Source organism: Rana temporaria, chromosome 1 (genome assembly GCF_905171775.1).
Source record: "Rana temporaria chromosome 1, aRanTem1.1, whole genome shotgun sequence".
NCBI lineage: Eukaryota > Metazoa > Chordata > Amphibia > Anura > Ranidae > Rana > Rana temporaria.
In genome coordinates, this window is record NC_053489.1 from 4,203,548 (window position 1) to 4,275,636 (window position 72,089).

The 72,089-nt window shown below is 44.2% G+C and overlaps 1 protein-coding gene across 1 annotated transcript; it reads right to left on the reverse strand.

Annotated features, from left to right (window-relative positions):
- Nucleotides 1-1,791: 1,791 nt before the first annotated feature.
- Nucleotides 1,792-50,294, reverse strand: LOC120925116 (vomeronasal type-2 receptor 26-like). Its single transcript, XM_040335990.1, has 4 exons — nucleotides 50,199-50,294; nucleotides 39,630-39,950; nucleotides 11,765-11,888; nucleotides 1,792-2,758 (listed from the first exon to the last, which is right to left on the reverse strand). Exons 1-4 carry the CDS (start codon nucleotides 50,292-50,294, stop codon nucleotides 1,845-1,847), a joined length of 1,455 nt encoding a protein of 484 aa, XP_040191924.1. The 3' UTR covers nucleotides 1,792-1,844.
- Between the last annotated feature and the right edge of the window lie 21,795 nt (nucleotides 50,295-72,089).

Genomic DNA, 72,089 nt, shown 5'->3' on the forward strand with positions numbered 1-72,089 from the left:
CCAGGGAACACATTTAACCCTTTGATCACCCCTGATGTTAACTCCTTTCCTGCCAGTGTCATTAGTACAGTGACAGTGCATGTATTGGTGTCACTGGTCCCCAAAAAGTGTCAATTAGTGTCAGGTTTTCCACCGCAATGTTGCAGTCCCACTAAAAATCACTGATCTCTGCCATTACTAGTGAAAATAAATAAATAAAAAATTGCATATATCTATCCCATAGTTTGTAACTTTTGCACAAACCAATCAATATGCGCTTATTGGGATTTTTACCAAAAATATGTAACAGAAAACATATTGGCCTAAATTGATGAAGTCATTTTTATTTATTTTTATTTTTATTGGATGTGTTTTAGAGCAGTATGCATTTTTTTCTAAATTGTCTTTTTTTTTTGTCTATAGCGCAAAATTAACAACCACAGAGATGATCAAATACCACCAAGAGAAATTTCTATTTGTGAAAAAAAAAGAAAACAATGGTATTTGGATACAGCATCGCACACCCGCGCAATTGTTAGTTAAAGCAACACAGTGCATTATCGCAAAAAATGGACTGGTCAGGAAGGGGGGGGGGGGGCTTCCAGAGCTGAAGTGGTTAATGGCCGAATATGTGTAGTCACCTGACCCTCACACCTATATGGGCTGATTGGGCATCCCATTTCAAAATTATGGTCATTAATATGGAGTGGCCCCCCCACCTCTGTGCCTATAACTGTCTCCACTTCTCTGGAAAGACTGTTCACAAGATTTTGGAATGCATCTGTGGGGATTTGTGCCAATTTAACCAAAAGAACCTCAGTGGGGTCAGGTACTGATGTTGGATGAGAAGACCTGACTCACAATCAAGCTGAGGTCAGGACTTTGTTCATGACATTTGAGTTCCTCCACACAAAACTTATCATTCCATGTCTTTATGGAGCTGGATTGATTGGTGTCCAGGGGGAAAGTCATGATGGAACAGAAACGGTGGAAAGAAAACAATCACCTACATATACTGTAGAGCAGGGATGTCAAACTCAAAATCATTGTGGGCCGCATCAGCAGTATGGTTGCCTTTAGAGGACCAGTTGTATCTGAGGTGTGCTATGTACAGAGTTCAGGGGTAAAGAGTGTGTTACATAGAGAATGCAGAGTTCAGGAGTGCACTATGTACAGAGTGTAGAGTTCAGGAGTGCACTATGTACAGAGCGCAGGGTTCAGGGGAACACTATGCACAGTCTGCAACCTCACCCCCTCTCCAAAGCTTCCTCACATCTCTCTCTCCTACCTGGCCTGACTCTAGTACCTCCCTGTGTAGGTGGCTCTGCCTCACCCTGCAGGGAGATCGTTTTCTCTCTCAGATTCTGGAGATCTGTCCCCGCTGGGCCCCACTGTGAGTGTGTACAGGGATCTGTTATTTCCAGGAACCACTGAGAGCAAAGATGTCTCTTGTAAACATAGAAGGCTTCTGTGTTTACAAGTGACAGTGAGGAGCGGAGGGTGAGAACTAGAATGGAGTTCCACATTCCTGGCTACAAAACTGGGTTGGAGGGTCACATGTCAGGGCCTGGCGAGCCGTATTCAGCCTGTGGGCCTTGTGTTTGATTTCTGTGCTGTAGAGGGATGAATGATAATAGAAGGAAGATTGAAGCTGTTTCTGGTACTGCTGGTACTGGATTGCACTTGTACTGGCTGGTGATCTGGAATCTTTCTTTTCTACCACTCTCCAATCAGTGTGTGAGGGCAAAGTGGGGGAAAGCTGCTATCTTCAGGTGATGATGATGTCATTCATAATGATGATGATGGAAACAATATGACTGAATTTGTTTAATCTGATCTACAGCATTATACATTGAATCAATGTGTTACATTTCCATCATTCTCTTCCCCAGCATTGTCCCTCTTGTGTTAAGTTCAGGTTTGAAAAGTAAAATGTAGAGTTTTGGAGAAAACATACACAATAATATTCCAGCACTGGAGGTCAGTATGGCGAATATCTCCACAGCCACCATGTATTTCCCTCTGGTGCTCAGATAGGCCGGGATCATGGCAATCCAGACACTGCAGAACACCAGCATGCTGAAGGTGATGTACTTGGCCTCATTAAAACTGTCCGGTAATGTCCTCACCATGAAAGCCAGAAGAAAACTCACAGCTGCCAGAAACCCCATATAACCCAACATAGAGTAGAAGCCGATAACTGACCCTTCATTACACTGAATGATGATCTTCCCAGGATAGGAGTCCATGTCATACTCCTGAAATGGTGGAGAGATGGACATCCAGAGAATGCAATTCATAACCTGAATGGATGAGCAGAATAACATGACTGTATTGGGAAGTTTGACTCCCACCCATTTTCTACAAGAGCTTCCAGGTCTGGTGGCTTTAAAAGCAATGAAGACCATGATGGTTTTGGCGAGGATAGAAGATGCTGAGATGGTGAAGGGAACTCCAAAAGTGACTTGTTGCAGCATACAGGTAATATCCACAGGACGGCCAAGGAACAGGAATACAGAAAGGAAGCTCAGTATGAGGGAGAGGAGCAGAATGAAGCTGAGGTTCCGGTTATTGGCTCTGACTATGGGAGTGCTCCGAAACCAAACAAATACTCCAAGTATAAGGAGAGATGTTGTAGCAAATATGACTGAAGTTATAGAAAAAAATAAAACTAGAATGTCCTCCTCGTATGATAAATACTCATTGACCTTGTCACTACAAATAGTTTTAGCTTCGTTAGGCCATTCATTTTCAGGACACTTCTTGCAGAGTTCACTGTCTGTAGAGTAAATAGAAGTGAAAATAACATTAGGCACGGTAGCCATTTCACAGTATTAACTATTTTTTCTGTATTTTTTCCTCAACCACTTGACCTCCAAAAGATTTACCCCCCTTCATGACCAGGCCATTTTTTGATTACCTCTGCGTTTTGTGTGCTATAAACAAGAAAAGACCAACAATCTTGAAAATATAAAATAATAATGAACTTTCTGCTATAAAACACATTCAATAAAAAAAAAAATGCATTCCTTCATAAATTGTATTCTGCTTCATATCTTTGGTAAAAAAATATATATATATATATCCCAATAAGAGTATATTGATTGGTTTATGTAAACTGTGGTATATATTTATGACATTGTTTTATACTAGTAATGGCGGGACTGTGATTGTGGTGGACAATCTCACACTATCTGACACGTTCGACACTTTGCGAGAACCAGTGACACTGTGGCCCCATACTCACGACCAAACATGTCTGCTGAAACTGGCCCGCGGACCAGTTTCAGCAGACATGTTTGGTCGTGTGTAGTTACGAGCGTACAGAATTTCACCGTACATTTGCCCGCCGGGCCGTTTTTCAGCAGACATTTATTTGCAAACTTGTTTTAAAACCGTCCGCTCAAATCCTGTCCGAACGGACATGTTTGGTGGTGAGTACACAAAACCAACGTACAAAAACCCCGCGCATGCTCAGACTAAATGAGGCCACGGGAGCGCTCGTTCAGGTAAAACTCACGTTTGTTTGGGATATGGCACATTCGTCAATAGAAAGATTAATTCTAGCAATAGAACACTGAAGCAAAACACACAATAACCAATGCTTGATGCCGTCGTTTTATTCATTCTTCTCTTGCTATAACTAATCAGTTATTTAGCTCATGTTATTTCAACTGAGTTGTTCCATACTGAAAAGTGACATTTGTTAGCTGTGATGTAGTAAGATTTTTGCAAACTTTTATTGGCCCGACGTATCATATTTTTAGTGGTCCTCCACATTTCAAATTTTTTGCTTTTAATGTTTAATGGTTATCTTTCCCACTTTCTTTAGGTGTTTATAGTTATGTCACCATTTAGAATATTTTAATAGGAAATAGTTTTGATTTAGCTTTTGTTTGTATATTTAACTGGATTATTTTGAAGGTTGTTTAAATTGTCTACCATGTTGGCACACCAAATGACCCCCCCCCCCACATGAGTTAGTGAATATTTTAGATTAAACATTTTATTTGTTTGTAATGTTTGATGCCTAAAATAATACCCACAGTATTACAAACAATAGGCACGTTTTTCAAATCAACAAAAAGGCTTTTATTTGAGCAAATTATAAAAAGGATCAAAAACAGAATGGCAGCACTTGAACAGCTAGCAACATACATGCAAACTTGCATTTGAAACATGGTGAAGGATAAACTAGCCAACCTCAGGAAGCACACAAAATAAAATCTGAAGCAGCAGCACATAACCAAAGGAACCCAAGCTGTGGTAGTCCAAACAAGATGCCATTTGTGGGGGATCAAATGGAAGGCAGGGCATCAACGTCTCCTCTTCCTTGCAACCTTCCTTCCAGGCTGCCTTCCAGCGGGTCTTCCCTGGGCCCTTGCAGGTGGGGATGATGTGGCAGCAGGAGTATGATGTTCAGCAAGCCGGGCCGGGTCACATAGCCCAGTGTCTGGGGTCAGCAGCTCCCTCTGCATCCACCAAAGGGCCTGGTTGATGATGCCCTTGGCCAATTGCCTCTGCTCCTCCGTGCCTTTATTGAGGTCATGTGCCACGGAGGCACTGTAGGCCTCAGTGGGGTTGAGGGGGGCCCTCATGATGGCACTCGCCTCCTGAATCATTTTCAGGCTGGCTTCCTCCACTGCCCCCAATTTCTTCTTACGGCCTGGTGGCCTAATATAAAGGGGAGGAGCCTGGCTGGTGGTGCTTGTCCTGGGGAGCTGCTGAACGCCACTGGGCCCGGCCTCCTCCTGGCTGCCACTGACCCCTTCGTCCTGGCTGACAGTGAGGAGAGGATCTGCCACCTCCTGGCTGGTCTCTTCTTCCTGTGTAAAAAAAAGGGACATGTTGTAATATATTTAGGAATATACTCACTCACATTTTCATGCTTGAATCTTATTTTTTTGCCTTGAATTTAAACTTGAAAACAGACTCACCCTCTGACCCCTGCAGTTGTCATCCCTGACACCTATTTGTTTGCCCACGATTTTATATTTTTACTTCCCAGCTTGTATTTTATTAACCAATATCAAGTCAAGAATCAAACAATAATTAAGATTATTACATAAATAGTTATGAAACTACTATACCTCATCATCGTAGAGGCGCAGATCTGCCTCTCTGTCAGCCAGGCCCTCTTCATCCGACTCTGCAGGGCTGTGGTGATCTGGGGAAGTCCCGCTGGGAGGTAGCGTGGAGGAAAGGTTGGGATTCAGACTTGACATTGATGCCCTGCCTTCCAGTTGATCCCGCAAAAATGACATCTGGTTGTAATACCACAGCTTGGGTTCCTTTGGTGGTCTTGCTGCTGCTCCAGATCTTAGCTGCTTTTGGTGAGCTTTGTACGCTCTCCTATATGTGCCCCTGAGGTTGGCAAGTTTATCCTTCACCATGTTGGCACTGCATTCTGGCACCCATGTCCTCATGTATGCTGCTAGCTGTTCAAGTGCTGCCGCTCGTACGTCCTTATTGTGGTAATGGTCCTGCTTTGAATCCCACAGGATGGGCATTTCCCTAAATTTATCCAGCAAGTGCTGGATAATCTCTTGGCTCTGCAGGAGATCCATTGGGAAATTAGGATTTACTCTTTTTTTTTCTAGATTGAAAAAATAAAAAGAAACCAAAAACACTATTAAAAAAAGCCTCAGCATTTACATTGATAGAATATGTTGTTTAAAAAGTAGTACCTATATAGAAATACAAACACAGTGTCTCTTGTTTAGAAAATGCTGGCCAGCTCTGCCCCATTGGTTGGTTTTAGCTAACATTTTTTTTATACATGCCGCCCCTTTGGTTACATTGCAGGAAATAATATAAATCTACAACCATACACAATTATTACAAATGACAGCATTCATCAAGCCACTATTGCATGTGTAGATATCCTGCCCCTCAGCATTGATTACATGAAAGAAACTTCCTAATGACCTCTGTCCAACCAACACAGAACAATACTTGGCCTGATCTGAATACACCCTACATAATTGATAATGAGTCACAGCATTTTTGATCTCTCTATTTTGTGATGTCTACAAAAGCATTTGGGTATGAAAATCACATTCTGGTATCCAAGAGACATAATAGCTTAATAAAACTGTGCAACCAACAGACCAAACCCCCATCCCATTGCTCTACATTTTAGAGCCCGCTGCTGATCCCATGTTTAAATTTCTTACCTGCCTCTCTCACAATCCTCGTTTCTTCCGCTCGCTGAATTAACACGTAACCTACGTAATCACGTCAAGCGCCTTTTATACACTCCGCGTATGTATGAAACGCCGCCCTCGTCACCTTTGCCATGCCCCTAATCAATTGAAAAAGTAAATATGGCGTTAACTGTGTAGGTTCTGGAATCGCGCGAATATTCTCCGCGTAACCTACGTCAATACGTTGTTGGCATTCGCGACACTCCGCATATGCAATAATCCCCGCCCTCATCTCCGCCCCTGACGGGACATTTCCTCGTTTCCACGCCCCTAATCTCTGTGGGAAGGAAAGATGGCGATGTCACACGAGCGGGCACGGAGCTCTCATGGCGCAAGTGAAGGGACAGAGGCTGGACCGTCCCGATCCAGGCCTAAAAGATATAAAGCCACTAATATGGCGTTCGAAGAAATGGTGGAGTTGGTTTACATCATGAGGAGGAAGGATTATGATGGTGAATGTGGGCCCTACAAAACACCGAACCGTAGGAAGTCACACATAATGGACAAGGTGGCAAGGAGAATGAGGAGAATGTTTGGTGTCACCAGGTCAAAGGAGCAACTACGGAAGCGTTGGTCCGATTTAAAATTGAGGGAGCCACATCACATGAAGAAGATACTCAAAATTCTGCGTAAAAGTAAGTCCATATTATTTAAGGGGGGGGGGAAATGTCTGCAATAATGTGTTGACATGTATTTTTTCACATCTGCCTCCTTGGCCTGCTTGTACTTTTGAACACGTGTAGATACTGTATTGTGTTTATGTCAAATAACAACCTTAAACAAATTTTGTGAAATAGTAAACACGCGTAATATGACATTGTTTAGCAAAAATGTGACGTTACTCCAGGAACAACACACCTGGACATGGCTGACTGGCCCCAAACTTGGTTTTCCAACATTGTTGAATAGCAAAATCACAGAAATTAAATTGAGTGAATGTGACAGGCAAACAAGATTCATTCTCCAAAATGCAAATAAAGCTGATGTTTTAACATCTTGAAATGCAAAGCACCTGTGTCTCAAAAATCTAAGTATATTTATTTGGAGGGTCGACGAGAATTAATGTTTTGGGGTGACATCCATTTGTGTCACTTCTTTGCAAAAAAGGGGCAGGATCAGAGCTTGGCCTAGAACTACGCCAAAAATGGAGGATTGCTGAAAGAATAAACAACCAAAAATCATCATAAATGTATCGTCTATGCAATGTGTGCGATTTATGATATCCAATATCTGTGTGCTGATGAGTATACCTTTTGTTTTTTATTATTTCTTATAGGGGAAAGAAGACGCCAGCAATTGGAGGAGGCAGAGAGGGCCAGACACCCGGAAAATCAAACACCTCCACATGTTGAGCAGGAGGAGGCTGGGGAAGGAAGAGAGGAGGATGTGGAAGGAGAAGAGGATGTGGAAGGAGAAGAGGATGTGGAAGGAGAAGAGGATGTGGAAGGAGAAGAGGATGTGGAAGGAGAAGAGGAAGGAAGAAAGGAGGAAGGAAGAGAGGAGGAAGAAGTTATTTTGGACTTAGAATTTATATCAGATGAAGGGCAAGTGGCGGAAGAACAATTTGGCGAATTGCAAGAAGGTGGATTGATGGATGAAGGAGGAGTCGAAGATGATGGGGAGGTGGTGGAAGAAGGAGGAGTGATAGAAGATGATGGGGAGGTGGTGGAAGAAGGAGGAGTGATAGAAGATGAAGAAATTGGGGATGTGGAAATTATCAGGCCATCAGGTCAGTGTCACCCCTATATTAATAGGGCCAAACATATGCAGATAGGCTGGAAATTATTTACATATTTTGAATGCCAATTTGTTTATTTTTAGGGGATGAAGATGGAGTAGCACATTTTTCACGTGCAAGTGCTTCTATCATTATACAGCAACTAATGGAGTGCAGCACGGAAATGGACATTATGCGGGAAAGGATGCTAGTCATGGAGCAGAATGTGCGAAATGTCATTTCAGAGTGTAGCACGGAAATGGAGAACATGCGACAAAGGATGCTAGTCATCGAACAAAATTACAAAAATATCATTGACATGATGGGCCGTGTCAAAGACTGAACCACAGAAGCCCATCCCCCGCCCATCCCCCGCCCACAAAACCCTTTTTAATTTTTGTACTTTATAATACGCCAACATTTCTAAATGCACACACAGTGTGCCAATATGTGCTATCTGCCATCACAGACTATCTATTGTCTGTGCTTTGTGGGTACAAACCCCTCCTCGATCCTCAAGTAGTTGAGAGGAAGGGTTTGCTCCCACAAAACACAGACATTGATCACCCATGATGTCAGATAGCACATGTGGCCATTTGTCTGTTTAACCAATGACATTTGGCGAGTTTGCACTGAATGTGTGCATTTAGAAATTTTGGCGTGTTCCAGTGTGAAAGCACACCATCCATATGACTGACTGCTGTTCTTTTTTTAAATTTTTGTTTGGTGTTGATCTTTTTTGGTTTGTAAATGTTTCCAGTTTCAGATCACAAAACGAACAATAAATCTCACCTAAAGAAAGAAGTTAACTAATTTTGGTAAAAAAATAAAAAAATTTTGTGTTGTGTTAAAATCTTGTTGAAAAAATTAGACACAAACAAATGACAAGCCCAAAAATTCTTGCGTATAGTTTCAGTGAAATTATTCTTACATTGTGTTTCGATCATTATTATTGATAATCACTGTCAATAAAGACAAAAAAATTTATAATTAAAAGCCAATATTTTGTCTCAAGAATTTGCAGGAAATGTTTTCTGCCTAAAAATACACATTTCTTGTTAAAAAATGAATAAAATAAACAAAAAAATATGAGACATCAAAAGCAGAAAAATGAGTGGCTTCTTATTTATAGACTGAATACCCAGTTAGTAGATGAGTGAATAATGTGCAAATGTGGTTAGTTAATACATCTGAGTAAGTAAATCTGGCACTAGAAGTGCACTATTTTTGGAGATAACCTGGAAGACAGAAAAATAGAGAAAAAGCAGTAATGACAAACAACTGTATAAAGTCCAATGGTCTAATTATTTATTAGTTGTGAGAATATTCCTTTCTTTGGGGGCCGAATTAGAAAGAAATATGATCTGGCATAGCAATGGCCCCCCGACCCATGAAGTACTCAACATATTTGTCGCGTACCTCACGAGCAGATTGGGGGGCCAAGCCAGCGCGACCAGTGTCCAGGCCAGGAATGTTCTCTGAGGGTAGTCCTGCCTCAGAGCCCATGGAGGCTAGGTACGTCTGGGAGTGCCTGCGTAGAAAATTGTGCAAAATGCAGCAGGCAAATATAATGGTGTTCAATTTATATTCCGCCAAATGTATCGATGTCAGGAACAGGCGGAACCGGTTGCTGAGGATCCCAAAGGCATTCTCGACTACCCTCCGAGCCCTGCACAACCGAAAATTGAACACACTCCTCTCTAAGGTGAGGGTCCTCTGGGGAAAAGGCCACATTAGGTGAGGTCCAAGGCCGAAAGCCTCGTCCGCTAGGAACACAAACGGAAGTCCTTCCACATTATCTTCATCTGGTGGCAATGCCAGACCACCAGTTTGGAGACGATCATAGAAATCAGTCCGTGCGAACACTCCCCCATCTGACATCCGGCCGTTCTTCCCCACGTCCACATATAGAAACTCATACTGTGCCGACACCACCGCCATCAACACGATACTATGATAACCCTTGTAATTATAATAGTAGGACCCCGAGTGGGGTGGGGGCACAATGCGGACGTGTTTCCCATCTATTGCTCCACCGCAGTTAGGAAAATCCCACCGCTCGGCAAATTGGGAAGCCACAGACTGCCATTCCTGTGGTGTGGAGGGTAGCTGTGGGGACAAACAAAAAAAGAGATTTAGTACTTTGGCACATAAACATTGCAAACATAATCATACAAGCATCCTTGTGCAACTTTACATTTTTAAAATAGCATTTGCAAATTATGAAGGGAGAATTTCGGGGCACAAATATATAGGCCCACTTAATTAATAAGAGACTCCACAGCCCTCTGATGGGGACAAAAACACTTTGAAGGGGGGGTGGGGGGTGTTAAAACTGTTTTTAGAAAAAATAAAAAAAAAGTGGCATGGTGGGGGTTGGCCCGAAGATAGCATGCTGGACAGGTTAATATTGGGTAAGATCAAAATATGCAGGTAGGCCAAAATAAAAAGAACATGTAAAAGCTGATATCAACATGCATAGTGAGAAAAGGGAACGTTAGTTAAACACACAGCATATCTGGGAAATAAAATAAAAAGTTAGTTTGCCACATTATTAAAGACACATTGTGAGGTTAAAATGAGGAAACTTACCTTCATATACTCCTCGTGCATAACTTTAATGATGGCAGCACACGTGTCCGGTATGATGACCCCAAGCGCCTGCGGAGAGATGCCTGTCGAGAACTTGAGGTCCTGCAGGCTCCTCCCAGTCGCCAGGTACCGCAACGTGGCAATAAGCCTCTGCTCGGCCGTGATGGCTTGGCGCATCACAGTGTCCTGCCTCGTGATATAGGGGGACAGAAGATCCAGCAGACTGTTGAATACGGGGTCCGTCATGCGGAGAAAATTCCTATAGTCATTAGGATTATTCTCCTGGAGTTCCCTAAGCAGAGGCATATGTGAGAACTGGTCACGCTGGCGCAACCAATTCTTGGTCCAGAAACGCCTCCGCCCCCTGTTTCTGGCCAAAGTACTGGAATAATGAACATATCCAGCAGCCATCCCATAAACAGCACCAACTCGCGAAAATTGACGCTGCTGCTCCATCATGGCTTCAAACCGGCCGGCTGGTCAGTCAAGAACACACTCCAACAGAAAGCACAATCAAATCCAGTGGTACCTGCAAAGAACGCACGACACACAGATACGAACGCACAGTACGAATCTGCTAAGCAGAACGAACTGCACGCCTGTACCCGAATGCCAACTACGTACCCACAAGCACACGCACTGAACGAGAAAATACTACCTGCTAAAGCCTGGAGACCGAGAAGCGCGAATCAGCTCTAACCAAACCTTCACTAACACGAGCAAAGCCGTAACTAGCAAAAGCGGAACAGAGGGCGTCGCCATTGACTTTGGCCTTTCCCTTTATAGTGACGTCAAACGTGGATTACGTGCACGCGTTCAGGTCCGCAGGGAAATATCGTCCGCTGGTGTGTACAAGCCAGCGGGCCAAATGAAAAAACAGCCTTGTACGCCGGAAACAACCCGTCGGACATTTCGAATGGACATGTTTGCTCGTGAGTACTCGGCCTAATACAGTAATCTGTACTAAAAATATGCACTGTCACTGTACTAATGACACTGGCTAGGAAGGGATTAAACATCAGGGGAGTTAAAAGCATTCTCTGTGTGCCTAGCCAGTGTTTTTGTGTACTGTGTGTGTTGTTTTTACTAAGGTCAGAGGTAGAAGAAAAGTGCAGAAAGGCCTCATCAGTAATCATTAATTTCATACAATTTAGGGAGATGTTCGGCCTGCAAAGTGTAAAGTGTGTACAGAATCACTTTAAAGGACTTTAAATGTTTTCATTTTCTAATTGAATATCAGAATTTATACTTATAGAAACATAAATCTTACCAGATTGGTTTGATATTTCTCCTTCTGAACACGGAGCACAATTATAACAACATGGGTGATATCCTTCTCTTACAGATTTTCTGAACCCCGGAAGACATTCCTCGGAGCATTGACCTCTTGGGACCTGAGATAATATAGAGCTATATGATCTATTCAAGAGTAAAAGTACAGATATAATAGTGTAGGGAAGCCGAGCTTCTGATGTTTACAATGATGCAGCATGTACAGTATACCTTGGTGGAAACACATGGACCATTCCAGAAGGTGGCCCTTCATTAGTCTGGATACCACAGAATATGTTCTGATCCAGAAGACAGAAATAGACATCTAGGAGTACTAGCAGAATCCTTTCATTAGAAAGGTTACAGCAACAAAACTATCAGTACAAACATAAACACTCAAAAATGTGTATATGTGCTAAACATATGGGGCCAGATCCACGTACATCGGCACATATATAGGCCGGCTTAGCGCATCTCATTTCCGCTACGCCGGCTAAACTCAGAGAGGCAAGTACCGTATCCTCAGAGCATTTCCGGCCAACTTTGCGCCGGCGCGACGTAAATTCATCGGCGTAAGCCGTCGTAATTCAAAGTAGGAAGGAAGTGGGCATGTTCCATTTAAATGAACCATGACCCCATGCAAATGAAGGGCCGAACGAACGGCGCATGCGCCATGACGCTGACTATGTCCCGCTCCTCTCTGCGCATACTCAGAACTTGGCCCGGCGTAATCCCTGAGATACGCCCAGGGCATAAATACGCCCAGACATGCGCCCATCGAGCACAAAAGTACATCCGCTTGTTTTCCTCCCTGAAGCAAGGTACTTTTTGCTGGTTGATTTGGTGCTGTTTTTTTTTCAGCCATGTCTGCTCCAGGTTCAGAGAAGAGGAGGAAGCTGAACTTTTCCCCACAGGAGAAGGAGGTGATCATCAGGGCCATGTCCCATGGTGCAGAGAGTGCCAACACCACAAAGGCCAGGAGGACGGAGATCCTGGCGCAGATTGCGGCTGATGTCAATGTGTTGGGATACGAGGTCAGGACCACCAATGACATTAACGAAAAATTAACGACCTGCGTCGCCTGGTCAAAGGTAAGATGGCGAAGATGATGGCTCATGCCAGGGGCACTGGAGGGGGACCAGCAACTACTTTGATGCTCACTCCTGAGGAACAGGTGATTGCCCAGTGTCTCCACAGGCATCAAGTGGAGGGAGTGGAGGGCTTTGACTCCATTGAGGATGCCTTGAGGACAGGTAAGTGTGTTTTATCTCCTATATGGTGTGTAGCAAGTGTGGGGGTGGAAGGGAACATGTGACAAGTGTGTGGGTCCTCCAACATGTGAATGTTTTGTGTCATCCACAGATGTGTAGGAGAGTGCTGGGCCATCTAATGCCAGTGGCCAGTTCACACCATCCCCCGGACATCAGTCAGAGTCTGACCCCCTGGCAAGCCATGACTCATCAGTGGAGGGGAGTGGCCACACCTCTCCTCAGGAGGTGGTTGAGGAGGAGGTGACCAGTGGCAACGAGGTCTGCCTCTATTTGGAGGAGTCTCCCCCTTTGGCTGGGACCAGTCAGCCCTCCATCAGGGGAAGCCCCTCAGGCTCCTCCCCCAACAGGGCTACCCCCTCAAGGGTCTCCCATTCTACATGGCCCCAAGCCTCTTCTGGCCACAGGAAGGCAATCAGGAAGACTAGGGGGTGTCTGATGCCGCTCCCAAGTCCTGCATGGTGGACTTGGGCTAATCCAATGTGATGAGGATGTGGTGTGTGTGAGCTAGGGACCACAGTGGTGTGCATGCGTGCATTCTCCTTGTGCCATGATGAATGTGTGTGTTTAACGTGCAAAGATGCCTACTGTGAGGCATCTCCTGACTGCTCTTCCCTCAGCAGACGGGGTAGCCTCGGTTAGGGGGGGAATGCCTGGTTCAGGGGTCAGATCATCACGTATGTCAGTCTCCAGGCCCTTTCTCACTGCGAAGTTGTGCAGCATGCAACATGCACCGATGATCTGGCACACAAAGTTTGGGGAATACAACAGGGTCCCCTCGGACTTATCCAGGCATCGGAAACGGAACTTCAGGAGGCCAAAGGTGCGTTCCACCACTGCACGGGTACGTGCGTGTGCTTCATTGTATTTTTGCTCTCCTCTGGTTTCGGGATTCCGGAAGGGAGTCATGAGATGGGGCCCAAGTGCATATGCAGAGTCACCTGGAAGGGAAAAGACAGGAGGATGTTAGTCATGCATGTGCCCCTCGTGATGTCTGCATCATGGGGTCGGACAGTCATGCCCGACTCCCATGTCACTCACCAACCAGCCAGCTGTTCCCGTACACGTTCTGTTCAAATTCTGTTGGGATGGTGCTTTGACGGTATATGTAGCTGTCGTGGCTGGACCCTGGGTGTTTGGCACGGATGTGCCAAATGAGGCATTGCGCATCGGCTATCACCTGTACGTTGATGGAATTCCAATGCTTACGATTGCGGTATATGTGCTCTGTGCCACGGGGGGGGGGGCGTAGTGCCACATGTGTGCAATCAATGGCCTCCTGCAATACTGTAGAAATTTGCCATTGCCTTCTGCCGCAGATGCTCCTGGGTGGGTCTGATTGTCATGGTCTTACCTCTTTGCAGGCTTCTCATCACTGACATGTGCTAGCAGCCATCTTGCTTCATGGGGTTCTTGTTACCTGCCACACCCTGCGGCTCCTCCTTCCCACTGGGAGGAGCTGGCTGCTCAGCATATATATATATATATGACGGCAGCTGCAGCATTTCCTCGCTTGGGCCTTTTGTCTGACACCCCTTCTGTGATCGTGCTGCTGCTCCTGGTCACCGACCCGGCTTCGGACATTCCTTCTGGTTCCTGATCCCTGGCTTCGTTTCACCCCGTCTCTGGCTACAGACTCCGGCTTGGCTGACTCTCATCCCTGGCTATCGACCCTGGCACCGTTGGACTACTCTTCTGGCTGTTCCGACCGTCAGTGTGGACTTTGACCTTGCTGTTTGGTTTCCAATAAAATCTTCTTATTCATTTATCTGTTTTGTACATCTGATTCATGCTTCCTTGACATTAGGCCCAAGACATGAATCCTGATGGTATAGGGCCATCCTCACTACCCATGCTAGTTGCCAGACTTGATCAGCAGGATCACCTGCTGGGTCAGTTCGCTCAGGCGTTGCAAACCCTGCTTGCACGCACTGCTCATCTCGCTCCTGCTGCTGCTAGGCCGGTTGTCGCTCCTGTTACCGCTTCTACTGCTGCTCCGGTTGTTGCGCCAGAGTCTACCCCGGCACCCGTTGTTGCGCCTGCGGTGTCTCAGGGTATGACCGGTTCTGCCCCCCTCCCACAGCGCTTTGGGGGTGAGCCAACTCAGTGCCGAGGCTTCTTTAACCAAGTGGGCATTTATTTCGAGTTGCTGCCACATGCTTTTCCCACTGAGAGATCGAAGGTGGGCTTCCTGATCTCGCTGCTCTCGGACAAGGCCTTGGCCTGGGCAAGTCCTTTATGGGAGAACAACAATCCGGTGGTTGCCGAGTTTTCCGGTTTTGTTGCTTCTCTTCGGAGGGCTTTTTATGTGCCGGCTCACTCTGCCTCTGCTGCGAAGCTCCTCATGTCCATCAGACAGGGTTCACGATCGGTAGCCGAATAAGCCATTGAGTTTCGTACCCTTGCAGCAGAGGTGGCCTGGAATAATGAGGCCCTGGTGGCTGCCTTCTCCCATGGTCTCTCTGACACCTTGAAAGATGAGATTGCGGCTAAAGACCTACCCGTGGAGCTCAAGGCTCTCATTTCTTTCCTGATATTGATTGACACCAGACTCAGGGAGAGACCTTCCTTTAAGGAGAGCCTGCGGAGGCCTTCCTACAGATTGGCGCCTACGTTTGCTGTCCCACCCGTACCTCCCTCTCCTCCCATGCCTCCTGGGGTTGATGTGCCTGAGGGTGAACCCATGCAGCTGGGGTTTGCTCGCCTGTCTGAGGGGAAGAGGCCTCAGTGGGCATTTTCGGTTGTCATGTCCGAACCGTCCGGGAAACGCTCGCACCTGAGATCCTGTCGGGGACAGATCTTGGGTGGAGTTTCTTCGTCCCCGGTTTTCCGTGCTGATAAACCACTGCTCACCGTTGTCCTCTCCTGGGCCGGAGGTTCGGTGACGGCTCAGGCGTTGGTGGATTCTGGTGCTGGTGGTCTTTTCATCGACAGTAGATTTGCTGCCGCAAACTCCATTCCTCTGCAGGCTCGAGTTTCTCCGCTGGTTCTTGAGGCGATTGACGGCAGACCCCTTCAGCCGCCGCAGGTGACTCATGAGACCCTTCCAGTGGAGATAGCCATTGGGGCTGTTCACAGGGAGTCGGTCTGTCTTCAGGTCATTTCGTCTCCTCACTACTCGGTGGTCTTGGGGTACCCCTGGCTCCAGAGGCATAATCCGACTTTCGATTGGAGATCGGCTGAGATCCTCTCGTGGTCCCCACAGTGTGGGGCTAGTTGCATCCATGGGCCCGTCAAGGTGTTGTGTGCCTCCTCAGACTCCGTGTTGCCCTCTGAATACAGGGAGTATCTGGATGTATTCGATAAGGTGCGTGCTGGTGCCCTGCCTCCGCACCGCCCATACGATTGTGCCATAGACTTACAACCTGGTGCCAATTCCTCCTTGTGGCAGGGTATATCCACTGTCAGTTGCTGAGAATGAAGCCATGGAGGAGTACGTGAGGGAGGCGCTTTCCCGGGGGCACATTCGCAAATCCTCTTCCCCAGCAGGGGCTGGATTTTTCTTTGTAAAGAAGAAGGGCGGAGAATTGAGGCCTTGCATCGACTATAGGGGCCTAAATTGCATCACGATTAAAAATGCATACCCGATTCCGTTGATTTCCGAGTTGTTCGACCGCCTCAAGGGGGCAACGGTCTTTACCAAACTCGACCTGAGGGCTGCCTATAACCTTGTAAGGATCAGGGAGGGTGATGAGTGGATGACCGCGTTCAACACCAGGACCGGTCATTACGAATCCCTGGTTATGCCCTTTGGGTTGTGCAATGCGCCCGCAGTCTTTCAGGAGTTTATCAATGATGTTTTTCGTGACCTGTTGCAGCAGTGTGTAGTGGTCTACTTGGACGATATCTTGGTATACTCTGAATCCGTGGAGGTCCACATTCTGGACGTCAAGCGAGTGTTGCAACGGTTACGAGAGAACAAGCTTTTCTGTAAGCTTGAGAAATGCGAATTTCACCGGTCCCAGGTAACCTTTTTAGGTTACATAATTTCCGCGGAGGGGTTCTCCATGGACCCTGAGAAGGTTTCGGCAGTCCTACAGTGGCCACAGCCCACTGGTCTTCGTTCCTTGCAGCGCTTTTTGGGCTTCGCCAATTATTATCGGAAGTTCATCAGGGACTTCTCCATGCTGGCCAAGCCTCTCACGGATCTGACTAGGAAGGGCAGTAATTCCCATGATTGGCCGGCCGAGGCCATCCTGGCTTTTGAGGCTCTAAAATCAGCCTTTGCTTTGGCTCCAATACTGTCTCATCCCAATCCTGGGTTGCCCTTCGTCCTTGAGGTGGATGCGTCTGAGACGGGAGTAGGCGCCCTTCTGTCTCAGCGTCGGACACTAGAGGGTCCTCTGTTTCCCTGTGGGTTCTACTCCAGGAAACAGCTATAGCTATCGTGCAGGCTCTCAAAGAATGGAGGCACTTGCTCGAGGGTTCTGTGGTTCCAGTTATCATCCTGACGGACCACAAGAATCTGACGTACCCATCGGAGGCCAAGAGATTGACACCCCGTCAGGCCAGATGGGCTCTGTTCCTGTCACGCTTTAATTACGTGGTCTCCTACTTACCCGGTTCCAAGAACGTCAGGGCGGATGCCTTATCACGTCAATACTCCGAGCTGTCCAAAGAGGATTCGATACCGACTTCGGTCATACCCCCAAATCAGATCCTGGCCGCCATCCGCACTAGCTTGACCTCTCCCCTTGGAGAGCAGATTCTGGCGGCTCAATCTGGTGCTCCCTCTGGGAGACCCAATGGTAGGTGCTTCGTGCCTGAGGAGTTGCGCACCCGGCTGTTGCGAACCTACCATAACTCCAAGATAGCGGGGCATCCTGGAAAGAATCAGCTGTCCTGGGCTGTCTCACACTTGTTCTGGTGGCCTTCTCTACGGTCCAACATTGCCGTATATGTAGCGGCATGCTCTGTTTGTGCCCAGAATAAATCCCCTCGGCATCTTCCGTTGGGACTTCTGCAACCCATTCCCAATGGGGAGCGCCCATGGTCACACCTGGGAATGGACTTTATTGTGGACCTTCCTGTGTCCCGAGGCCATACAGTCATTCTCATGATTGTGGATCGGTTCTCCAAAATGTGGCATTGTGTTCCATTCAAGAAGTTACCCACTGCACAGGAGTTGGCCACGGTTTTAGCCAGGGAGGTCTTCCGGTTGCACGGTTTGCCTAAAGAGATAGTTTTGGATCGAAGGAGTCAGTTTGTGTCCAGGTTCTGGCATGCTTTTTGCTCTCAGTTGGGTATTCCACTCTCCTTCTCTTCGGCTTACCACCCTCAGTCCAATGGGGCCGCAGAGCAATCCAATCAAGCCCTGGAGCAATTTCTTCGTTGCCATGTCTCCGATCATCAGGACAATTGGGTTGACCTTCTGCCATGGGCTGAGTTTGCCAGGAACACGGCGGTTAACTCTTCCTCTGGGATGTCTCCCTTCATAGCCAATTATGGGTTCCAACCTGCGGTATTACCGGAGTCATTCTCTCCCCAAGATGTTCCGGCTGTGGAGAACCACCTTTCTGCCCTACGTGCTTCATGGGTACAGATCCAGAGGTCCCTCAGGGTCTCTGCACAGCGCCAGAAGCTACAGGCTGTTGGCAGACGGTTGCCTGCTCCTTCCTACCAGGTTGGAGATCGTGTATGGTTGTCCACTCGCAATCTCAACCTCCGAGTGCCCACTCCTAAGCTGGCTCCTCGCTTTGTTGGCGCTTTCCGTGTGCTCCGCAGGGTGAACCCGGTTGCCTATGCTCTTGCGCTTCCATCTGGTATGCGGGTTTCCAATGTGTTTTACATTTCCCTGTTGAAGCCACTAATATGCAATCGTTTCACCTCCTTCGGTTCCTCGGCCTCGTCCTGTCCAGGTGGGCGATCATGAAGAATACGAGGTGAGCGATATCCTGGACTCACGCTTGGTCCGTGGCCGGTTGCAGTTCTTGGTCCACTGGCGTGGGTATGGTCCAGAGGAGCGTTCCTGGGTTCCTTCCGCAGATGTCCATGCTCCCGTCCTCCTCCGAGCCTTCCACGCGCGCTTTCCCCAGAAGCCGTATTTTGCGACGCGGAGGAGGGGCCCTTGAGGGGGAGGTACTGTCATGGTCTTACCTCTTTGTAGGCTTCTCATCACTGACATGTGCTAGCAGCCATCTTGCTTAATGGGGTTCTTGTAACCTGCCACACCCTGCGGCTCCTCCTTCCCACTGGGAGGAGCTGGCTGCTCAGCATATATATATGACAGCAGCTGCAGCATTTCCTCGCTTGGGCCTTTTGTCTGACACCCCTTCTGTGATCGTGCTGCTGCTCCTGGTCACTGACCCGGCTTCGGACGGTCCTTCTGGTTCCTGATCCCGTTTTACCCCGTCTCTGGCTACAGACTCCGGCTTGGCTGACTCTCATCCCTCGCTATCGACCCTGGCACCGTTGGACTACTCTTCTGGCTGTTCCGACCATCAGTGTGGACTTTGACCTTGCTGTTTGGTTTCCAATAAAATCTTCTTATTCATTTATCTGTTTTGTACGTCTGATTCATGCTTCCTTGACACTGATGATGTGGTGGGACATGCGTCTGAGGATTTCGGGGACAACCTGGTGCACACATCTGCTCATGGTGGATTGTGCCATCCCAAACACGACTCCACTTGTACGCTGGAACGAGCCACTGGCAAGGAAATGGAGTGTTGCCAGTACCTTGACCAGTGGCTCCACTACATGTGAGCGATGTGTCTGGCTGGTGATGTCATCATGCAGGGTTGTGGCTATTTCCAGGATGGCATCAGGGCTGAATCTGAAGATGCGATACACCTCTGAATCTCCCATGCCAAAGACGTTTAGGCGTGGTCGGTATATCCTCTCCTGTGCCCTCCTCCTACGCGCCTGTGAAGCCAGTAGTATAGCTATGACCATGGATGCCCCTGGCATGTTGGCATACAGATTGTTGTCCTCAAGTGTGGATGCTCAGCTCGTCCGTAATGGTGCTGCTGCAGCTGCTCTCCGGCTGACCTGTGCATGTCTGCTGCTGACTTACCCCTGCTTTATGAGGGGTAACTTTAGGCCGGACATACAACTTACGCACGGCGCGCATAGCCCGCATCGGGCGCACGTACGTTCGTGGATTGCTGTATCTCCCGCATTTGCCGTGGAACACCCTGTTAAAGCCTATGGGAGAAATCTAAAGTGCTAATTTTAAAGGCTTATATGCAAGTTATTGTCATAAAAAGTGTTTGGGGACCCGGGTCCTGCCCCAGAGGACATGTATCAATGCAAAAAAAGTTTTAAAAACTGCAGTTTTTTCGGGAGCAGGGTGAGCAACCACTAGTAAATGGTTGTGAGGATGAGGCCCTTGTCCCCATCAACTTGGGGCCATGCTGCTTTGAGGGGGTCGCAGACCCCCAAAGCATCCTCCCAATGTTGAGGGCATGTGGACTGGTACAGTCCCCCTCTTTTCCTGCGGCCTGTCAGGTTGCATGCTCGGATAAAGGGTCTGGTGTGGATTTTGGGGGGGAACTCCACACCATTTTTTTTTCATTTGGGGTGGAGTTTCCCCTAAAATCCATACCAGACCTGAAAGGTCTAGAATGGATATTTGGGGGGAACCCCACGTAATTGTTTTTTAAATTTGACGCGGGGTTCCCCTTAATATCCATAACAGACCTGAAGGGCCTGGTAATTGAATTTGGGGGGACCCCCAGGCATTTTTTTTTTATGAATGACAACAATTCATTATAGCCGTGAATGATTTTAAATTACTTTTTTTCCTTCAGAAATTACACTTTGTGCAGAGACAGTTTTAAGCACGGGAAACATGTGCTGCTTTACAGGCATACTATACACCCCCAGGTACGAAATTTAAAGGATTATTTCACTTTTTTTGTTTCACTACGCATTATTAAGTTCACTGCTCCCGAAAAAATTGCAATTTTTTTAACTTTTTTTGCATTGATACATGTCCCCTGGGGCAGGATCCGGGTCCCCAAACACTTTTTAGGACAATAACTTGCATATTAGCCTTTAAAATGAGCACTTTAGATTTTAAACGTTCGAGTCCCATAGACTTTAATGGAGTTCTAAAGTTCACACAAACATTTGGTCTGTTCGCAGGTTCTGGTGCAAACGGATCGGGGTGGTGTTCGCCTCATCCCTAGTTAAAAGGCAATATCCCGATTACCCTGTGGAAATAAATGTGCCAGACGGCCTGTGATCACTGAGGGTTGCATGCAATCAAAGCCTCACAGTCGCAATGCTTGGACAGGAAAACAATTTGTATTCATTTTGGACTTTTAGATTTGAGTTCACATTGAGAATTTTGATGTTGACACTATTGTTTCCACCACATGAAGTTTGTTATCCAATTGCCCTTTAACGTTGTTTTCTCAGTGATTTCACGTAACCTCTAATAATTTGTCCCAAGTATAAATACTGCTTTAAAAATCCAAAGAGAAAATCAACCGCATTTGACCGCATTTTAGGAGTCACTCGTACCGAAATCCAGGTAGCTCCATGTTTTTTAGTTTTTTTTTTAAATGTATATACAGTAACTGCAAATTTCTGATTGGGGGAATTACTACCCTGAACTGTTTTTTTGTTCTGTTTACAGCCTAATGAATTCAGCAGGTCTGGGTAGAATCTGGCCATGGATAATACTGGTGGTCATTCCACTCCAAAGTCTAGAAGATGTTTTGTAGTTCATCCACTTCTTCAGGTATAATGAGTGATGGGAACATATCCCGGCATTTATATCCACACATCTAGACCTGACACCTTCATCTAATCACCATGGAATGAGTCAGGGAAGATGTTGGTGGTCTGTGAACAGGATGGGGGGAGGGGGTTAGATTTTGTCTGGAGATGGGTTTAGGGACAAAACTAGAATGTTTCTTGTATAAGTTCTGGATCAGCTTCCCCAGTGTAACTCACCTTGTCTCCTTTCCATGATATTTGCTCTGGTTCTAGTGTAAGTTGCTGACCCTCTGAAAGGGACCCATCAAAGTGACCCACATGCATCCAATCAGTGATATTTCTATCTTTCATTCTTGTAATCCAATTTACAATGTCCAGTGGTCTGGGTAGTTCTCCTTTATCATTAAAAATCATGACCTCACCATTCGGATCCTTGTACTGGACTTCTTTTACATAGCGGGACAGCTTAAATAATGACAGAAATTATTATAGGTAACTTTTTTATAGAATGTTTAATATTTTTTTGACTATAGATTTTTTATCTAGTTATATCTCAATTAGGGAGGAGCTTTATGTTTGAGTCAAACATTAGTTCAACTCGAACGTTGGCTGTTCGCCCGTTCGGCGAAAAGCAAACAATTTGGGGTGTTCGCTGCAAATTCAAAAAGCCGCAGAACACCATTTAAAAGTCTATGGGAGAAATCAAAAGTGTCAATTTCAACGGTTAATATGCAAGTTATTGTCATAAAAAGTGTTTGGGGACCTGGGTCCTGCCCCAGGGATATGTATCAATGCAACAAAAGTTCTAAAAACTGCAGTTTTTCCGAGAGCAGTGATTTTAATAATGCTTAAAGTGAAACAATAAAAGTGAAATATTCCTTTAAATTTTGTAACGGGGGGGTGTATATTATGCCTGTAAAGTAGCGCATGTTTCCTATGTTTAGAACTGTCCCTGCACAAAATGAAATTTCGAAAGGAAAAAAGTAATTTAAAACTACTTGCGGCTATAAATAAATTGTCGGTCCCAGCAATACAGGTATGAAATGTAAAGGAAGATTTCACTTTTCACTGCTCACAAAAAAAAACACCTGTTTTTAAAACTTTTTTTTAAAATGAGCACTTTTGATTTTTCATGTTCATGTTCCATAGAATTTAATGATGTTCATGTGTTAGAACAAACATTTTTTGCCTGTTCGCATGTTCTGGAGCGAACTTGCTCATCCCCAATCTCAATCAGAGAATGTCATCGGGATCAGATGACCTGTTTGCTGAGAATTTATAATCAGATACATTGTAATGGGACTATTTATAAACAATTTGATTTGTGAATGTGAACGCTCCAGAGATAAATCAATAATTCTTCCCCATTACAATACACTGGCTCAGCCTCATCTTGAATATACAGTTCAGTTTTGGTCACCAATCCTCAGGAAAGATGTTGATGAATTAGAAAGAGTTCCATAAAGGGCAAAACAATTAAAACGGAGGACAGAGGATCTCAGCTATGAGGACTGATAGATTACAGGTATTCACTCTGGAGAAAAGCCACTTAACCCTTTTGCCGTTGGGTCCATACATTTTTTTATATGTTTTTGGGGGATATTTATTATAGCAAATAATAAAAAATATTGCATTTTTTTCAAAATTGTCGCTCTATTTTTGTTTATAGCGCAAACAATAAAAACCGCAGAGGTGATCAAATGCCACCAAAAGGAAGCTCTATTTGTGGGAAAAAATGACGCCAATTTTGTTTGGGAGCCACATCGCAAGACCGCGCAATTGTCAGTTAAAGCGATGCAGTGCCGAATCGCAAAAAAGGGGCCTGGTCCTTTACCTGCATTTTGGTCCGGGTCTTAAGTGGTTAGGGACTGGAATGCTGTTTCAGCCTCTGGGGTCCATTTAACCATGACATACTCTTTCCCTTTTGTCAGGTTGGTTAGGGGCACAGCCTGAGAAGCAAAGTGGGGAATGATTCGCCCATAATAGCCAGCGATTCAGAGAAAGACTTGCATCTGCTTCTTGCTGTTGGGACATGACCAACTCTGTATGGTCTCGACTTTATTGACTTGGGGTTTTATCACTCCCCTCCCAATGGTGTACCCAAGATATTTGGCCCCCTCCTGTCCATTGGAGCACTTCTTTGGGTTGGCCGTATAAAACCCAGCTTCCCGGATAGAGTCTGAGACTTATTGCACTTTTGGCAGATGTGAGACCCAATCTGTGCTTTGGATAATTACATCATCCAGGAAAGCTGCAGCATACTTCTGATGGGGCCTCAGAATCTGGTCCATTTTCCGCTGGAATGTTGCCGATGCATTTTGTAACCCAAACGGCATTCTTTTATATTGGAACGCCCCATCTGTGGTTACAAACGTGGTCTCCTCCTTGGCCGATTCGGCAAGGGAATTTGCCAATACCCTTTGGTGAGATCGAGAATTGTCATATATCGGGCTGTTCCCTGCCGGTCGATCAACTCATCTATGTGTGGCATGGGGTAGGTGTCAAATTTTGTAACTTTGTTCAGCTGTCGAAAATCATTACAAAATCGCCAGCTCCCATCCGGTTTAGGCACTAAGACTATGGGACTGGACCAATCACTTTGGGATTCCTCTATCACCCCCAACTTAAGCATTCTCTGTACTTCCTCACGTATTGCCTCCTGTTGGGCTTCTGGGATGCAATAGGGTTTTAGCTTCACCCTTTCTCCGGGCGGGGTGATAATATCATGCTCTACCCCAAACGTTTGTCCTGGCAGCTCAGAGAAAACCTCTTTGTTGCGAAGCACAATCTCCTTAACCTTCTGTTGTTGGGGCTTTGACAAGGTAACTGCTATTCCAACCTCAGGAGTCATGCAATCAGACTGAGCTGGTGACAAACCTGTTTGGGCTTTTGCCTTCCTGGTTGTCTGACCTTGTAATTCACTTTGCTCAATTTTTCCATTATCTCGTAGGGGCCTTGCCATTTGGCGAGGAATTTGCTTTCAACCGTAGGGATTAGTACCAATACCCTATCCCCCGGGTTATACATTCTCTGTTGTGCTAACTGCGCTTGGGCCAAATGTTCCTTTACGATTGGCATTACCTGTGCAATTCTATCTTGCATCAGGGCGACATGCTCAATCACAATCCTGTGGGGAGATCTCTCACTTTCCTAAGTTTCCTTGGCAATATCCAACAGCCCTCTTGAGTGTCTCCCATAGAGTAACTTGAAGGGTGAGAAACCCATAGAGGATTGAGATACCTCCCTAATTGCAGACATCAAATAGGGTATTAGACAGTCCCAATCCTTTCTATCTCTATCCACCACCTTCTTTAACATTTGTTTTAGGGTTTTATTGAATCGTTCAACCAACCCATCTGTTTGGGGGTGATACACAGATGTACACAATTGTGTCACTTTGTTTGTTAAAGTTTTAAAGTTTTTTTTTTATAACAAACATGTCATACTTACCTCCACTGTGAAGTTTGTTTTGCACAGAGTGCCCCTGATCCTCCTGTTCTGGGGTACCACAGCAGCTCTCGCGGCTCCTCTCCGTAATAGCTGACCCCCTCTGGGAAGCTCTCTCCCGAGGGGAGTTACCTTGCGGGCGTGCTCCCGTGTCATACACTCGGCGTTCAGGGGCCATTAAGGTGAAAAAAACATGAACCTTTACAACCCCTTTAAGACCAGACACACACTAAATCTAATGTGCTTAATATGTCACATGTCCAGTCACATGACTATGTCCCTGTATGGAACCAACATCCATCAATTTAAACATAACCATTGCATGTTCAGCATGCTGCAGTTTATGATTAATACTATATTCCATGAACACTGGCTCATATATATTCTTCACCATCTTCCAATGCCCCGGAGCTGCACCCAGACTTGTATCACCAATCTCTCTCATTTCCACAATGGGATCTCTATGTCTATGCCCTTGACAGACTACATCCCGATCGAGTCTCGGCTACATATCCCTGGCTCCAGATCCATTCAATCCACAGGTCTACACTCCCTACACTCCTCCTCTCTTTCCCCCAGCCTATCAGAAGACACCAGCCCCTCCCCTCTCCTCCCCCTCCCCTCTCATACGCCCACCAGGCAAGCATGGATGCAGGTCTGACAAAGAAGCCATGCATGCTCTGAAACGTATTACCGTCCACGAGGCAATTTTTCTGAACTGCGGTCATTACTACATGACATAAATTAGGATCAAATCCTAGAAACATTGAACACTGACGAAAAATGGCAATGCTTCAGGAGCATATTAACCATTTCAAACAAAACAATGTACCCGTACGTTGGTATTTTGATGCTAAATACCGGGGTTATGCCAACAGCTAGCTGCCATAACGCCGGTATTTTTGGGGATGCTGTGCACTTCTTTTTACGATAAAAATAATCTCCACGGCAGATTCGCCATGAGATCACTTTTATCGGTTGTGGGAGAGGTGCCCACACTACAAGGAATGCAATAAAACTTGTAAGAACGCAATTAGGGTGGTTAAAAAAAAGACCACAAGAGAAACATAGTGGAGAAGAGTAAAAAAACATATATATTATAAAAAAAAATTATATATATATATATATATATATATATATATATATATATTAACAGTAAAAAAGTGAGATCAGAGCACATTGACCACATAAAAGACAATGATGGGAGGATGGTTACGGATGACACAGAGAAGGCAACTGTACAAAATTCCTTCCTCTCCTCAGCTTTTATGCAGGAAAAGAAGAGGTATATTGTGACATTGCTGTTAGTAACACAATGCAGGACACACCCTAGTGGCTAACAGAGGCCGGAGTGAAGGGAAGACTTAATAAACTTAATACAAATAAATCCCCAGGACCAGATGGCTTGCACCAGAGAGTCCTCAGAGAACTCAGTCAGATTATAGGCAGACCATTGCTCCTAATCTTTGCAGACAGCATACTGACAGGAATTGTCCCAGCTGATTGGAGAAAAGCCAATATGGTACCAATATTCAAAAAAAGGGCAGAGACAAATCCCTGTAAACTACAGGCCAGTCAGCCTAACATCAATAGTAGGTAAATTATTGGAGGAGATGATAAGGGACTGTATCTAAAAATGTACTGGAGAAAAAATATCATTAGTAGTAATCAGCATGGGTTCTCGAAAGGTCATTCCTGCCAGACCAATCTGCTACCATTCTATAAGGAAGTGAGCTGCCATCAAGACAGAGGAAGGACTGTGAAGCATTTGATACAGTCCCCCATGAGTGCTTAATCTACAAGCTGGGGTCTGCAGGCATGGAACATAAGGTTTGTTCTTGGGTAAAAAAATGGTTACAGGGGCGTGTCCAAAGGGTGGTGATAAATAATGTGTATTCAGAGTGGTAAGTGGAGTACCCCAAGGTTCTGTCTTGGGACCAATTCTATTCAATTTATTCATAATTGATATAGAGGATGGGATAAAAATAGCTCAATCTCAGTTTTTGCGGACAACACAAAAATAAGCAGGGCAATAACTTCACATCAGAATATAGAAATGTTTTAACCTTTTTAAACTACTCACTAGGGGGAGAACCTCTGGGGGGAATCAAGGAGCAATAGCCTGCAATGTCAAGCTGCAGCTACCAAAGTCGAATATTAACATGCAAAAAAAAGGGATATACTCCAGAGATAAAAATATAATCCTACCACTTTATAAGTCTTTGGTTAGACCACATCTGGAGTATTCTGTCCAGTTCTGGTCACCAGTCCTCAGAAGGGATGTGCTGGAACTGGAGAGAGTTCAAAGAAAGGCAACACAACTAATAAAGTGACTGGATGCCCTCAAATATAAGAAACACCTACAAGCACTACATTTATTCTCGCTGGAGAGGAGATATGATAGCGATTTATAAATACCTCAATGGTGATCCCAGCATAGGAAAAAAACTCTTCAGTCTCATGCAGTGTAAGAGAACACAGGGCCACACAATGAGATTGGTGGAGAAGTGGTTTAACCTTAAACTCCCCAGGGGGTATTTTCAAAAACGCTGCCCTGTGCCTCCGTAAGAAAGGGGCAAATTCTACCTGAATCTGGGCCAGTGTCTACAAAATAGGGGATAGAATTATGGCATTTTTATTATTTTTTTTACTAGTAATAGCAGCGAACCACGATTTTTATTGTGACTGCGACTTTATGGCGGACACATCGGACACTTTTGACAAATTTTTGGGGCCATTGTAATTTTTCCGGCGATCAGTGCTATAAAAATCAGTGCTGTGAAAATGACACTGGCAGTGAAGTGGTTTAACTACTATGTGGCGCTGAAGGGGTTAAGTGTGCTCTAGAGAGTGCTTCTAACTGTAGGGAGTATGGGCTGTGTGTGACACGACAGTGATCACCGCTTCTGATTATAGGAACCTGTGGTCACTGTCCTGTCACTAGGAAGACTGGGGAAATGCTTTTTTTTTTTTTTTTTTTTTAACAGAAAGATGTTTTTATTAACAAAACAGCATTACAAGAAATGCATTAGTCGACAATCAGATTAGCATAGAAACGGTGACAGTCAGAAACAAGCAATTTCAGCATTTGCAGATTATAAAACAAAGGCAAAAAAAAAAGAGGAAATAATAAAAGTAAAGTAAACAAACGAGGTGCAAGTTCATAGCTCTCCCACCCCAGCACACCCCAACCGTAAACTAACAGGCGCAGACCCAACCGGAGTACTCCTCAGAGTATACTAGGGCAAATGTCCGTCGCCCCTGCGCCAAATCCTCACATATCCAACCAGAACATGCAAGCAACTCAGCAGCCGATCAAAGTGGGCGGTGCCCCGGGAGAGAGGGGGGCAACGGCCCCCATGCCGGGCGGGGGGTGAGTCCATCTCTAGTCCCCCACCCCTGCGCATCCACCCGAGCGACCAGACCTTATCATACTTAGCAGGGCACTGCCTACTCTCATACGTGAGTTTGTAAAGGGGCAAAGCCGAGTCCACCGCCTTCCTCCAGGAGCCAAGGGTGGGGGTCCCACGACATCCACCGTAGCAGTATCTCCCTCCTAGCATAAAACAGTGAGAATGTAATACATAGCTTAGTATACCTGTCTCCCTCGACCTCACCCAAATGACTCAGAAGGAGCACCATGGGATTCCAATGGCACCCTGGTCCCTCCTATGTCGCTAAGCCTCTCTGCTACCCCCGCCCAGTACGGCCGAAGCTTCGGGCAGTCCCAACCCATGTGCCAGAAGGTCCCCACCTCAACCCAACACCTGGGACAGTTCGGATCCAGATGTGGGTATATGTTGGCCATTCTATGAGGGGTGAAGTAGGCCCTATGTAGGAACTTGAGCTGGAGGAACCTGTCTTTAGCTGCTATAATGGACGGGATGTAGGTGGAGACACATTCCTCCTATTCCTCCTCCCCCAAAGCTGGAATGTCCCCCCTCCATTTATCCATTACCCGGGTGAGTTTAACATCATGGCCCACCGTCAGATACATATACAGAGTGGAAAGGGGCTTCCCCATTGCTCTCGACGTCAACAGTCGCTTAATTGAGTCGGGTTCCAGGGTGAGTGCGTCTGGGAATTGGGCCCTCATCGCATGCCTCAGCTGATAGTATTTAAACTCGAGGGAATTAGGGAGGGAGTACTGTCGTCTCAGCTCTTGAAAGGGCTTGATCCTACCTTCTGCTATGACATGTTTGAGGGTGGTGATCCCGCGTCTGGCCCACTGTGAGGGTTCAGGCAGATCGCAGAGATGAGGCAGGGTGGGATTACCCCACAATGGGGTGTGTGGAGAGATACAATTCGGTTTAGAGTAAATTGCTCTGGCCGCCCGCCACACCCTAACAGTCGTCTTCATGGACGCCGTCAGAGGATGCGGGGCACCGGGACCCCTGTACACCAGATTAGTCAATGCAGCATATGACCCCAGTATGGCCGCTCAAGTCTCACCGCCGGGTTCTGTCTGGGCTGGGAGAACCACCAGCGCACCATAACTAGGACAGCCGCCCAGTAATACAACATAACATTTGGGAGAGCCAGCCCACCCCCCGATAAGGGGAGATATAGTATCTGTCTCGCCACCCTGGGTGGCCTCCCGGCCCAAATGAAAGAAGTCAGTACCCCCTCCAGTCGTCTAAAGAAGGATCTGGGAATGTGGGAAGGGGTATTGCAAAAGAAATATAAGAACTTAGGGAGGAACACCATTTTGAGCAGGTTCACCCTGCCAACTGGGGTCAGTGGGAGGGTGCGCCAGGCCGTGCATTTGTCAGCGAGATGAGAAAGGAGAGGCTGTACGTTCCCCTCGATATATTCCTGTGTGGTGTTACTAATCCGAATGCCTAGATATGTGAAGGTGCCCACCCACTGGAGGGGGGTTCCAGTATCTACTCTTGGAAGCGAGGGGTGCAATGGGAAGAGAACGGACTTGCCCCAATTTATGCGGATTCCTGAGAACCGAATTCCTCAAATAGGTCAAGTGCTCTCCGTAGCGACTGAGAGGCATCTGCCAGATAAAGTAGAGTGTCGTCCGCATAAAGGGACACCTTCTCCTATATATCCCCCACCGCTATGCCCTTGACCCCGGCCTCAGCCCTCAGGCCAATGGCGAGGGGCTCGACCGCCAGAGCGAAAAGTCCTGGCGATAGCGGACAGCCCTGGCGTGTGCCCCGGCCCAAGGGGAAAGTATCCGAGAGGAGACCATTCGTGCGGACCCTAGCCCTGGGATCAGCGTAAAGCATCCCCAACCTTGCCAGAAAATTTGGCCCGAAGCCGAACCACCCAAGGACACCCCACAGGAACTCCCACTCCACCGAGTAAAAGGCTTTTTCGGCATCTAAGAACGCCACTACCCCCGCAGACTCCGGCCGCGCCCTGTCCATATACGTGAAAAGCCTTCTAATGTTAATGTCCGTTCCCCTCCCCGGCATGAACCCCGTTTGGTCTGGATGTACCAAAGCAGTTATGACTGTGTTTAGTCTCCTGGCCAAGACTTTGGCCAGGAGTTTCGCATCAACATTTATCAGTGAGATGGGGCGATATGAGGAGCACAAGGTCGGGTCCTTACCTGGTTTAGGGATCACCACCACCACTGCCTCACTCAGGGAATGCGGGAGCTCCCGCACCCTCTGCGCCTCTGTTAACATACCAAGCATTTTGTCCGTCAAGTCCTCAGAGTATTGTTTGTAAAATTCAACCGGTATACCGTCGGGGTCCGGCGACTTACCCGATTGGAGGGTCTTAAGAGCTTTTAAGAGTTCGTCAGAAGTTATGGGGGCATCGAGCAGCTCGCGGTATTTAGTGGTCAGAACCGGGATGTCAATGGGATCTAGATAGGAGGCCAGGTCATCACTAGAGTACCCAGCCCTGGAGCTGTAGAGGTTTTTATAGAAGGAGACAAAGCAGTCGTTTATCTCGTCAGGGGCATACAGTAGGTCTCCCCCCGGTCCCCGTATGCAGGGCACGCACATCCCCCCGGATTGTTCCCGTGACAACTAGGCCAGTAGCTTCCCGGATCTCTCCCCCTGCTCGAATATACCGTGCGATTGGGTGAGTAAACGTTTCTGGGTGAGAGAGATGCGAATTCGCACCACCTCCCCCATCAGGGACTGAAGTGCATCATAGTCACAGGGATCCCTGGAACGGACATATTGCGCTTCCTGCAGATCTGCCCTCCCCTCTGCTCCCACCAAGTCAGCCCTCCTCTCCCTCCGGACCCTAGCTATTATTGATTGATACCGACCCCACGTGTACGATTTAAAGGCATCCCATACCGACAATGCTCCGGCCGAGCCGGGATTGACCACCCAGTAATCCTGTAGCTCTTCCCTAAAGTGACCATCCACTGCCTCGTCTGACACCCAAAACCTGGACAGCCTCCATAAAACTGTGCCCGGGGCCGAGGAGAGCTCCACCGTCAGGAGAAGCGGCGCATGGTCTGAAATGCCCCTAGGGAGAATCCTAATGTCCTGAACCTTAGGCAATGCCAGGTACGCCAGGTCTATTCTAGAGAAGGACCTATGAGATGCAGAGTGACAGGTGTAAGCTCTGGAGTGAGGATTCCTCCAGCGCCACACGTCCGTCAATCCATACAGTTCCGCCCACTCCACCAGACCAGAGTGGAAAGGTCCACTCTGGGACATCCTGTCCAAGCTCTGGTCCGGGACCATGTTAAAGTCTCCCATTATGACCAAGTTATCACTAGCAAAATCAGCTATTTCCGAGGTGACCCGGTGTAGAAGAGAGATCGATGCAGGAGGGGGCAGATAGACCCCTGCTATAACCAACCTCATGGACCTGATCTGTGCATGAATTATGACATACCTGCCATCCGAGTCAAGTGTCAAGTTGAGCAGCCTAAAGGGAAGGGACTTGTGCACCAGGATGCTAACTCCCCTGGCAAAGTTTGAATAGGTGGAGTGATAGTGATGTCCTATCCAGGGTTTTTTCAGGGCCAGCGTTCTACTACCCACCAAGTGGGTCTCCTGGAGGATACAAATATGTGGGCTGTGGGCCCTAATGAATTGAAATACCAGCGACCTCTTCGTTGGAGAATTTAGACCCCTAGTGTTCCATGACAGTATGTTAAGAGCTGACATACCTGCAACTGGGGGGAATTATCTCAGGATGAAAAGGGTGCCCAGCCCCTGAGACTGCTCTCTTGACTCAGAAGGGACAGCCAAAACCTATACCTGACACTGACTTACGTAATGCATATTCAGAACCTACTTGCAAGACACTTTTGTGGAAAAAAATAAAATAAAACACAAACCATAAACCATCCCCAACACGGGAACCCTCCCCTCCCCCCACCCCACCCAACCCCTTAAAACTGAGGCAGGTTTCCATCCCAAAACCAAAAAACAGCTCTTTGGCTGCAAAGGGGGGTCCTGTGCAAGGGCCGCTCTCAACCCCTCACAAGTTCAGCGGGGTCAAGGAGTGAGTTGCGCTATGTCCTCCTAGCTGTAGCATCCTCCGGGATATATCTCAGACTGTCGGGAACAAAAACAAAAAAACAAAAATGATAATAACAATTCAAAAAAGTATATGTAAATGAAGGTTCCCTCCAATAAGAAAGGGGAATAAGTAAACCATCAACTCGTAAGGACTGCAGGCCTGTCTATCAGATCCTTGGGTGACAGGAAGCCGCAGCTGCAGAATTCTCCCAGTTCGTCTAACCAGGGGCACCATCATAATGTCCCACACGTGAGGGGTACCTGGGCTCCCCGTGAAGGCAGCCACAGCATCAACGGGCACAACAGTTGCAACAGACGCTGTGGGTGTGCAACAAAACAGAGGAATGGTGTAGTGCTCATCAGAACAAGTCTAAGGACGGGCCCCAGTGCATAATAAAGGTCGTCAGTGGGTACTCACGGCTCAAGCTCTTGTATGATGATCACGAGGCAGGGACTCCAACCAGGCAGAAGCGTCTCTCGGGGAAGTGAAGAAGTGGGTTGTCTCACCATCCTGGACTCTCAGGCGGGCTGGAAAGAGAACGCTGTAGTGGATGTTGCGAGCCCTCAATGCCGCCTTCACATGATCAAACGATTTCCTCAATTTCTGCGTTTCTATAGAGTAGTCAGGGAAGACGCGCACGTCCACAATGCTGCTTCTTAAAGGGGATGTATATATATACGTCCTTTTGCGCAGCCGTGCCATTCTCCCGACGTATATCGTAGTGCGGCGGTTGGCAAACGGTTAAAGAACACAACATACAGGCATTTGAGAAAAAAATATAGACACTGACACACACACACCTACACAGGTTGAACTGGATGGACTATTGCCTTTATTCAACTTTAAAGGGTCACTAAAGGAAAGTTTTTTTTTTTTTTTTCTGAAATGACTGTTTACATAAAAGTTAACTGATTCCTTTTAAAAATGATTACAAATAGATAAAAATCAATCATATAATGTGCCTGCAGGTTAGTTTTACTTTTAAACTGGTTTCATGTTCCTGTAAACTAGAGAGACACACAGAAAAAAAACAAACAAATCCAGGGCAGTGTTTTGTTTTTAAAATGAATCTGATTGGTTCTGTTAAGTTTTAGACACACAGTAATGACAGCTTAGACCTACAGTGAAAATCTCCCAGTATGATGGTTATAAGGAAACAGACAACCAGGAAGTGTGGAGATCAGAGCAGAATTACAGCTACTTCAAAGCAAAAACGAACAATAAGGACATGAAACCAGTACTGCAGTAAGGTAAAGGAAGCTATTTAGCTTAAAAAAATTCCTTTAGTGACCCTTTAATGTAACTATGAGTGCACTGGTCGGCACAACTATTGTCCATTGATACTACAATTCTGTCTGTCACGATGGAAGACAGGACTTGTAGTTTATTCATTCACAGATTCTTGTAACAAAGTCGTGTGGGCGGAGTCATGCTGGTTTTAAATGTGGCTGCGGTTTTGGGGGAGAGGAACCCCTACCCACTGGCATGTGGGGTTTGGGGGGTGAGGGAACATGTGCTGGAACATGTTACACCCTAAATACTGATGTGCCATGTAACCTGTTCCAAAAAGTGAACTTAGCTTTAAAAGCATTACCTATGGAAAAGTGAAGGTACTAAAGTTTGTCACCATTTCAGAGGTCCCGGTCATTGTTTGGCTTGTCATACTGACTATCTATTTATTCAGTGCAACCTCATCTTTTATATTTTACCAAATAAGTGGGTAATATATTACAACCTTCCTTCTATTCATTTCCAGCACCATACTGGGGTGACCATGACTGACAATGTCATAGAAGCCCAGGCATGCTGGGATTTGTAGTCCTGGGAGCTCTTCTCTTCACACTGTGAACTGCTGTAACCTATCCGCGTTGATAGGCTTTATTTTGCGCGTTTAAACTTGTGCTGCGTGATGTCACTGTATACATGGGCAGGCTAAAGGGGTTAGAGTCAGGGGTGGGGCCAAGGTGGGGGTAGCAAAATGTAGATTTGCCTAGGGTGTCAAAAATCTTTGCACCAGCACCGAACATGAACCTAAACTGGGTGTAATCTTTGTCTGGGCGCATTGTGTTCCAGTACTGAACTGACCGAGTATAAAAAGATACGAGTAAACTTTCATTGGACGCTCTGTAATGGAATTTCTGGCTGTCTGCAAAGCAGACAGACAGATATTCTGTGTCTCATTCATCTTAATGAAATAATCCATAATTAACCTAAATAGATTCACTCACCATCATTCTCTGCCATTCATACAAGCAAGAGACCTCACACCAGCATGTTCTCATTCCATTCAGCTCTCAGTCATCCACCTTGACTTCAAGCAGCTCGTTTATTATATAGGGTCAATCATCAGTAACAAAAGGTGTGGCTTCACAAAACAGCCAATCAGACATGGTGTATACATTCAAAAGAACCAATCACAGCATTGTTATTCAAACAATGCTTAGTAGTGGTTTGTGCAGACGGCTGCGGGCAGTCTGCATGCTCTGTGAGACACAAAGGAATCAGGAAGCATGGCTACCCAGAGCCGTGTGCAAACCAAAACCAATGTTGCAAACCATACTTAAATCATGGATCCGATAGCCATAATTTTCATATAGTTATCCTACAGTTTCCAGGTACGCAGATCTGTCCACTTGGGGTCATTTAATGCAGTCGGCAAGAAGTGGCCAGTTCCTTGCTGAGGCATAAATTAACGTCCCTAAAAGGAGCGTGCAGATCTGCTGTTTCCATGAAAAGGTGTTTGCCCCAATGGCCTTCCACCAACGTATGTATGCGTGTATTCGCTCACCTGAGCGCACTACAGCAAAACCGACACTGGGGGGACATCTGACAACATACATTTATAGAATTTTCCACAACAGCTCTCACCTTATACTTTAGTGTGTGTGGATTTATTTCAGATTGTTTGTTCTTTATTTTAAAAGAGAAATCCATGTCATGTAATGCTTGAGCCAAAATGTAGACTGAGATATACACTCTATAGGATGTTTTCTCATCAGGAAAAGATAAACCAAGTGGAAGTGTCATCACACCGCAGTCCCTAAGAGAGTGTCTAAATGTGAGTGGAATGAGGAAATTTTTCATTTGGTTTTTTGAAAAGCATCCACATTGAGTTATGAGAATATCCTCCATCAGGGGGTTATTTGGGAGGTTGGATGGATAAATACTATAAAAATATTCCAGCATTTCCTTTATGTAGAGATTGGGGAATGTAAACGCCAAGCTGCAGTTACTGAGAGCAAAAAACATTTCACTCATTGACCAAGAATCTGGTATAATAAAAGTTTTCTCCGTGTAATAAGGGACATTATGATACAAAAACTTGTAATAAGTCCGACTAACTGAGCCACAAATAATGAGAACTTCTGTGGTTGAGCTCCGCAGCTCTGGAGGAATTGTATTATAATTCTTTACAGACACCAGAATCTTGAATTCAATACAAATCCCATGATCAGATAAATGTTTGCTGAGATGTCGGATCTCCCTCTCTCCGTATTCATCATCAGATGTAAGGATCCCGACCCAGTTCCACTTTAACCTTTCCAGTAACTTTGCTATGGCCACATATTGCATCTCATCATCCGGAACTGTCCGGAAAAAGTTTGGATACATCTTTCTATCACTCAGTAAAGTATCTCTGGCTCCATAACTAATCTAGAAAGGAAGAAAACTGTCTGTATAAATAATGTGGAATGCTTAACTACTTGCCGACCAGCCGCCGTCATTCTACGGAGGCAGGTCGGCTCTCCTGGGCGAGAGCACGTCATAATATGTTGGCTCTTAGAGCGGGCACCAGGGGCGCGTGCGCGCCGCCAGAGGCACGCGGGCGTGCCCCCCGCTCGCCCCCGACTCCCGTGCGTGTGCCCGGTGGGCGCGATCGCCGCTGGGCACCCGCGATTGCTCGTTACAGACCGGGGACCGGGAGCTGTGTGTGTAAACACACAGCTCTCGGTCCTGTCAGCAGGGGAAATGCTGATCTTCTGTTCATACAATGTATGAACAGAGGATCAGTGTTTCCCCTAGTGAGGCCACCCACCCCACAGTAAGAACACACCCAGGGACATACTTAACCCCTTCCCCGCCCCCTAGTGTTAACCCCTTCACTGCCAGTGGCATTTTTATAGTAATCCAATGCATTTTTATAGCACTGATCGCTATAAAAATGCCACTGGTCCCAAAAATTTGTCAAAAGTGTCCGAGGTGTCCGCCATAATGTCGCAGTACCGAAAAAAAATCGCTGATCGCCGCCATTACTAGTAAAAAAAAATATTAATAAAAATGACATAAAAATACCCCCTATTTTGTAAACGCTATAACTTTTGCGCAAACCAATCAATAAACGCTTATTGCGTTTTTTTTTTACCAAAAATACGTAGAAGAATACGTATCGGCCTAAACTGAGGAAAAAAAATGTTTTTTTTATATATTTTTGGGGGATATTTATTACAGCAAAAAGTAAAAAATATTCATTTTTTTTTAAAATTGTCGCTCTATTTTTGTTTATAGCGCAAAAAATAAAAACCGCAGAGGTGATCAAATACCACCAAAAGAAAGCTCTATTTGTGGGAAAAAAAGGACGCCAATTTTGTTTGGGAGCCACGTCGCACGACCGCGCAATTGTCAGTTAAAGCGACGCAGTCCCGAATCGCAAAAAGTGCTCTGGTCTTTGACCAGCAATATGGTCCGGGGGGTAAGTGGTTAATATCCAAATGGAAAGAACAAAATCTTAATAGCTTCAACTCTTTTGGGAAGATTTAGGAGTGTGTCCAAGGAGAATGTTTGACAATTCTTCCGGAAGCCCATTTGAGACGTCAGGCACCGGTTTTGGATGAGAAGGCCGGACTCACAGTCTCAGCTCTAATTCATCCCAAAGGTGTTCTTTCGGGTTGAGGTCAGTCAAGTTCCTCCACCCCAAACACCCGCATCCATGTCTTTATGGACCTTGCTTTGTGCACTGGTCAAAATCATTTGGTGGAGGACGATTATGGTGCAGGGTGGTGTTTCAGGGGTTGGGCCTTAGTTTCAGTGAAGGGAACTCTTAACCATTTAAGCCCCGAGCCTGTTTTTCAGATTCAACGTTTACAAGACTAAAACATTTTTTTTTGCTAGAAAATGACTTAAAACCCCCAAACATTATATATATTTTTTTCTAACACCCTAGAGAATAAAATGGCTGTCATTGCAATACATTTTGTCACACCGTATTTGCGCAGCGGTCTTACAAGCGCACTTTTTTTGAGAAAATTCACTTTTTTTAATTAAAAAATAAGACAACAATAAATTTGGCCAAATTTTTTTATATATTGTGAAAGATAATGGTACGCCGAGTAAAATTATACCCGACATGTCACGCTTAAAAATTGCGCCCGCTCGTGGCATGGCGTCAAACTTTTACCCTTAAAAATATCGATAGGCGACGTTTAAAAAATTCTATAGGTTGCATTTTTTGAGCTACAGAGGAGGTCTAGGGCTAGAATTATTGCTCTTGCTCTAACGATCGCGGCGATACCTCACTTGTGTGGTTTGAACACCGTTTTCATATGCGGGCGCTACTCGCGTATGCGTTCGCTTCTGCGCGCGAGCTTGTCGGGACGGGGCGCTTTAAAACAATTGTTTTTGTTTTCTTATTTATTTGTATTTATTTTATAATTTTTACACTGAAATAAAAAAAAATGTGTCACTTTTATTCCTATTACAAGGAATGTAAACATCCCTTGTAATAGAAAAAAGCATGACAGATCCTCTTAAATATGAGATCTGGGGTCAAAAAGACCTCACATCTCATATTTAGACTTAAATGCAAAAAAAAAAAAAAATATATGGAAATGTTGTCATTTAAAAAAATGACAACTAAAAAATTTCTCGCCGCCATAGTGAAGCACGGGGAAGCCGTATTTACACACGGCTCTCCCCGTTCTTCAGCTCCAGGGAGCGATCGCGACTATAAACAAATAGCCGCGCCGTCGTCCCGGATCGCTCCCCGAGGCTTACCGACTGCCGCATGTAGCGGGGGGGGTCCCGATCGGACCCCCCACCCACGTCAAGCAGAGCACGTACAGGTACGTTGATGTGCCTGTCCGTGCCATTCTGCTGACGTATATCTACATGAGGAGGTCGGCAAGTGGTTAAGACGCTGGGCGGGACTGACATTTTGACGTCACTTCTGCCCAGCAATGCTATGAGGACGGGTGGGGGCCATCTTGCCCTCACTCGCATCCTCACACAGTAGGCAGCAGCACCCGATCGCCTCCGCCGCTACCGACGGCTCCGGTAAGCGGCGGAGGGCGCGGGAGAGCTGCGGGAGGGCCCCTCTCCCACAACCGATAATGGCAATCTCACGGCGAATCTGCCGCGGAGACCGACATTATCGTTTACACGGCCGCTCACTGAAAAGATGGATATATCGGTTGTGGCAGCAGCTGCTGCCGTTACCGAGATATCCATCTTTAAAAACAGGACGTATATATATAATGGGCGGGCGTTAACCGGTTAAGATGTCAGCATATCAAGACATTTTGGACAATTCAATTCTCCCAACTTTGTGGGAACAGTTTGGGGATGGCCCCTTCCTGTTTCAACCTCACAAATGTGCTTCCTAAAGAATGGTCAAACATTCCCATAGACACCCTCCTAAACCTTGTGGACAGCCTTCCCAGAAGAGTTGAAGCTGTTAAAGCTGTAAAGGGTGGCCCAACTCAATATTGAACCCTACGGACTAAGACTGGGATGCCATTAAAGTTGATGCGTGTGTAAAGGCAGGTGTCCCAATACTTTTGGTAATATAGGGTATAATCATCAGAGGACTGAATGGGCAAAAGTTCAGGCATTTGTCCAAATGCCATAACAGCCAAATTCTGGACTGAACCATTGGCCCATCCCTACACAACACTGCCTTCTTTATTTAGAACAATCTTATACTTTATGACACTTTGCCACAAGGATTATTTGCACCCTTTTGACCCACCTCACCATAAGACGACTCGCTGTCCTGACGTTACATAATATAGGAAATTCTTCTTCTCTTACCTGGGTGTAACCATATAGATTCAGCAGCTGGGCCATTTGGAGAGTGGTGTCAGAATGGAGATCTCCAATGAAACCAGCCAGGGCACCCCGCTCCATACAGGAATAATTTGGAGCTTCCTTTGTATGTCCAGACAATATCTGTAGAACGTCTTTTATAGCTTTATTCGCATGTCCACAAGAATCATACACATGATATCCCAGAGTTATGTTGGGAAAAATATCTGGACTGCGGTTTATCTCATCAATAGCAAATATAAAAGCCAGGAGATGTCTGTATTCTCTCGTGTAAACCCTGCAGAAAATGGAGAGTTTTTCATTGGTCTACAGGACAAGCCGAAATTATTCATGGCAAAATGTAGAACACATTTCAACTGAAGATCTATGGTGGGATTGGTGGTCGTGTGTATTGCTCCATAGGACCAGCAACTTGAAAAAATGTTAACATGTTTATTATCATCAGAACATGACATGGCACGTAGCAATTGATACATAACTAGATAGTAAAACATTCATATATATATATATACACATCACACAATGACATAACAACAATTCATATATGTACACACGGGTCATATAGTGGCACATACATGTAGTTCTAGTGTAATCATATATGGGCATAGATCATATGGTGACATATTGCAGTACCGGTAATGTAAACCATAAGTACCGGATATCATACGATCAATTGGAAAAACAAAATTGCTGTATGAAGGTGAAAAATAAACTGAATGTTAGGGACATGACCGCATCCCATAAGCTTGGTGCGTTTTGTGGATCAACTCCACTTCTTCAGGAGCGGATACATAACAAGTTCTATGAAAAAGCAAAAATTACCAACATGATCCAATGTAAAGACCCAATAGGTGACTTCCTCAAGGGTCAAAGGTCAGATGTTGAGTGTCAGCTTTTTAAAACCCGTATGCGTGGTCACCTGATCTTTGACCCCAGAAGAAATCACATGGTAGTGGCGATACGCGTTGGGCAGAGTCGGGTGACATAGCGCAGGCAGCACACGGGAGCCACGACCCCGCTGGAGATAGAGATGGAATGCACAGTTTTTATTTTAGATGTGAGTGGATATGTTCAATAAATTCTGTGTGTTTTTAAACACTTCACATTGGGGGCTTGTTTGCTTTGATTGAGGGGAAACGGATAAAAAAATAAGTTACTCCACACGGCTCACATAAAGCCTCTAACATAACTCAGAGAGGGGAAAGAAGGAGAAGGACACACATACCCAAGTTGGGGAAGATGAGATCGGACCTACACAGGTCTATTATTGAGGTGATCGCAGTGGTGAATCGGTGTCGGGGATTGACGCACATGTATGCCGTATTGAACCCACGTAGGGTGAAGGTTACAGAGGATCATATTTAACCACTTGACCACCGCCCCATGTCAAAAAGACGTCCTCTTTTTAAAGTTGAATATCTCGATAACGGCAGCAGCTGCTGCCACAACCGAGATATTCATCTTTTCAGGGGGCGGTGGTGTACACGATAACGGCGGTCTCCGCGGCGGATTCGCCGCGAGATCGCCGTTATCGGTGGCGGGAGAGGGGCCCCCCCCCTCCCGCCGCTCTCCCGCGCCCTCCGCCGCTTACCGGAGCCGTAGGTAGCGGCGGAGGGGATCGGATGTGTCCGGCAGCTGAGCGGGGACGGAACTGAAGGAGAAATCTCCTTCACCCGTCCTCATAGCTCTGCTGGGCGGAAGTGACGTCAAAACGTCAGTCCCGCCCAGCCTCTTAAAGAAAATTTTTTTTTTTTGTCATTTGAAAAAATGACATATTTTTTTTTTATTTTTTTTTTGCATTTAAGTCTAATTATGAGATCTGAGGTCTTTTTGACCCCAGATCTCATATTTAAGAGGACCTGTCATGCTTTTTTCTATTACAAGGGATGTTTACATTCCTTGTAATAGGAATAAAAGTGATCAATTTTTTTTTTTTTTTATTTCAGTGTAAAAAATTATAAAACTAAATAAAAATAAATAAGAAAACCAAAAAAATTTTTTTTAAAGCGCCCTGTCCCGACGAGCTCGCGCGCAGAAGCAAACGCATATGCGAGTAGCGCCCGCATATGAAAACGGTATTCAAACCACACAAGTGAGGTATCGCCGCGATCGTTAGAGTGAGAGCAATAATTCTAGCCCTAGACCTACTCTGCAACTCAAAAAATGCAACCTGTAGAATTTTTTAAACGTCGCCTATCGAGATTTTTAAGGGTAAAAGTTTGACGCCATGCCACGAGCGGGCGCAATTTTTAAGCGTGACATGTTGGGTATCATTTTACTCGGCGTAACATTATCTTTCACAATATATAAAAAAATTGGGCAAAATGTATTGTTGTCTTATTTTTTAATTCAAAAAAGTGATTTTTATCCAAAAAAAGTGCGCTTGTAAGACCGCTGCGCAAATACGGTGTGACAAAAAGTATTGCAATGACTGCCATTTTATTCCCTAGGATGTCTGCTAAAAAATATATATATAATGTTTGGGGGTTCTGATTAATTTTCTAGCAAAAAAATTGTGATTTTCACATGAAGGAGAGAAGTGCCAGAATTAACCCGGTGGGCAAGTGGTTAAGGAGCACCGTGTGTAAGAAAATTTGTTACAAACATTGAGCTAGATTCACAAACACTTTACGTTGGCGTATCTATTGATACGCCGCGTAAGTTGAAAGATGCGCCGTCGTATCTATGCGCGCAATTCAGGGAACTAGATACGCCTGAATTTCTGCTTCATCCAACCGACGTAAGTCTTAGTATGCCGTCGTATCTAGGGTGCATATTACACTGGCCGCTAGGAGCGCTTCCGTAGATTTACGCGTAGAATATGTAAATGAGCTAGATACGCCGAGCTCACAGAGCGCTTACCTTCTTGTAAAGAAAATGGCTCATTGAATGTGCAGCTCTCTGTTTACAATGACGGGGGATGGATGGATGTCTCCCACATGCCAAACCGAGTCTCTCCCTGATGTCCAGTTATAAAGGCAAAATCTTCAGTGTGTTCCTCGATCATTAGTAGAATAAATGAAAGAAGCTTCTCATGGTGAAGTACGTTTCTAAAATTTTTAATAAAGAATAAAAAATCTGCTTACAAGCAGTGAAATGAATATGTACGGTTCTCACAATACTTCCGGGTGCTGTTCCTGATACTTCCGTCCCTTACATGTTACGCCAATCACGTGGCTTCATCAGAGGTGACGGATTGGTTGAAAGCCTGTTCATTTTTACATACAAAACGGAAGTGTGTCGGCGGCCATCTTGCCGGAGTATATGTCTCCGTGCAGGCGGGGGCCATTTTGTAGGTTGTGACAATATCCTATTTCTCATGATATTGGTGTGGACTACTCTGTTATAATATCACAGGCTCCCGGCGGCCATCTTGCTGGAGTAAATGTCTCCGTCCAGGGTGCTGCCATATTGTGGGTGGGTAGCAGTGATATAAATCCTATTTAGTGAATAGACAGGCTGCGCCCATATGTACCACTAGTTTCTAGTTAACCCTAGTAGTGCTGCTGGTGATAATAACATATGATGGGCGCTCGATAACTGTCTATAATTAAATACATAAATAACCTCAAAAGTTAATAAAACAAATTAAATAATACATATGGGTGCAGCCTGCATGGAGACATATACTCCGGCAAGATGGCCGCTGACACACTTCCGTTTTTTATGTATAAATGAACAAATCCATCACCTCTGATGAAACCACGTGATTGGCGTAACATGTAAGGGAGGGAAGTATCAGGAACAGCACCCGGAAGTATTGTGAGAACCGTACATATTCATTTCACCGCTTGTAAGCAGATTTTTTATTCTTTGATAACAATTTTAAAAACGTACTTCACCATGAGAAGCTTCTTTCATTTATTCTACTAATGATCGAGGAACAGACTGAAGATTTGGCCTTTATAACTGGACATCAGGAGGAGACTCGGTTTGGCATGTGGGAGACATCCATCCATCCATCGCCATTGTAAACAGAGAGCTGCACATTCAAGGAGTCATTTTCTTTACAAGAAGGTAAGCGCTCTGTGAGCTCATTCCTTGAAGAACTGTTCAGAAGATTTTTGGAAGAACCTGTCTGTATTCATGAAGATTGCCTTTATCACTTGATTTATGGGACTTTAGATTACTTTAGTTTTTTATAGCCATATAGTATATATTATCCGCACTATATGATCCGCATCATATTTAGCACTTGTTGTATTTATTGCGCTTATCACTTTTTTCTTATATTTTACTAATGCAGGATTGGGTTTCTATTTTGATAAGCGCAACCAACACTTTTCAGTGGTGGGGACACAATATTTTGGTTGTTTCGGCTGTCACACAAATATATTTTGACATTGAAGGAGACAGTGCGGGATAACACATACTGTTATTCTTTAGTTTAACGAAAGAAACTTGGCAGGACTGACACCATTCCTTGTTATTTCATTTAACAAATAGAAGGGTATTGTCAGTCCACAACAAGAACAGATCGATGGGAATTGTTCTGTGACTGCGTTGTCTTTAACCCTTTCACTGCCAGAGCAGCTTTTGTGTGAAATATTAAAATGCCTGATGATTAGTTAAATCCCCCAAACATTATATATTTTCTGAAAGCAAAGACCCTGCAGAATACAATGGTGGTAGTTTAAAATTGTTATGATATGAGAGGAGCAAGGAGCTGCGGTGGCTCAAGGCGATTGGCACTGCGATGACAAGCCATTCACCTCTGCAGCTAGGGGTTCGGATACCGGTCTCGGCTACATGTGAATTGAGTTTGGTGGTCTCAGCCAGGCTCCCGGTGGGTGTGCTATGCGAGGTAAGCCTGCGCTTAGTACGCCCACCCCCTCCCACAAAAAACACCACACTTACACGCACTCGAAATTGGGTTAAAATGCACGCACTTTGACCACGCGGTCTCTAAAAAAAAGAGAGGCGAAGGACTAACAGGGCTGGTTGAGTGGGCTAGATCCTCTAATTCCCTTATAGGGAGTCCCTCTGCCCCGTTGGGCTTCAAAGCGGAGCAGGTAGGGTGGGCTGTGTGGGAGGACCCCCTCACGCACCCGCCATTGCCACCCGGGGCATGGAGAAAGGTGGCAGATTGCCTCTGGGGGAGGCCTGCCTACTCCCAACTCCTGCAGTCCGGCTCCTCTCTCGAGTACACGCACAAAATACACTTAAAAAAAAAAAATTATATGAGAGGAGCTGTTTATCAAATACATATTTTCTGAAAAAAAATACAATAAAAGTAATGTTACTGCACACAAATAAAATGCATTACCCAACTTGTTGGTAAAATATAAAATATGAAGTTGTTCTGAGTAAATAGAAACCCAACATGTAAAGCCTTAAAATTGTTCATGCCGGTGAAAAGGGAAATGCAATTCCGGAAACAGAAATACTATATAATGTCCTACCAAAACCTTTTTTTTTTTTTTTGGACATACACTGTCCAGGGCTCCATTAGAGAGATTTCCCCTCACTTCCTGTCCTACAGATAACATTCTACCAGACAGGAAGAGAGGAGACATCTGCAATAGGGACAGAAATACAAGACTGACAGGGATTCCAGACTTCAAGGACTTTACTAAAAATTGTGTTTATTTCTGTGCTGCTATTGGAGAGATTCCCTCACTTTCTATGGTAGAAAGTTATCTGCAGGACAGGAAGTGAGGGGAAATCTGTTTTTGGAGCCCCAGATAGCAGTAAAAACCTGACAAAAGATATGGAGTCATTAAGGGCCAAACTCATTGAAGGTCCCATTCACACTTGTGTATTGTGGTAACACATACAAATGCATGGCAAAGCCCCTTCTCTATGGGCAGTGCAATGCGGTGTCATTCATTGTGAATTGCCCCCCAATGCATTGTACAGTAGATCCCAACACACAACACACCTCTAGGTTCCATAATACACATACCATGCTCTGTGATGTGCTTCCTTATTTAACAAAAAAGGTATTGTGTGTTTTTCATCCATTGTGGTACATTGGCAGCTATTCATAATGAATGAATGTGACTATTAACACCCGGCAATGGAACACCTAAATGTTGAAGGATATACATTGATTTTATATAAATGCCGTGTAACAGACTGAATGAGTCCTGCACATTATCACACATCTCCCCTAAAGACACAGCTCTGTAGATCAGATTGTTAGATTTACACTTCATATTTCACTTACGCTGAACACATGAGATTTTTAATAAGACTTCCTTCCTCACTCCACTCTGACACTGCAGAATGTACAGAGAATATCCCTCCTATAATGATGTCTCCATCCTGAGAATACTTGTACTCAAATGTATAATTCCTCATAGTCATATCACAGCGATGAGCAGAGTTCTGGGTGTCAGATGTGCAGGGGGTCACACACAAAGACAACAAGCACAATATTCTAAGTGGATATCTGAAGACAACATGGCCGAGTCTCTGATAGACTCCAATGAGTTCTTCCTCTTCTCCTGACCTCATCATCATCACTGAAAGCAGCCCAGGATCCTGACACTGACTTCATGGCTCAGCTGAAGGCTGTGAGAGTGTCAGGTTTATAAAGAATAATTCTGTTATTTATTACTGATAGACTGGAATATGAATCTGCTTATAGAGTAGGAAAAAAAAGGCCAAACATAAAATACACAGAATCCATCTTTGTCAGCACCGTAGAAAGTGAAGGTTATAAAATTACCATTATCACATATTGTACATGAAACAGTAAAAATGTGAAGTTTGATGGCCAAGACTGTCATGTTTATTATTATTATTATTATTATTATTATTATTATTATTATTATTATTATTATCATCACACGGTATAAATACAGGTGCAGGGAAAAGGTTCAGCAGTTACCATAGATTTGGGGTGAATCTCTGGGATTTGTAAAGTTTGTGACTTTTGGCTGAAAAGTTTCCAGGTTCACCACCAAAATACAGAACAACCTCTAATGCAATGCACAAGGAATGGATGAAGGAATGGATGACCTATCGTATCGATGGGTGGGTGGGGTCACAGCAGCTTTATTATCAGTGTTGTTAGGGACAGCTGACACTTCTTTGTAGAGAGAGATTATTATTATTAATTTTTATTTTTCATCTGTACATGTCCCCCATGGCAGTGAATATTTCAGAACATTAGGGTGTTACTGCCAACCTGCTCTTTAAGCTGCTTTTTGTTTGAAGACTGCCACTCTATCATTTGAATGACTAAGTGCAAGAACAGTGTGTACCTAAACCACCGCCCATCATTCACCAAACCCCCTATCCCAACTGATAAGATAAAAGTTAGGCATACACCGGTTAGGCCTATTATCCCCAATTAAAATTATCCTCCTGCGAGTCAATTTTACATTGCTGTGTGCTGCTTAGTATCCTAATTCCTAATGAGAATTTGAAATCAGTATAGAAAACTTTCCATGTAAGGCGAGCCAAGGTCTCTATATTGATGTCTGACTTTTGTGACTTCTACTTTGACAATAAATCTGTGATCCAGCAGAAGGTATTGTAGACATGTTTTTTATTTGATATCACATTGTGGTGGTGGGAAGAGGCAAGGTCTACAAGCTGAAAATTTCTGCTGCATAGGTCAAAGGATGTACCAATGACAAAATAAGAAAGCTCTCCCTACAGAGGCGCACTGCAACGGCTGCATAGATCTTGCTCTCTGCCAGCACGGGGAAGAATTCACCCAGTACACCCACCATGGCAGCAATTCACGGACAAAGAATGGCAGCCCAGCTCCCGGAGACAATGCAGGACATGACAGGGAAGAAAATTCACCAGCCAAAGCCTTGCAAGCTCACTGAATTCTCTAACAGCTCCGGGTGCGCAGACAGGAAAATAGTGACAGGCTCACCTCGCAGAGCGGCGCCTGGAGCCTAACAGTGCATCTCTCATAGAGCAGCAACAGAGGATAAGGACTGCTCTGCTCCAAAGAAAAACAGACCCAGAGAAAGAACCAATAGTGTAGCATCTTCTCCACACTCCTCACCATCTCACCAGGGCCCAATAATCAAAAAACACCTCACTTTTCAGCAGGCATCAGATGATGATGAGGACCCTGACTTTGGCCAAGATCAAACAGGCACCCTTTCTGCCTTGTCAACCACTAATAACCCTGTTTCTGAAAACATGCTAAAACATATGCTCCTCTCCATACAAAAATATCTCAGAAAAGATCTTAGAAAATATATCAATAAATCCATCTCTCAAATTGATGGACTAGGGGAATGCACAGATACCCTCGAACACCAATTGAGTAAATATGCCACCGCATACAATGAATTGGTTGATACTCACCAACATCAAGCTGAAGAGCTACAACACATAACTACAAAAAAGGCAGATTTAGAGGATCGCTCTCGCAGTAACAACCTCAAAATTAGAGGCATCCGGGAGGCGCATGCACGGCAGCTCCCAAGATGGCCAACGGCTTCTAGAGCTCCACTCCACCACGGCCCTGTAACATCCACCGGAGCTCTCAGGGTGCCCCAGCACCCTCACCGGGATAATTCAGTGGGGGAAGCCCCCGGGAATGTGCGGATGTCAACGCCGCCGGCCCGGAGGGACTTGTCGCGTCAGATGGCGGCATCTCCCAGCCCCCTCAGCTATGCCAGAATGGCGGCGGTGCAGCAAGGCCTGCATTCGGCAGAAGACACAGAGGATTCCATCGCTGACCAGGACCTGGTTCCTCCGCCATCCCCAGGTACTGATTACCCTCCCTGCCCCAGGCCACATCATCAGCGTCCACGGAATCCCTGCTGTGAAGACTGGGCTCTGGCCCCCCCTCTACCCCCATGCTGGATCCACATACAGGCCTACTGCTGGAGGTCAGTGATGCTGCTGAATCTACTCCTATCCCCACTGACTTTCCATCCATGATGGAAGCTTTTGCGCAAATGCTCTCCAAAGCCCTAGCCCTTAATGCAGCCCAGATTACTTCATCCATCCATCCGAATCTGCGGCAAATTGAGATGAGAAAAAGGCTGATCAATCAGTGGCTCAAATTAATCAAAACACAGCCAGGCTTCAAGATGTTCAGGATAAATTAGAAACTGCCTTTGCAAAGATCGATGACCTCGAGAACCGATCAAGATGCTATAACTTTAGGATCAGGGGGCTCCCCGAATCGGAGAAGGAGGTGCAGGCAGCTGTGAAATCTTTAAAAAAAAGCCTTATCCCAGATATTGCTGAACACTGTCTGGAGCTAGACATAGCTCACAGAGCCCTGCAACCCCCCCGCTCAGATGGCCTCCCCAGAGACATCATAGTGAAACTTCACTATTATTCAGTAAAGGAGGAAGTGATGAGGAAATCTAGGAAGTCGGATAACCTAACTCTGCATGGACACAAAATTCAGATTTTTGCCGATATTTCCCTATACACGGTGCAGAAAAGGTGATCACTTAAACCGTTACTGCAGCTTCTGATGGAGAAGGAAATCACTTATAGAGGGTGAGCGCCTTCTGATACATCTAGGGATTCTATCCCAGGACCCCCCACCCATGCAGACCGGCAGAAGCAATCCAGCCTCTACAAAGAGACCCCCGCCAGCACACCTGACTGAAACAAGGCTCCAAACACTCCAAGGAAAATCTCCCGCCTTGATGGTCTTTTCCCCTTTATCAGATCAGGGATCTGATCTGTGACGTTTCCACTCTGTCTACATTTTGGTGTGACTTCTCCGCTCCTTCCCCTTTTGAGGGTCCCCGTTGGAGCTGAAATCCTGCCTACAGTGACTCGACTAATGTTTTATTTAACCACTTTCATTTTGCAGGTTGCTCTGCCGTGCCTTCTCTCCTGGACTGGGGTAGGGGTGGGTGGTTTTTGCCCATTCTATGCTCAGGGAACTTGCACGGGTGCCGGACCGCCTATTGTGGTCTTTCCCCTTTGGCGTTCTGTAGGTTCCCTGTGTGGAATCTCTCTGTTCTCAATTGTTTTGCATTGACAATTTTTTCTCTCGTATTAAGGTAACTGTTCTGATGTTGAAAGTGTTTTACTGACAGGATCCTCTGAACAACCGGCTGAGGTGACACCTCCTGTTTGTCAGAGGATGGTTTATAAGATGCCCCGGGGGTGTCCCCCATACTGGGCTGACTGTAACGGTTTGCTCTCCATTCGTTTCCTGCTCTCCCCACGTGGTCCATGGCGCTTTGAGTGGGGGCTGGTCGGGGGGCGGGATTCGGAGGGTGTGTCTGGTGTCTTTAGTTTAATACTTTGTGTTAATTGTTGGGGCGCTCTGTTCTTTTGCTCATCGTAGGCTCAAGTTCGAGCCTTCAGTTCAATCATTTTTTTGGGTGGTTGGGCTGTGGTGGACCCAGTGCACCTCATTTTAGGACCGGGAGAGCGCCTATTGTGCTCCTAGGTTCTTTCACGGATTCCCTATAACCAGGGAATTCCGGGCCTCTCAGGTTGGAGGGTAGGAGATGGCTAGTCCATCCTGATCCCTGGCCGGGAGGGGGTCAGGGGACCCCCAGGTTCATTGTTCTTATGTATTCACTTTGATAGTCAAGTTATTATTTTTGGTTTGCAATTATGTAACCAGCTTCTCTTTCTTCCTCTCTTTTTTCACACCTTTTCTCCTTCCGCTTCTTGTGACTGTTTGTCTGAGTCTCCACGGATTCCGCAGCTGTCACCGGCCTCACATCCCAGGGCCTGGGTATCCGCCATCTTCGCACTTCAGTCATCCTTGTGAGTACCGATCTCTAGATCAAGGTGAGCCTCAATTTTTTGTTCTAGTCCTACCCACTCTGATCCATGTCTAATGCACATCCTTCTACACCCTCCCTCAAGATTATCTCCCATAATGCTCAGGGTCTTAACTCTCCCGCAGGAACTCTCCCGCAGGAAACTTTTCCAGCAATACCACTTCATGCATGCAGACATTCTCCTGTTACAGGAAATCCACTTCCCAGCCACGTTTAAACCCGCATTTCTCCATCAGCGTTACCCTCAATTCTTCTTAGCTTCGGCAGATAACAAGACAAAAGGGGTGGCCACCTGCTTTGCTAAACACATTAATCTCTCTCAACCGGAGACTGTTGTTGACCCACAAGGGCGCTACATCCTGGTTTCTGGTCACATTGACGGAGAGCTGTACACCTTTGTCTCATACTACACCCCCAATAAACTACACAAATTGCTAGCGCATCTCAAGGAGACTCTAACACCGCCTTTGATTTCTCGCTTGACGAATCAAGGGATAAGAAACCGATACCCAAGCGTCCCTCCAAACAAAGCGTTAAAATTGCTAAACTGTTAAACTCTGCAGGGCTGATTGCTTTCTTCTGTGGAATTCAAGAGATACATGTGATAAAATAAATAAAAAAAGTAACAAATAATAAAGACAAAAAAGTAACTAAACTGATGAGAAATAAAGACTTGTAAAGTGTAAATTATGGACAATGAGTAATAAATCTTGTGCTTGTTTCAGGTAGAGATGATAACAATTGTGTTTAATTTCCTTTTGTTTCAATTTGTTAATCTAGTTATTTTGTTCTGTTAAATTCATATTTGGGATTCATATTCAGAATTTGTTTTATGTGTTTTATCAAATTTCTTCAAATTTACAGATTTGTTTTCAATTTGAAACGCCAAATTTTAAGTTGGTCAAATCAATAATGTAATAACACACACAGGGCTAGATTCACAACCGAGATACGACGGCGTATCCCCAGATACGCCGTCGTATCTCTGAGTTGGGCCGTCGTATCTATGCGCCTGATTCTTTGAATCAGTTACGCATAGATATCCATTGTATCTGACCGGCGTAAGTCTCTTACGCCGTCGGATCTTAACTGCATTTTTTTTTGACCGCTAGGTGGCGCTTCCGTTTAATTCCGCGTCAAGTATGCAAATTAGCTAGATACGCAAATTCACAAACACGCAGTAAAGTTACGACGTTTACGTTAGGCTTGTCCCGGTGTAAAGTTGCCCCTGCTATATGAGGCGCAGCCAATGTTAAGTATGGCCGTCGTTCCCGTGTCGAAATTTGAAAAAGTTACGTCGTTTGCGTAAGTCGTCCGTGAATGGGGCTGGACGTCATTTACGTTCACGTCTAAACCAATGACGTCCTTGCGGCGTACTTTGGAGCAATGCACACTGGGAAATTCCACGGATGGCACATGCGCCGTTCCGAAAAAATGTCAATCACGTCGGGTCACAATAGTTTTGCATAAAAAACGCCCCCCTGATCCAAATTTGAATTAGGCGGGCTTACGCCGGCCGATTTACGCTACGCCGCCGCAATTTACGGAGCAAGTGCTTTGAGAATACAGCACTTGCCCATGTAAGTTGTGGAGGGGAACGTAAATCAGATACGTTACGCCCGCACAATTTTACGTGGATCTACGTGAATCTGCCCCTATGTCTTTATTTCACAAATATGTTTACAGGTCAAATTCAGATTTAAATTGATGTAATATTAATTTCTGAAATTCGAAAATTCGGGAATTAAAAATTCGTAAATCAAAAAATCGGGAATTCAGAAATTCGGAAATTGAAAAATAAGAATGATAATCTGAAAATTCAAAAACCTGACAATTTGAAAATCTGAAATAATTATATAAAGAACTAACCTACTAATAATAACTTAACTATTACTAACTATTAAGTTATAGGTATCAAAATGTTCTTTTAAAATGTGGTTGTTAGTGAATCTAACAAAAACTAATTTATCTGAAGTTACGAATTATCCGTAATAATGAGTGCCGTATCTAAACAAATGGAAAGTAACAAATTAATAATAATAAATAATAATATAAATGTATTATTATTATTGTTATTTATGATTTTGTTTAGATACAGCATTCTTTATCTCGGCAAATTCGTAACTTCGGATAAATTTGTATTTGTTTCATTCGCTAACATCCAAATTTGAAAGGAAATTCCAATACCTGTAATTTAATAGTTATTATTAGTTAGTTAATTATTTCAAATTTATAGGTTTTTGGATTTTCGTTCTTCCTAATTTTCTAATTTTTCATTCTTATTTTTAAATTTTCGGATTTTAAATTTTCCTAACTTTTAAATTTTCTAATTCCGAATTTCCAAATTTTCAAATTTATGGATTTCCGAATTCCGAATTCTGAATTTTCAATTTTTTTCAAAGCGCATTTTTTCATTAATTCTGGATTTTCTAATTTCCAAATGTACGGATTTACGATATCCAAATTTTCAAATTTATGAATTTTCAAATTTTCCAAGTTTCTTGATTTACGAATTTTCTAATTTAGGAATTTTTGGAATTTTAGAATCTCCGGAAAAAAAATGAAATGAAAACTACAATTTTTTTCAGCAGTGCACATGTCTAATTTCAGGGACACAGAAAATGTTATATAGTGACATGTTGGGTATTTACTGAACACAATCTCATATTTTATATTTTATTAACAATTGGGGAATGTATTTCATCTGTGTGCACTAAGATCGAATTAACTGTGTTTTTATAATATGTATTGGATAAACTGTTTTATTAAAACATAAAGTGACATAAAACCACCAACATTTTATTCTCCAGGGTCTCTGCTATTAGACAATATAGAATGTTTAGGGGGGTAACTAATCTTCAGTAAAAGTGATGAAGGTGATATTGTAGAAGAAATGGCGCACATTTGTAGGATGAATGTTGTATTTCTATATTATGGAGGTGTGATGTGATTGGTCAGGAAATGGTCAGGTGGTGTGCGGTGATGACGTCACAAGGAATCTCATTCTGTACTATTTTATGGAATGAAATCTCTTTTGATGTCCTAATCATTAGAGGTGAACCTTGAGTGAATTAATTCTCATAAGATGGAGATGGTGATTTCCAGAATAGGTAATACACGGTCACATGACAAAGGTCACATGACAAAGGATAACACTTTCCACTGACAAACATCACCTGATATTACAAAGTTCAATCCCATTACAACTTTATCAAGACATGAAATGACATGGAGTTGGGTAAAAGGTTTTCCTAATGACACGTCAGCCTTACATTACATAGACATATTATAATAAGAAAAGATACAATTAATAATTATCTTATCATTTCATAAATTCTTCCTCATTTCCTCTATGACATTCAGGAAGGGATTCCATCTACTTTATCAGAGCCGCCGATCCCTACAATCCCTCCACTAATCTCTCCCTGTGCACTTTATATCTTCCCTATCACAGATAAATCACATGTCACTATGGCCACTGTGACCTCACCCTATTATAGAGGGGGAGGGGCCATCCAAAACCTTCCTTATTGGCCTTGTAAGTTCAAAGGTCAGGAAGTGCATTATGATAATAAAGACTTTTGTCTGACAATTCCCGGCACTGATGAGGATTGTGCTATTCTGGGATGTCTGATTGTTTCATTCTAATCACATTACAAATAAAATAAAATCCTCCACATCTTACAAACTCTGCCAGGGGTGTGTAGACTTATGAGCACAGCTGTAGCTCCGCCCCTGTACAGTATATACATGTAATATAGAGAGAGCTCTGTCTGTACAAGATTACATCATAGAGGATTATGGGGGGACAAGAGGACCCTTGTAGGGGATATTCTCACCGGATTTCAGGGGTCCAGATACCCCAGGGGGCAGCAGTGAGGCCCGGTAATGTCACCCCCTCCTCTTGGAAACATTGGAAGTCGGGGCTCAGGTAAGTATTTGTCTTTTTTTCAGCAAATGTTTTATTTTTAATCCTCCTTTTCAGGTGATTCGTCTTTGGGGTGAAGATTCACATGAAATGACAACAATGGAAGATTCCTGGACAATGTACATCAGTGAAGATTCTTTGGGGAATCGTGTAACCGGGGGATTCACAGGCAGGAATTGTGGGCAGAACATTGTCACCCCCATAATTCGAAGGGTCCAAACAAGGACTTTATATCAGTGTCACCAGATACTATTTCCATGGAGACTTGTGATTACATAAAAATAATCTTTGCAGGTAATGTTATGATGGTAAAGTTTATATGGGATGGAAGTGGTCGGGTTCCATCAACATGACTGAGATCTTTGGATTGCAGTGCTGGGGAACATTTTCTTATGTGTCCTGCCGGTGTGCTCAGATCTTTACACCCAATAATCATTGTAAGGACCAATATCTGTCTTCAACTACTGACCGATAGAGAACTCCTCAATGGTCATCACATTATCTGCTGTTCTTCTATTAATTGAGGTATTTTCCCTCACATGACATGTACAGCAGGGGGCAGCCTAGAACCTCAACCACATACTGGTCACCTCCATCCAATGGTATGCCTTGAAGAAAGGAAACAAATAAAATAAAATACATCACAAAACAGTGATGGCGGGTGGGAAATGACTGGGTCTGGACCGATGTTTGTCTCTCACTACTATAAAAGGTGACGCTTCTCCCTTTTGCGGGTCTCTGGTGAAGATCTGGGGGGTACTTAGACTCGGCTCCTCAGTCAATTTAATGTCTCCCACCCTCTCCAATGTACAGATAGCACAGAGACAGGGCTGCATCAATACGCTCTGTGTATTACACTCTCCTGAACCCAGCACTCTGTGTATTACACTCTCCTGAACCCAGCACTCTGTATTATGCTCTCCTGAACCCAGCACTCTATATTATGGTCTCCTGAATCCAGCACTCTGTATTACACTCTCCTGAACCCAGCACTCTGTGTATTATGGTCTCCTGGACCCAGCACTCTGTATTACACTCTCCTGAACCCAGCACTCTGTATTACACTCTCCTGAACCCAGCACTCTGTGTATTACGGTTTCCTGAACCCAGCACTCTGTAGTACACTCTCCTGAACCCAGCACTCTGTATTATGGTCTCCTGAATCCAGCACTCTGTATTACACTCTCCTGAACCCAGCACTCTGTATTATGCTCTCCTTAACCCAGCACTCTGTATTACACTCTCCTGAACCCAGCACTCTGTATTATGCACTCTTGAACCCAGCACTCTGTATTACACTTTCCTGAACCCAGCACTCTGTATTATGCTCTCCTGAACCCAGTACTCTGTATTACACTCTCCTAAACCCAGCACTCTGTATTATGCTCTCCTGAACCCAGCACTCTGTGTTACACTTTAGGCCTGAACACTGACAATACTTGTTTTATATCTAATTTTTAAAGTGTAATTTTTAATAATGTATTAAGATTTTTTGGGTTTACAAATGATTTTTATTATTGGATAAGGTCATAGTTTGATACAAATTCGTGAAGTTTCCACCCAAAATAAAACAGGGGGGTCCATGTATTCACCAACTGAGATGATCAGCGAATACAATACACATATATCAATTAGATATGATTACTGATTGGCAAGGTAATTATTAGTCCACCAAGGGGTAACATCATACACATTTCATTTATATTTATTATATATTTACTTTCAATTCATTAATTTTTAGTTATTTATTTATATTTATCTTATTTCTTTTCATTGTTATCATTTTATTTTTTTTTAATTTTAATTCTATAAAAAGATCTGGGGGGTACTTAGACTCGGCTCCTCAGTCAATTTAATGGCTCCCACCCTCTCCAATGTACAGATAACACAGAGACAGGGCCACATCAATACGCTCTGTGCATTACACTCTCCTGAACCCAGCACTCTGTATATTACACTCTCCTGAACCCAGCACTCTGTATTACACTCTCCTGAACCCAGCACTCTGTGTATTACGGTCTCCTGCACCCAGCACTCTGTATTACACTCTCCTGAACCCAGCACTCTGTATTACACTCTCCTGAACCCAGCACTCTGTATATTACACTCTCCTGAACCCAGCACTCTGTATTACACTCTCCTGAACCCAGCACTCTGTGTATTACGGTCTCCTGCACCCAGCACTCTGTATTACACTCTCCTGAACCCAGCACTCTGTATTATGCTCTCCTGAACCCAGCACTCTGTGTATTACGGTTTCCTGAACCCAGCACTCTGTATTACACTTTCCTGAACCCAGCACTCTGTATTATGCTTTCCTGAACCCAGCACTCTGTATTACACTCTCCTGAACCCAGAACTCTGTATTACACTCCCCTGAACCCAGCACTCTGTATTATGCTCTCCTGAACCCAGCACTCTGTATTATGCTCTCCTGAACCCAACACTCTGTATTATTCTCTCCTGAACCCAGCACTCTGTATTACGCTCTCCTGAACCCAGCACTCTGTGTATTACACTTCAGGCCTGAACACTGACAATACTTGTTTATATCTAATTTTTAAAGTGTAATTTTTAATATTGTATTAGGATTTTTTGGGTTGACAAATGATTTTTATTATTGGATAAGGTCATAGTTTGATACAAATTCGTGAAGTTTCCGCCCAAAATAAAATAGGGGGGGTCCATGTATTCACCCACTGAGATGATCAGCGAATACAATACACATATATCAATTAGATATGATTACTGATTGGCAAGGTAATTATTAGTCCCCCAAGGGGTAACATCATACACATTTCATTTATATTTATTATATATTTACTTTCAATTCATTAATTTTTAGTTATTTATTTATATTTATCTTATTTCTTTTCATTGTTATCATTTTTAATTTTTTTAATTTAAATTCTATAAATAATCCATAAATACAATGTATTGTAGCTCCTAGGGGTCAGATTCTCGTAGTTCTGCGGCGGCGTAACATATCCGATTTACGTTACGCCGCCGCAACTTAGACGGGCAAGAGCTGTATTCTCAAAGCACTTGCTCGGTAAGTTGGGGCGGCGTAGTGTAAATCGGCCGGCGTAAGCCCGCCTAATTCAAATTTGGATCAGGGGGGTGTGTTTTATGTAAATGTACTGTGACCCGACGTGATTGACGTTTTTCACGAACGGCGCATGCGCCGTCCGTGGAAATCTCCCAGTGTGCATTGCTCCTAATACGCCGCAAGGACGTATTGGTTTTGACGTGGACGTAAATTACGTCCAGCCCCATTCAAGGACGAGTTACGCAAACGATGCAAAATTTTCAAATTTCGACGCGGGAACGACGGCCATACTTAACATTGTTACGCCGCACTTATGCCACCATATAGCAGGGGCAACTATATGCCGGGAAAAGCCTAACGTAAAAGGCGTAACTTTACTGCGTCGGCCGGGCGTACGTTCGGGAATTTGCGTATATAGCTGATTTACATATTTCAACGCATAAATCAGCTTACACGCCCCTAGCGGTCAGCGGAAAAATGCAATTAGGATCCGACTGCGTAAGAGACTTACGCCTGTTGGATGTAAGGGAAATCTATGCGTAACTGATTCAAAGAATCAGGCGCATACATACGACGGCGCGACTCAGAGATACGACGTCGTATCTGGAGATACGCCGTTGTATCTCTTTTGAGAATCTGGGCCTTGGTAAAATTATATTATGCACGCTGGGTCCCAATTTAGAATTAAATACAAATAAATAAAATAAATAACAATTCAAATAAAGAAAATAATAACTGTAATGGCGCGTACACACGATCGGAATTTCCGATAAAAAAAAAAATTTCATTGGAAATTATGATCGTGTGTGGGCCCCATCAGACTTTTTTCCGTTGGTGTTTAGAAATAGAACATGTTTTATTTTTTTACATGAAAAAAAAAAACGTTAGGAAATTCCTATCGTCTGTGCGCAACTCAGACGGAGAAAAAACCCACGCATGCACAGAATCAAGTGGACGCATGCTCGGAAGCATTGAACTTCATTATTCTCGGCTTGCCATAGTGTTTTACGTCACCGCGTTTCGGACGGTCGGAATTTAGTCTGACAATGTGTATGCAAGACTGATGGAAGACGGAATTCCAACCGAAAATTCCATCAGATTTTATTCCATCGGAAATTCTGATGGTGTGTACACGGCATAAGATCTAAAAATCTAGAGCATCATTTATTCACAGAAACAAAAATAAAACTCCTAAAAGATTGTTGTTCCTTTTATGTGTAATAATATATATTTTTGCACTAGGCCCCCATTTTGAACAGGATCCCCAACATATGTAAACAATGCAGAGCTCCGCCCAGTCAGTGGGGAGGGGATGGACTTTGTTTCCCTGCAAAGCACATCCCTTAGTAAAAGCACCACACTGTGTACACATAAACACTGGCTAGGCACACATTTCATTATTTGATTGCCCCTGATGTTAACCCCTTCCCAGCCAGTGTCATTAGTACAGTGACAGTGCATATTTTTAGCACTAATCACTGTATTGGTGTCACTGGTCCCCGCAAAGTGTCACTTAGTGTTCGTCTGTCCACCGCAATATCGCAGTCCCGCTATAAGTCTCTGATCGCCGCCATTACTAGTAGAAAGATAAAAATTAAATAAAAATTCCAGTATAAATCCCATAGTTTGTATTCACTATGGCCCAAATTCAGGTAGATCCGCGCAATATTTGCGTGGGCAAAGAGCAAAGATTTTTCTCTGCGCCCACGCAAATATTTTGATTTGCCCGCGATTCACGGAGCAGTAGCTCCGTAAATTGCGTGGGCGCTATGCTAATTAGCCCTGCGTAAGGGCGCCTAATGTAAATGATCCCGCCGGGGGCGGGAATCATTTAAATTAGGCGCGCTCCCGCGCCGAGCGAACAGCGCATGCTCCGTTGGGAAACTTTCCCGACGTGCATTGCGGCAAATGACGTCGCAAGGACGTCATTTGCTTCTAAGTGAACGTGAATGGCGTCCAGCGCCATTCACGAATCACTTACGTAAACGACGTGAAATTTAAATTTCACGAGCGGGAAGGGCGGCTATACTTTAGCATTGGCTGCCCCTGCTATAGCAGGAGCAACCTTGCGCTAAAGTCGCCGTACGGAAACTCCGTACCTTGCGTGCGCAGGGCCCGCGCAACTTTTGTGAATCGGTGGTAGTATGCAATTTGCATACTATACGCCGATCACAATGGCCGCGCCCCCTAGCGGACAACGCAAGAATGCAGCCTGAGATATGAAGGCATAAGGATGCTTATGCCTGTCATATCCTAGGCTGCAGTCCGCGTAGCGATGTTCCTGAATCAGGGGCATTCGCTACGCGGGCGCAATAGCTTCTTGAATCTGGGCCTATAACTTTTGCACAAACCAATCAATAAATACTTATTGGGATTTTATTATTACCAAGAAATGTAGCAGAATTGGCCTAAATTCATGAATAAATTACATTAAAAAAAAAATTATTGGATGTTTTATAGCAGAATGTAAACTTTTTCTCAAAAAAAAAATCGGCTTTTTTTGTTTATAGCACAAAAAATTAATTTCACAAAAGTGATCAAATACCACCAAAATAAATCTCTATTTGTAATAAAAAAAAGGACAAATATTTTATTTGTTTACAACGTCGCACGACCGCGCAATTGTCAGTTAAAGTATCGCAGTGCCTTTACGCAAAAATTGGCCTGGTCATGAAGGGGGGTAAATCTCCTGAAGGTTGTACCAAATCTCCTTTGTGAGCCCAGAAAAGACGAGGATTTCATCACCACAGGGGGCGGAGCTATCATTCCCCGGATTCTATAGCTGGTAAAGTGGCTACTCAAGCATGCTCTGTGCTTTATTAGCTGCAGTGGGGGGAGGGGAGAGATTAGAGGTCTAATAATCCCCTGATGTCTCCATAAAGAGAACCCGTCATCTCTTCACACTATCACACTTGGAATTGTTAGTCTCCTTGTGGCAGCAATAAAGGTAAATAAAAAAACAATGTTAAATAATGTAAAAGATAATAAAATAAATGTAAAATAATTAAAGTGACCCTGTCTCTCTCTGCACACATGAGAGTACAAACAACTGTAAACACTTTTATAGTGCCCCCCATGGACAATTTGGGGTACCACGGCCCTTCATATTTTCACAGATGTGGTCAGTTTTATGGCGTGGCGTGTTTGGTATCTGTTTACTCGATGTGACCCCGTCCTTTATCATTTATCATTTCCATTAAATATTATATATCGGGTTTAAGTGCATTCAGAATAAGTCATTTCTGCCAGACAAGTTTTTCAGATGGAAGCCTGTCTATTACTGAAGGAGAATGGAAACAAATGTAACAGAAAACGCCTCTAGTAACCCATACATGAAGTGTGTTGTACTTCTCATACATGTATCTGTGTGCTGTATACTAGATGATGTGTGATAAACATGCATGCATTTGGTTTGTTTCTATGACATCATAGTGTACAGGATTTTTTCTGATATATCATTTAGCTTACTGCAGACACTATAAACTACACAAGAAGACACTCACATTATTTTATTCATTCATTCATTTATGTATTGATGAAATAATTTTAAGTAATATATTGATCTGTATTATGTACTGCATCTTATAGGGGGAAAATGTCCAAAACCATCAATGGAATTTCAACATTAATAACAAACTAGAGCTGCAATGTACACATTAAACATCCCTGTAGAATTTATTAATTATTTGCAAAGTTACAAAAAATAAATACATATAATAGTAATAATAATGTTGGTACTTAAAATTTATTTTTTAATGTCATTTATACGAATTTAACTAAACTTTAATTAATTACATTTATTTTATATTAAATGTAATTTATTTAATGTATTATTTATTTAATATTATTATTATTTAACATTTTATTTGTATTTTATTTGCTATTCACCTAATCTAAATGGGCGAATGAATAGTTAAAGTGAAGGAGACATAGTAAGACTTGTATGATGACAGTCTGTGTTGGAAAGCAGATGGTGATCGGTAAATTCAGCGTCTGTTTCCTGGGGGAATGCGGCAGAAACTTTCATCCAATAAAATCTCAGGTTTGTTGTTCTTTGGTGACTTTTGTTGTTTTTTTGACAATTCCTTTATTAAAACCCCAATGTCCCCCAATGTAAATCCATTGTCAATCAAGGGTCGACCGCCTCCTGCAGGATCTTCTGTTTGACAGTTCTTATATAGGTAAGGGTGGGGCCACCTGGCGATGTCACCTGGTGGCATCACCCCCCTTGTGACAACACTGATGCAGCATTCACCAGCCCATGATGTCACAAGGGGGCAGTGCCACCAGGTGACATCACAAAGTGGCTTCACCCCTTACCTATATAAGAACTGTGAAACCGTGGAACCTGCAGTAGGTGGTTGGTCTTTGTGGATGGCAGGAGCATTTTTTTTTGTGTGCGGCAGGTAACATGATTGATGATGTATTTACATCGGGAGACACTGTTTTTTATTTTTTTAATAAAGTAATTGTCAAAAACTGTCTCTGTGTTTTTATTACTTTTTTATACTTTTTGGTGAATAATATGGGCCCGGATTCACAAAGCACTTACGCCGACGTATCTCCAGATATGCCGCGTAAGTGCAAATATGCGCCATCGTATCTATGCGCCGGACTCAGAAAGATACGCCTGAAAATAGGCTTCATTCGACCGATGTAACTTGCCTACGCCGGCGTAGCGTGGGCGCATATCAACTCTGGACGTATTTAGCACTCCCATTGATTTTCTATTCACATATGCAAATGAGGGAGATACGCCGATTCGTGAACCTCCGTCCGTCTGATGCAGTGCGCGTAAAGTCATACGTCCAGGGTAAAGTTATGCCCCATAAAGGAGGTTTAACCCAGCAGCATCCATGCAAAGGGCTGCACCAGGGAACACAAGCCGACGTATTTTACGTAGTTTACGTAGGACGGGAATATGACTAGGCGTAGGTTACATTCACACCGTAGGCAGTGATCCGGCATATCTTAGGGAGTAGTTCTGACGTGATTCTGAGCATGCGCACTGGGATGCGTCCACAGGACGGCACATGTGCCGTTCATTATACGTATCTGTCTGAGACTCAGTCCATCATTTGCATGGGTCACGCCTCATTTGCATGGCTCACGCCCACTTCCACATACGCCAGCTTATGCCTAGGAAACCCAGCGCAGATTTGGCAGCACTGGCTTTGTGAATCCAGTGCTTGCCTCTCTGCGCTGCATCGGCGTAGCGTAAAGGAGATACGCTACGGTGGCATAAATGTATGTGAATCCGGGCCGTGGTGTCTATGTACCCCATACTTATTCACATAGGGGGGGCATGATCTGAGGACCTCCTTGTTGATGGGGGCTTCCAGTTTATGATAAGCCCCCTGTCCACATACCCCCACAACCACAGACCATCGTTGTGGGGATGAGGTCCTCCTTGTCCCCATCACGTGACTCCCAAACAAAATTGACGTCCGTTTTTCCCCACAAATAGAGCTTTCTTTTGGTGGTATTTGATCGCCTGTGCGGTTTTTATTTTTTGCGCTATAAACAAAAAAGAGCGACAATTTTGAAAAAAATACAATATTTTTTACTTGTTGCTATAATAAATATCCCAATTTAAAAAAACAAAAACATTTTTTTTTTCTCAATTTAGGCCGATACGTATTCTTCTACATATTTTTGGTAAAAAAAAAAAATCGCAATAAGCGACTGGTTTGGGCAAAAGTTATAGCGCCTACAAAATAGGGGACAGAATTATTATTTTTTATAATTTTTTTTTTTTACTAGAAATGGCGTGATCTGCGATTTTTATTGGGACTGCGACGTTATGGCGGACACATCGGACACTTTTGACACATTTTTGGCGCCATTCACATTTATACTGCGATCAGTGCTATAAATATGCCCTAATTACAGTATAAATGTGACTGGCATTGAAGGGGTTAACACTAGGGGGTGAGGAAGGGGTTAAATGTGTACCCTAATTAGTGTTCTAACTGTGGGGGAAGGGGGGTGACTGGGGGGGGGTGACCGATCTATGTCCCTATGTACAAGGGACACAGATCGGTCTCCTCTCCAGAGACAGCACCGCTGTCTCTGTGTAAAACGGCAATGAGAGATGATCTCACTCTGTGCTGGCCAAGGGACACGGCCAGCACAGCAGTTCCCCGCTGCGCGCTCTGGAGCGCGCGCGGGGAACGCGCAAAGGGGCGGACGTCAATCGACGTCCACTTGGATTTTGGGATCCGCGCTGTAGCCGTCATTTGACTATAGCGCGGGTCCCAAGAGGTTAATAGCCAGCAACTGCAACCGTGGGTCATTTTAAACGGAATTGTACTCTCATTTTTTTCTTTAGAAGTATAATTTTTGCTGCAGCAGGTTCTATACACATGAAAAGAAGGGAATAGTAGGTGTTGGCGCCTGCTAATATATACAAAAAAAAAAAGATGCAATAATGTGATAGATAAATAAATAAAGATGCAATAGTGTGGTATTGAATGATAAGCCCTCACTCCTGTAAGTGCACGTGTTGTGTTTGTATAAGTACACAAGTGCATATATGAAAAATCAAGTGCATTGCACGAAACATATACATAAACACGTGATTTGAAAAATAAAAGGAAAAAAAAATATATATATATATATATATATATATATATATATATATAAATATATATAAATTAGTCCGTGTGACTTTTTCCTTTTATTTTTCAAATCACTTGTTTATGTTTCTGTGTACTTACCAATGCACTTGATTTTTCATATATGCACTTGTGTACTTATACAAACACAACACGTGCACTTACAGGAGTGAGGGCTTATCATTCAATACCACACTATTGCATCTTTATTTATTTATCACATTATTGCATCTTTATTTATTATTTGTATATATTAGCAGGCCCCAACACCTACTATTCCCTATATAATACAATTTTACCACAAGCTCTTGCTACACAACATCATTATTCAACACTTATACTTAATAACACTCAGTAGATATCGTTCTGTGGCTCTACATACTTATGTAAATAGGCTAGGTAAAAGGACAATTTGGGAGAGATAAGCACTCTCCCAAAATAAGTGAGAAGTGTCAAATGCTGTTCAAAGGCAAGCATGCTAAACACAGATTGTTTTAAAGAAATATATCAAAAGGAAACAATTGCTGTGTGCTCACCAACTCTGCTAGTAACTCAGTTGGTGAGCACACAGCAATGTTTTCCTTACTGATATGAATATGTAATGTACTACTATATTATACTGTTTGATGTGTATTAATGATGTACTTTTATGTCCTTCACAGACCACTAAATTCAAAAGAAAAGTTCCAAGGCCCTGACGAAGCACCGCTGTGCGAAACTTGTTGGCTACCTGCATACTGTCACTTATTTTTGTAACTACTGTGGTCCATATTAATTTTTTTTAACAATTATTATTACATTTTGATATATTTCTTTAAAACAATCTGTGTTTAGCGTGTTTGCCTTTGAACAGCATTTGACACTTCTCACTTTAAAATCCCTTATTTTGGGAGAGTGCTTATCTCTCCCAAATTGTCCTTTTTCCTTTTATTGTACTTAACAATGGGACTGTGAGATATTGTCATCTGTATCTGGAAACAATCCCACTATCCATCTTTTTTATACTGTAAACAGGTTCGGTGTTGGCTTTAACACTTGTGATTCTTCTCAAAACAAATGGACCTCCAAGCTTACACTTTAAAAAGGCCTTAGACAAAATGTTATACTGTGCACAGAGCTTGACAATTTAATCCCCCCTAGAATATGGGTGTGGAAATGCCTTTCATGTCATGAGTGACATCAAACACATGTTATTTCCTGGATAACCCTTATAGAAAAAGTTATTTCCTTTATTCACCATTGCCAAACGGGGCAGTGTTTTATAAAAATGTACTTACAGTAGTTTAATTAGTGAATCACCTTTTGACTTTGGCTTAGGCTTAGCAGAAAGCCATCAACTATCAAATATACTGTCTAAATTCTGTCATTCTCTTCAGACTTAGTGAAGATTCCTAAGATTCCTAAGATCTATTACTTTAAGAAAATATACCCACACTAACCATAACCCTCTAACCCTAACCCCGTAACCCTCTAGCCCTAACCCTCTAACTCTAAACCCTAACCCTACACATTTCCTAACTTACATTTTCAAATTTAAAATTTTCAAATCAACGCTTTTTGAATTTCGAATTTCCTAACTACAAATTTTCGAATTTCCAAATTTTAGATTTTCAAATTTTAGCATTTCCGATTTTTGAATCTCCTAAATTTTGAATTTTTGAATTCCAATTTTCCAATTTCCCAAAATTCTAATTTTCCAATTTCTGAATGTGGAATTTCCGATTTTTACAATTTCAAATTTTTGAATCTCAAATTTTAGTATTTTCAAATTTCACATTTTTGAATTATGAAATTTCCAAAATGTTGATATTCAGAATTTCGTATTATGGAATGTTCAAATTTTCGAATTCTTGAATTCTGAATTTCCTTAATTTATAATTTCCTAATTTCATATTTGTGAATTTCGGAAATTTTTAAATTCCGAAATTCGAACTTTCGAAATTTTGAACTTCCTCACTATTCATATTTCAGAATTTTCGAATTTCCGAATTTGCGAAATTCGAAATTTGGAATTCAAAATTTTAAATTTTGGAATTAACTAATTTGTCAAAATTTGTTAAAACATTTATTCGGAACTAAACAAATTGCATGTGTCTAATTGTATTGTATTAACCAGTTAGCAACCGCCCTATAGACGAAATACGTCTACAAGGCTGTTGCTTAACTCTGAGAGGGCGTCAATGTACGTCCTCCCAGAATCGCGCTCCCGCGCGCCCTGTGGGGCGCGCACACGGGAGTCTCCGTGATCGCCGGGTCCTCCGGACCCGACTGATCACGGATCACGGTAAATCGCCGCTGATAGCGGCGATTTACCACGTGATCGCTCCGTCCAATGACGGAGCGATCACTAGTAAACAAACCGGCGTCATGTGATGACGCCGGTTCCTCCCTCTCCTCTCTGTACCGAACGGTACAGTGTGAGAGAGGAGAGGGGAGAGAGCGGAAGCAGCAGCAGCTGCTGCTGCTGCTGCGGGCTGGATCTGTGACACATGCAGTCACAGATCCAGCCATCGATCCCTCCCTGTGCAATACTCTGCAGTACCAGCCATACTCTGCAATGCCCCCACACTCTGCAATGCCCCCACACTCTGCAATGCCCCCACACTGTGCAATACCCCCACACTGTGCAATACCCCAAAATACTCTGCAATGCCCCCACACTCTGCAATGCCCCCACACTGTGCAATACCCCAAAATACTCTGCAATAACCCAAAATACTCTGCAATGCCCGCAATACTCCGCAATGCCCCCAATACTCCGCAATGCCCCGCAATACTCCGCAATGCCCCGCAATACTCCGCAATGCCCCACAATACCCCACAATACTCCGCAATACCCCGCAATACCCCGCAATACTCCGCAATACCCCGCAATACTCCGCAATACCCCGCAATACCCCGCAATACTCCGCAATACCCCACAATACCCCGCAATACCCCGCAATACCCTGCAATACCCCACAATACTCCGCAATACCCCACAATACTCCGCAATACCCCACAATACTCCGCAATACCCCACAATACTCCGCAATACCCTGCAACGTTGTCTATGGGGATTTTTAAGTAGCGAAGTTTGGCGCCATTCCACGAGCGTGTGCAATTTTGAAGGGTGACATGTTGGGTATCTATTTACTCGGCGTAACTTCATCTTTCACATTTATGCAAAAAAATGAAGAAAAAATACTAAATTTGCCAAATTTTATAACAGAAACAAAGAAATTTTTTTTTTCTTTTACAGAATTTTCAGTCTTTTTTCTTTTATAGCGCAAAAAATAAAAAACCCAACGGTGATTAAATACCACCAAAAGAAAGCTCTATTTGTGTGAAAAAAAGGACGAAAATTTCATTTGGGTACAGTGTTGTATGACTGAGTTATTGTCATTCAAATTGTGAGAGCACCGAAAGCTGAAAATTGGTCTGGTTATTAAGGGGGTTTACGTGCCCAGTGGTCAAGTGGTTAAGTTTCAGGACTTATCCGAATGGTCCAACATCATTGATCATAATGTAGTGTGGTAAAGTACTTGGCACCTTGTATTTTTATATCAAGCATTGATCATATATGGCACGGGTTGGCCGTACATATACACTCGTTTATTGATCTGCATAAGATCGGCATATAAACACATTGACCATTTGGTGTAAGAATACCAAGTATAGGATTATCATAAGAACTGTGCACCGCCCCACAATGTTCCCTTCCTTCAGACTCTTAATGATTTCCACTAGAGAATCATAACAAGCGAGGGGGAAGACAGCGATGCCGGATATAAATAAGAGGTGGGTCTGGATCAGACGGAATCCTGGCAATGTGTATGTCTGTTACACCAATCACACAAATCTTTTACCAACCAGATTTTTGAACTCCATGAAAACGTCTTTTTACCATGTGTGTGGGATTTCCTGAGACTCTTCTATAATACATCCTGTCTGCGAGGAATATTAATGCCACAGGATTCTTCCAATCTTGTCCTATTTATACCTGGCTGGGTACATTTTATTTATTAGTACCTGGAGGAAGAATGACCTTGTGTGGTTCTAATATTCTTACTACATGTAGCAGTAACTAAGAGGATTTGAGGGCTTCATGTTCATTTATGAAACTTCATGGGTTTCCTTTTACTCTGGACCACAATGTGGAATTTACCGGATCCATGTGTGTAGCAAAGTGATGTCATATATTGTAGCCAATGTAAACGTGACATTTTGAGTCATTGATTACCATGAATATATGATTGGCTGTTTTCCCCACCATAGAAATGGATAATATGTATTTATCAATATATTATGACTATCAGAGTCATTATCCAGATCATGGAGCCAATTATCCTGAGGGTCTGAAGACCTATTTATTTTAGGACTGGCCAACTATTCTAGTAACTTTCTACTAATGTAATTATATTCCCGGCATAAATCTATTTGAACCTTTTTAATATTTCCCAGGTCATTGACCTTTAGGGAAGAGAACACCTTACCATACACCTTTCCAATCCTGGGAAGAGTTGAGTATAAAGACTGAACCCATTAGAGTCAGTATATACTGGATGGAGGGGAATAGTGAGAACATCACCTTCCAAGCAAACCTCTCAACCTTTTCCAGGGGACATACGTATGGTATGATCCTCCTGTCCACCATCTGTAGTGGCAGTTGGAGTTTCTTGTAAAAAGATGCCACCTAGAATTGAATTATTCCATGAGGTGGATCTCACTAGAATCCAGTCTTTCCTCATCACATGGCAGTTGCACCGATTGAATATGGGACTGGGAAGGTTCATATTTAATGGCCTTTTCACGTGAGACCAGAAAACCTTTTTAACAAAATCACAACATGGGATTTAATCTTTTAAGAAGATTGATACTAATAATGAATCGATCGTAGGGCACATTGACACACGTACCCCCCTGTCGCCATCTGGTACCCCATGAGTTGGCAGCCACCCTCCCCGCCTCTTGTGTGTTTTTTTTTTTAGGTGAGCAGTCAAGTCCTTTTGTTCCCCTATCTATTATCTTATGATGATTATGTAATATTTAATTGTTTGACGTTTTGTCATTTTAATTGTAGATGCTCTTCTGATGAAGCGGCAGAAGCCGCAAAACTAGTAAAGATGCTCGATATGACTTTCAACCCACTGTTCCTCCCCCCTCCAGGGACTACTACACCGGTGTTATGTTGGTCTTTTTGTTTTTTAACTCTGTACCCTTATTGATATTGTATTCAATAAAATATGTTTTTTTTATTACTTACCTGTTATTTTTCATACTCTATACCTATGTTATCAGTACTGTGATAGTCCAACCTTGGCCCCAATTTCCCCTCATTTGGCTCTTTGGCTCGGGGACCTTTGAGCCAATATATATATATATATATATATATATATATGAATGAATGAATGAATGAAAAATGTATATAGCGCGGCACATGCGAACTGAATCGCTTATATATATATATATATATATATATATACATGAAAAATATACGTTATAAAGGCCTTAGGGATTAATTATTTTTAACCCCAATAGTCCTGACAGGCCCATCCAGGAAAGGCTCAAAATGTGTGCTGGAAATCTTTAGTTTTTTGGACTTTAGTCTAAGGAGATAGATAATAATAGACTAAATATGGATGGCAGATTACCAGATGATGTTGACCATTTTTAATCAAAAAATAGGTCAAATGCGCTTAATGCAGGATGCACCTGCTAGATGGATCAATCAGTACACCTTACAGATCTCCAAACCGAATATGTAAAAACGAAAGGATATACCGCAATAGTGTAATCTCGTTTTATTAAAATTGTGTATACATAAAAACAGCCAAATGGCTCCTTACTTGAAAGAGTGCCCCGAACTCGACACTGAGGCTGTATGGCATGTCATGGGTGGATGAGCGTCCCAATGCTGTGTAAGCTGACATGGACTTCGTTATATATATTTTTTAATTATAGTATGTAATGGAACCCCAAATGGGACAGGGGTTAACGCCGTTTAAGATATTCCATTCCCGAACCCAAGACAGCTATCGACACTCCACAGTCAGGCAAACGAACCCCAATAACGAGACACACAGCTCTGTTTGAGGTTCCACATGAATAGACCCTTTATTGAGAAAATTAGGCTCTTATATACAGTTAGAGGAGGTAACCATAACATAAATTAACATGAGCTAATTAACTAATCATTTACCCAGACTAGGTGACTCCGAGATATTACCTTACAAGGTAGACATCCCGGCTCCTCTCAGTTTCTATACAATACACATTACCATAAGTGACACCTCCACAATAGCCGGGTCAATTAGCATCTAACAGTATGTGTCCCAACATGATGAATGAAACACTCTTACAATTAACCCGTTGAGTTCAGAATCAACAACCTGTAAATAGTTCTTACAGATATCCTGGAATATATTGTGGATAACAATTACTTAATAGTCCCATCTCAGGTAGTCCAAGATATATTCTGACTGTCCATCATTTTCTGGCTCATGCTTTCTAAGAGCTTCTGGGTCCCACGGGCCCTCCCGTTACATAGTAATTGATTGTTATGTATAAAGTGTTAACATGTATCCTTTATATATAATCATATATACGATCCGGGTCAATCCAGGGTCATGTAGGCTGAAGCATACTAAGCTGGTATTCACTGGGGGGCGTGTCCAAGATGGCGATGGGAGCAGACGTGTAACTGCTGAGCTCCCGGTCCGGAATCCCATCCTGCCTTAATCCTGTGCAGAATCACCCATTCCTCCTACCTACACCTCTGCCCTTCCTTGACGGAGTCTCCGGGGCATGCGGGGGACTAGATCCGGCGGCCGGGGGAGACGGAACAAGCCTGCTGCCCACAACCCACCAAAACTCGGGCCTACTACTCCACCTTTTGCCGGAAGCATGGAGGCACAGAAGGAGGCCCCGCCGGACGTCGCGATCCTCGCTGGCTCCCCGGCTTTTCATGCACTAATGCTGGCGATCTCGAACTGCCAAACCGCACTTACCACCAAGATAGACCATGTCCAGATAGAGACGGCCCTCATCCGTCGGGACATGGACGTGTTCCGTGAGCGGGTGACGGAGGTGGAGCGCAGGGTCTCCGACGTGGAGGACGTGCAGTGGGATCAACGAGCGGATCTGGTCTCCCTGAAATCCAGGGTGAAGGTGCTGGAGACCAGGGCGGAGGATGCCGAAAATCAGAACCGCCGCAATAATTTGCGGGTCCTGGGCCTGCCGGAGGGAGCGGAGGGACCGAATCCCGTCGCCTTCATGGAGCGGCTGCTCCCCTCTCTACTACCTGCTGCACGCTTCTCCCCGCATTTCTCCATCGAACGGGCCCATTGCATGCCGGCGGGCAGGGGCCCGCAGGGGGCCCCCCCGCGCACCTTCATCTTCAAACTGCTTCACTACAGAGACAGAGACACAGTCCTCCGCGCAGCCCGGCTCCAGGGGGAGCTGAAGTTTGAGAACACCAGACTCCTCATATTTCCAGACTACTCCGTGGAGACCCAGCGCAGCGTAAATCCTTTGATCACGCCCGCGCCCTGCTCCGGGAGCGTGGAATCCACTATAGCATGCTGTTCCCTGCTAAACTGAGGGTGCAAGATGGCGAGCGCGTACAGTTCTTTACTTCCCCCCGTGATGTAGTGGCCTGGGTAGAGACACTGCCGCACTGAAGGTGGACTGCAATTGCTGCCTGTGCTCCAACTTGTGAGTATGCTGTGGGGGGCCCCTACAGTTCCTTTGAGGGGGTCCTGGGTGTGGGGTGGGCGGCCTGGGGACACGTTTTGAGACTTGGCGGGACGGAGGTGGCGGTACCGAACTCTCTGACCTTGATGCTATTCCCCTCTCGAGGTGCTGTGCTCCTAGCCTCCTTCTCCTGTCCTTGGGGGTTATAATGGTCACCAATGAGATGTCGGAGGACACGATGCTGCCCCCCTTCCGGACCTTGCCCCCCCTTTTTTCCCTGCGTGTACCTGGGACGGACGCTCTCTCTCTGTGGCCCTCTGTGCTGACCCCTCACTGCTACCCTCCCCCGTCTGTTTAGGCATGGGGTTCCCTCAGGCTGACTGTTCCTGTTTCCCCACCCTGCTGCTGGACTATGCAGACCACTGGGATGCTCGGAGTGTGTCCCTTCAAGTTTGTACCCCCGGGGCTCCGGGTGATTCGCTCATTCCT

Excerpts from the sequence above, each read along its gene's own strand:
- LOC120925116 (XM_040335990.1), bottom strand. The coding sequence starts at position 50,294 with ATGGCGGATACCCAGGCCCTGGGATGTGAGGCCGGTGACAGCTGCGGA. Across the intron at positions 39,951-50,198 it reads AAGAAGCGGAAGGAGAAAAG|ACCAATGAAAAACTCTCCAT; the intron begins GTGTGAAAAAAG and ends CTTGTCCTGTAG. Across the intron at positions 11,889-39,629 it reads ATCTATATGGTTACACCCAG|GTCCCAAGAGGTCAATGCTC; the intron begins GTAAGAGAAGAA and ends ATATTATCTCAG.